The sequence below is a fragment of the Quercus robur genome, chromosome 10 (genome assembly GCF_932294415.1).
Source record: "Quercus robur chromosome 10, dhQueRobu3.1, whole genome shotgun sequence".
Taxonomy (NCBI): domain Eukaryota; kingdom Viridiplantae; phylum Streptophyta; class Magnoliopsida; order Fagales; family Fagaceae; genus Quercus; species Quercus robur.
This window is the reverse complement of record NC_065543.1, coordinates 2,191,563-2,263,651: the sequence shown is the minus strand read 5'-3', so window position 1 is coordinate 2,263,651 and position 72,089 is coordinate 2,191,563. Positions and strand designations below refer to the sequence as shown.

Here is a 72,089-nt window from a genome sequence, read left to right as displayed (position 1 = left end):
AACTACATAGATTACAAATACTCATGAGTCACAGTGCTCTAGGCATAGCTTCTAAAATAGACAAAACCTCAACCACAAAATCTGGGTTGGTCCCATCTTGTAGTTTCTAAATTGTTCAAAATGATCTTTCAAATATCTCATTCTATCACCAACAAAGCCCATCAACAGAATTCCTCTACCAACCCAATTAATTAAATAAAGCAGTACAAATTCTGTTTGCTTCAACGTTTTGGTCAAAATTAAATATTTTTTTAAAATGTAAAACTCATTGCTTGTCTTCAAAACTTAAATCTTTCAAAACTGATAAATCGCAGAGAGAAGTTTAAGGAAAAAAAAAAGGAACTGAAATTTCCCAAGAAAGACAGACTTACACAGAACATAACCCACATAGAAATCCAATCTACACAATCATATGTAGAAAAAACTCTCAAAAATAATCAGAAAATACCCAAAAAATCAAAGAAAAACTGACCTCCTTACATAGATAAGCAGAGTGTTTATGACATTGTAATTGGGTCATAGCAAAACAAATACTTGAGATTATATTATAATCTCACAGATTAGAGAGGCTTTTGACTAAATAGTTACAGTGTTGGAGAGGTTTGTAATCTTCAAGAATCATAAGAAATATAAGGAACAGAGGGGTTGTAAATTTAGGAATAGAAGGGAGAAAGGGTCTGATGTGGTGGTCGTGAAACCAAGAGATGAAGGTTTAATGTAAAAGAAGAGTCTGACGAAAGGGTAGCACATTTAGGAAAGGAAAACAATTTGGCTATTTGACCTTCGCAGTTGTTGTGGACTTTTCCTGTCATAATAAGTGGAGATTACTTGCCTCCTGAGTAATTAGGTATGAGACATCCAAATGCAATCTCCTCAAGTTTCTTGGGCATCACCAAATTGACAAAGTGAATCAAATTACAATATGAACAATTCAATGTTACAGGGAAATAAACTTTACTTTGAACTTTAAAACTGAATCCACTTTTTTCTCCTTAATTAAACAAATATTGTATGACAATAAGATCCAAATCCAAATGTCTTTTGTGGTGACAAAATTCTGCAATTCACGTTTCCAATGCTTCTTCAACAAAAAAAAAAAAAAAAAACCATTCATGGACAATTAAAAACAGTGTGAGTTCCTGCATACAAATTCAGGCATAACTTCAATGTTATTTTTTGCTAATAAGTAATAACCCACAACCTCCTATTCTTCTTTTCTCTCTCTCTCTAGTTTAAGGTTTATGTGGTTTTGGCTCCAGGAAAAAAGCTGAGAGCAGTCCGGCTTGTTTCATTAGCTTTCTCATTAGGTTTTAAAAAAAATGTAAAATTGTGAACTAAAACTCAAAATTCCTTGGTTTGATATATATATATATATATATATATACATACAGTTGATGAATAGGAAAGCAAAATAAAAAGGGAAAGAAAACAGAAAGCATTTTTAATATTTATTTTAAAATACCTAGAAAGCCAAAGTTTTGCAACTTGATTGACACTTCTTAAAGTTTCCTAAAACTACCCTAAAAGCTGTGGAAACTCATTTTCCACAAACCACCATATAAAGGAATCTCAAAGCACTATCCCAAAAAAACCAATCCAATGCAAGCCTAGCAAATAAAAAAATTTGGAAATCCTAGAGCACATCTGTCTATAATCTGATTTTTATCTTGTCTTCAAAACTTATCTGTCAATCTTGACTAATTTTGTAACTTCAAGTTCAAACCTCAAATATGCAATTCAATCTGATTTCCAAGTGAAGATCCTCATGGGGAAAATCTAATGGTTCTAAATCAAAGCTTACCATTCTAAAAAGTATAAGGCCAATTGCACAAAAAAGCTTTGCATAAAGGAGTAATAGATTACTTTTGATTTGTCAAGAATAATGCTATAAGAAATTGTAAATGCATCCATATATCAATAATCCACTTTCTCATATGATTTGACACCAAATGGTCTTATTTAACTTAATTTCACATCACTAACCCAATGCAAGTTCACCAAAGGCCACAAAATATGTATATGAAAATCAATAGTTTTAATACTTTTTTGTCAATAAAACTTGAGCAAAATTTTAAAAACCTACTAATATGAACTCACGCACAATAAACATAAATATTGTGGTAAACTTATATAATCTCTCAAATTAAACCCTCCAATATATAATTAAACCGCAGTTCAAATAACTATCAAACACCAACCATTAAATTTAGTCCTGCAACTTAAAGATCTGATTCCAGCTACTCTTTGCCCTCAAGATCCAATCTTTCAAAACCCAAATCACTTTTTAGAAAAGTTCATACAATCACTTGAATCTTCATTACTTATAACCACTAAAACCCTGTCAGAGTTCTTTTCTTCTAATGTGAGCTAAAAAAACCACATGAGAAAGATTTTAGAGAAGGGGAAATTTCAAACAATAAAAAGTAGTCCCTTTCTCATAGTAATAATAATAATAATAATAATAATAATAATAATAATAATACACTATCAATACTTACTTTAGACTGATCAAGCTTGCGGATTGGGTAGAGACTTTCTTTAGTAGTCCACTTCTTTACCAAGTTACCATCATCTATCAAATATAGACAGGTCAAGAAAAAGTTAGCTGACTAACACCAGGGAATGTTGAACCACTAAGCTGTCCTTAGCAATGGAATTGAACGTGTGGTGACCCACTACGCTTTAACGGATAATCAAAGCCATTCATCAACCAAAAAAAAAAAAAAAAATTTAAATTTGGAATTTTTTTAATTAATGTTTCACTTTTTAATTGTGAACATGACATTTTTAGATCGGTGTTTTTTCCTATGTGTCACGACATCATTAATTGTAGGAAAGCGAAAAAAGAATTTCTATGTTTTTTCCTATGAATTCAAAATTCAGGGGAAAGCAAAAAAAGAAATACAAATCTAACAAAAAAAATGCCAAATAAAAATCAAATGTAACCTAAATACAAAAATCAATAAAACATAAATCAATTCAAATTTCAGGGGCAAACAAAAAAGTACAAATCTAACAAAAAACTTCCAAACAAAAACAAAATCTAACCAATACAATAGTTGACAAAACATAACTCAAGAATTTGAAAAAAAAAAAGGGGAAATTAGGGTAATAGGTGGCCAAACCTTAAACCTTGATTGAGTAATTCTTTTTGCAGAAGACCCAACGGTTTTATCTGGCACAAAAAAAATAGTATTCTGCTATTGGAGAAAAAGATGGAAGAGAAACGAAAATTTTAATTGGGAAGATGGAATATAATTATATCAAAACACTAACACGTTTAGAATTTATTTAAAAAAAAAAAAAAAAAAGCACTCCCACACTGCCACAATTCTACACTCCCACCCAAAAAATAGACTCCAATTCCCACGTTTAGACCTAAGAAAAGGAAAAGAGGAAAAAATAAAAATAAAAACCCAATCCCTAATTTAACTCCAATACCCCAAACTAAAGCATTCTTACCCAGATACCTTAATCAAAATCAAATTTAATCCAAACACCTAAATCGATATCAATCCGACCAAAATAATCAAATCTAAATAATAATTAATCCATAAATTTTAACAATGAAAAAAAAAAAAAATTTACCTGTGGAGTTACAGGAGTCTGATGGTGGTGGAAGATCGGACTTTTGCGGGCATACGGCTTAGTGAACTCCCTCTCTCTATCCCAGTCTTTTTTCTTTTGATTTGTACCGAAACGATTATCCCTCTTACGAACTCTATCTCACGATTTGGGTTTGCGTATTAGAGAGTGGCAGCGAGAAGAAAAACGGATGATGGTGGCAGATTTACTCTCTCCCCAGTCCCCACTCCGTGCCTTTTACCGTTCTGCCAAGGCTTTTGATTTCATCGCCTCTCTCTTTCTTTGCTTCTGTCTCCGTGTACTCATCGCCTCTCTCTGTCTCTATCGTGGTGTACATTTAAGTTTAACCGGTTAATTTTTATTTTTTACTTATAATGTGAGGCTTTTAAACGGTGTTGTAGTGTTACCCAACAATATAATGTATCGCTTTTTTAAGTCATACATGTCAGGGTTTTAGATAGCCATTTTTCCTAACGTGGCAGCACGTGGTTAAAGGCTTCTGCTATTATATATAGTATTAGATTAGATACACACAAACCTTCCTTGATTGGATAAAATGCATGGCGTGGTTAACCTATTAGAATTATTTGAACTATTTGCTTGACAAAAAGGATAAACTAGCGTAGGGGTATAATGACTCCATCCACAAGTGTCAAGTTTGTTGGTTTTTCGAAAAATCATGTTATCAATTATTACAGCCTAACAAAAAGTTGTATAAATAGCCTTCCCTATGTAAATGTACCAAGTGAGAGGTAGCTCTGTATCTGTATCAGACACATTGGTTGACTGTTTTGTATTGGTTATAAAATAAAAGACTCTTGTTGACAACAACCATACAATTTGTCCACCAACAGAACAATAGTTCAACCGATAGTCTAGTGGTAGCAGTATCTTTTGTGGTGCCTTATTTGACTAGAATAATTGAGATGGATAAGCACGGATAATTTTTCTTTTGAATGGACAATACATTCACATAAACATTGAACTTTATGTTTTAGTCATTGGGAAAATGAGGGAAAAAAAGTGAATAACAAACAGATAATAGCAAGCGAACATAACCAAAAAGCAAATTTGTCTACATATATTTCTCAGGAGAAAAGATACAACTTTGTATGTCATGCATCAATTGGACAACCTAATTTCTACCTAAACAATTTCATTTGAAGTACTTGCTGTTGCAATTTCCGATTGCCTCAAGATCTCAGAATCATTTGTAAGACTGCACCTCTCCCCAAGAGTACTTATTGTATTGTACAATTCAAACATTGTTGGCCTTTTACTTGGAAAAGGGTTAAGACAGGTACATGCAATTCTATGGAATTCAAAGATTTCACTATCAAATCCTCTATCAATCAGAGATTTATCAATGACATTGTAGAGATCAGACGAAGAAGTGAAAAGATGAGTAATCCAATCAACTAAACTCCCATTTGAATTGTTCAAATAATTGTTGATTTGAATGTGTTCCTTTCCTATAATTAGCTCCAAAAGCAGAATTCCAAAGTCATACACATCCTTTTTAACAAAACCCAAATCCCAAACCCCAAAGTCTACAAAAGAGCTATTACTTGAGTGAGTGTCATTTGAATCAATAAACATTATTCCTTCAGAACTTGATATTTTTGCCCCTCCAAAATTTGATATCTTAGGCACAAAATTATTATCAAGTAAAATAGAGTCTGAACTCAAGTTAAGATGTACTACTTTCAAATCCCACTTGTGGTGAAGCCATGCCAAGCCTCTTGCTACCCCAATTGCAATTTGAATCCTCAAAGACCATTCCAAGATCCTATTGTTGCCTTCCTTTGCATATAGCCAATCATAAAGATTGCCATTCGATATATATTGGTACACTAGGAGCTTTTCTTTCCTCTCTTTGCAGAATCCCAAGAGGGGAACTATGTTATTGTGCCTCCATTTGCCCAGAGCCAATAACTCACACATGAATTGTTTGTCAAATGATTGACAACCATGTAACCTCTTAACTGCAAGGGGTGAACCATTTGGAAGGATTGCCTTGTACATCACCCCGATCTTTCCCAGTCCAATCACATTGTCTGTGCAGAAATTGTTAGTTGCCTCTCTGAGTTCTGTAAAGTTCATTCTAATAACCATTCCCTCCAGCTGAGAATTCTGTGGATCAAATAATTTGCCACTTTGAAATAGTACTAATTTGAAATTACAACCAAATTTATCACATCGATGTTTCTTTTTAAGGGGCTATATGATTGCATTATTTTGATCATTATTTCACCTACCATTTTGTGTAACGTGCTATACATTCGTGAAAACAAACACTAAGTTCCGCATATGATCACAACTTTCCATATTATTTTCTTATAAAACAGTACAAAATGAGGTGTTAGACTCAAAACTTATAGACAATAGCGGTTCTAGGAAATTTTTTTTTTACAAGGTGGCTATTAAAAAATTTATATTATGCAAAATCTAATAAAAAGAAAACTTCATATATTGACACACACACACACACATGTAAAGTCCTACAATTTTCTTATTTTGAAATCATTGAATGATATTCTCATCATTGATGCTATAAGCTATATCTCTTTCAAAATTTTAGTTCAACAAAAATTTTCCTAGACATTTTCATTTTGTTTGTAAGGGCTTAATATTCTATTAAGAGGACCAAAATTTAAGGACAAAGTTTAGTTACAAACGTAATTGTAGCCTAAGATTGCAACTCTCACTAAACAAATTAACATAACTACATATTTTAAAAATCTAACTGTTGAATTGCATGTTCTTTATGTTTTTAAAATACATGTCAAATTTCATGTCAATCAGATGTAATTTATAATTCGATCCATAAACTTATTATTTATGTATAATTTTAGACTACAAAAATTCAAAATTTAAACAGTTGATTAGTGACATAACTATTAATTTTTTATATTCTTGAAATTTTGCGAGTATGAAAAATATAAGAAGAAAATATAATTTAATGATGAATTTGTCAGAATTTACATCCAATAAAAAAATAAAAAATTCAGTGGAGTTATATCCTTAGGCCCTTAAAGATTTGTGGTCAGCTTAAAATTTTTTTAGGGTGGTCACAAATTTTTTATAGGGTAAAAAATCATAGAAGGGATTAAGTGATGCACCTTCCTATGTTTTAAGGAGAAACCACCTATATTTTTCCGAAAAAGATTTAAAATCAAAGAATTGAAAGAAGTTAATTTATTAATTTTCTTTGTGGCTAGAGAGTACCTTTTTGCTCCCTTCTAGCAGGAGCCCTTTAGTTGGCAGCTGGTTAACTTGATCAGCTTCTTCATTCTTGTTCTTACTACTTTGCTTGTCGTTCATGCAAGCCACATAATGGGACCGGAACATAAAAATAGTTATTACTGAAACTGCAGAAACCGCGTAACCAACTTGAAACCCACCTTTGAATGAAAAATCGAACTTCCTTCTTTGCTTTGGAGTTGAACAGGGTTCCAAATAAGGCGCTCCACAAAGTTTCGAGTTGTTAACAAAGCTATCGGCTGTAATAGAGGTATTGGGACCAAAGTAAGGGACAACCCCTGACAACATATTGTTAGAAACATTGAATTGTTTCAAACGAATGAGGTGGCCTAATTCCGGAGGGATTTCACCAGTTAGATGATTGTGGTCAAGTATAAGGACATTTAGATAAGTGCAATTGGATAAGCTCATTGGAATTTCGCCAGAAAATTTGTTGCTGGAGAGGTTGAGAGTCGTGACACAGGGGACTAACTCTGCTATGTCAAATGGGAGGGGTCCAGAAAGCTCATTATTGGAAAGGTCTAACCCTGTTAGACTTGTGCAGTTTTTAATGCCCCGAGGGAACCGGCCCATGAGCCCCATGTCGCTTAGTCTGAGATTTAAGACCTTATTCTCATCGGGGTGCCAGCAATCGACCCCAGTAAATTTGCAGATGAAACCTTCGGTATTGTTATTGAAGTTCCATGAAGTATTAAGGTAGCCGTATGGGTCTTCAAGCGAATGTTTAATTGACTTCAAGCAGTCGATATCACTCTGTACGCCATTGCTTATTTCAAGAATATCTAGAAATAAGCAAGTAAATATGTGAAAAAGAGCTGCGAATACTCTGGCATTAAGAGTCATTTGCTTTGTGAGTGCTTAGCAAGAAAAGAGAGAACTAGAAAGCCATATATGTAACTAATTAGAAATAGAAAGATAGAAACAAAATCTAGAGTTACAACACATTTCATTAGTTCTTGAATCTTCAAATAACATATTAACTGTTTTGGAAGACTTGGCTGTGTATCACAATAAGTTAAGAGTTGCAACATATTAGTATATTACACACGAAATTTCACAACCAATAAATAGGGTAAAAAGAATGGCCCTATTGTAAAGCAACCTGTAATTTTCCAAGTCATGTGGCCATACCCCGTGAAGAGCGCTAGTATAAAATTTAAAGCTTGCAAAGCGAAGTCATTGAGTTTAAGCCAAGACAGAAAAAAGGACGGTTGGTTCCTTGTAATTTCTGCGAACGATACATGTCAGGCAACCCCTTTTTTTTATATATATTTATTTTTAAATTTGGATGGTTGTGCTTTTGGCCCTAAAAGTATTAAATTTTAGATTTTAGTTCATAACGTACGTTTTCAAGAATTTTTAATATAGGGAGTGATTCTCTCACAACTTATTTCACATATTCTCTCACAACTTATTTCACATGAACTTTAAATATGTATACCACATTCTTGTGTTTTTAAAATTTGTATATCACCGCATGCAATTGTGGATATTGTGTACAAGTGTGTGAAAAATGGAGTATGGGATAATATTTATCATTTAAATATGATTATTTCATTAACATCCATAAATAGAGTGGTTGTTAAATGTCACATAAGCTCAAAACAACATAATTTTTCAATTAAAAAATACAAATCGTTTTGCAAGGTTTGTTGTGTTATTGGGCCTGTTGTGTTATTGCACTTGCCCTGCACTTACACCGCTTGTACTCTTGTACCATGCAATACACACATATAATGTGCCTATACAAAGGCATTTCCTAGTAGTGTTTTACATGTGGTAATTTAGTATGTCATTCAGTCTTCAATACTCGCAAATGGGAATTATATATGTTCAACTCAATTTGTAATTTATAATGTTGAACAATGTTATTTAGATCCATAAGTGCTCTAAATGCCTTAAAACTGGTTGAAAAATTCTATTTTGATCCCAAATAATAATATAGCAGTTTGGTGAGGGTGATTTTTCCAGTTTAGGTGCAGTTTGAATAGTTTGATGAACACCTCTACGTATTAGAAATGCAATAACTAATCTTAAGCATCATCAAGTATAATTTGCAGTATCTTAATAACTAAACAACCAAATGAGCTAAAAATTATTTAGAACCTATTTGCGTGAGCTTATTTTACAAATAGCTTTTGAAAACATCACATTTTTAAGGAATAAATTTACCTTTACACAATAGATAAAATAAATTGATAAAAATAAGTTCATCTAAATACACTATAAATAAGTAATGAAATGAACATAAGCCCTAAGCATTCTCAAAAAAAAAAAAAAAAACATAAGCCCTAAGCAATTTTCTATTATAAATTATTAGAATATGAAGTTTCCATGAATCATGAGTCTTATAAAGCCAATGCAAGTTCCCATTTGAACAATAAACCATATATACTTTTTCAAAAGCACAAAGAAAAAAGGGGGAAGCTAGTCTAACTTTGTTGTTCAGATGGACCGCGTTGAAAGTTGAGAGACTTTGGTTGGCTTCGTGGGAATTGGGAGATTGTTGGAGTATTGGTCATTGAAGAAACTACGAAATCATATGCAAATGCAAAGACTATTACAACTAGAAACTTCATAGTAAGATCATGTTCCGATACTTATCCGAACCGTTTGTGAAATTCAAATCTTTTGGGCTTTGTTTTTTATTGGGCCTAAATAATGAATGAGTAGGCTGAATTATGAAGGATTAATTCAAGGCTTTTGACCCAGAAAAGCAGTCCATCAGATATCTTTGGCATAGAAAATAATAGTAATCATAATAAAAAGAGTGTGTGGTCTAGAAATGGATTATTGGACCCATCAAAATATTAAGGAAAAACCTTTTTTTTTTAGAAACAAAATATTAAGGAAGAATAATCAGTCTAAAATGACCCTATAATTTAGTTAATGATATTTTATTTTTTGTTATAAGGCAAAAATAAAGTGAGAAGTCTTATAATTTAGTGGCATGATTTGATCTCATTTATAAGGAGAATTCAAGTTAAATCCTCCACCTCTCTTATTGTAAAAAAAAAAAAAAAAAAAAAAAAAAAAAAATTAAAAGAGTAATTTAATGTTTTCCAAGAATAAGTGAAATACTTGCATTATCGAAATACACATTTCTCAATTTGAGAATTTAATATTAAAACACTCAAAAGCAGAATGCATTATAAGATGTCAGAAATACAAAATAATTGTATTGTATTTCATTGAGTAATAGAATATACATAAGTGCCTTTATATAGGAGGTAGAGTGTGCAGTACAAGTAAGTGTGCTATACAAGTAAACAAGGTGGGCCTAAAGCCCACATACCCTAATACACGTTAACAGCCCCCCTCAAACTCAAGGTGGATGTGAGACCAACTTGAGGTTGTCAACCAAAGTGCGAAGACGTCCCTTAGGATGTGACTTGGTGAAGATATCTGCAAGTTGATCTTTAGAAGAAACTGAGATCAGCTTGAGAGCACCATGGACAAGATGATAACGGATAAAATGACAATCGATCTTGATGTGTTTAGTCCGTTCATGGAAAACATCATTGTGAGCAATATGAATGGCACTCTGGTTGTCACAATAAAGAGGAGTAGCGGAGGATGTGGATACACCTAAGTCTTTGAGACCAACTTGGATACACGTTAACAACCCCCCTCAAACTCAAGGTGGATGTGAGACCAACTTGAGGTTGTCAACCAAAGTGCGAAGACGTCCCTTAGGATGTGACTTGGTGAAGATATCTGCAAGTTGATCTTTAGAAGAAACTGAGATCAGCTTGAGAGCACCATGGACAAGATGATAACGGATAAAATGACAATCGATCTCGATGTGTTTAGTCCGTTCATGGAAAACATCATTGTGAGCAATATGAATGGCACTCTGGTTGTCACAATAAAGAGGAGTAGCGGAGGATGTGGATATACCTAAGTCTTTGAGAAGCCACCGTAGTCAAAGGAGCTCAGATGTGGTATCAGCAAGGGCACAATATTCTGCTTCAGTACTAGAGCGGGCCACACGAGTTTGTTTTTTGCTTCGCCAAGAAATCAGAGAAGAACCAAGAAGAAAGCAATAACCAGTGGTGGACCTGCGATCAGTGGGATCTCCTGCCCAATCAACATCAGAAAATGCACGGAGAACAAGAGGAGACTGAGCAGAGTAGAAAAGACCATGGAAGAGAGTGCCCTTTAGGTATCGAAGAATACGCAAAACAGCAGCATAGTGAGTCGATCGTGGAGCAGATAGATACTGACTCACCTGATGAACAGCATAGGAAATGTCTGGATGAGTGACAGTGAGATAAACTAGGCTGCCAACCAAGCGTCTGTAAAGAGAGGGATTAGACAACGGTTTCCCCCCTGACAGAGTCAGATGCGCATTAAGCTCAACTGGAGTGTCAACAGTCTTGCTATCAGTGAGTCCAGCTCGAGACAAGAGTTCAGAGGCATACTTGGCTTGAATAACATAAAGTCCATCTGTAAAATGAGTGATTTCAAAACCCAAGAAGTAGCTGAGATGGCCAAGATCTTTCATCTCAAACTGCTGACTGAGAAAATCCTTGAGTTCTTGAATGCCACTGAGGTCATCACCAGTTATGATCATATCATCCACATACAGGAGAAGTAAAATAGTGCCTTTGTCAGTGCGACGAAGAAATAAGGCAAAATCATAATGATTGGCCATGTAACCTAAGCGAGAGATGGTAGAGCTGAATTTGGCAAACCAAGCTCGTGGAGCTTGTTTAAGGCCATAAAGAGCACGCCGAAGGTAACAAACCTTATTTGATTCAACAGAAAGACCAGGAGGAGGTTGCATATAAACTTCTTCACTTAAATCCCCATTAAGGAATACATTTTTGACATCTATCTGAAAAAGGTCCCATTTTCTAGCAGCAGCAACGGCTAAGAGAGCTCGAACAGATGAGATACGAGCAACTGGAGTAAAGGTCTCTTCATAATCAATCTCATACTCCTGTGTAAAACCTTTTGCAACAAGACGAGCTTTGTAGCGCTCAATGGACCCATCAGAGCGAGTCTTAATCTTGTAGATCCACTTACAACCAACCACAGATTTCCCGGGGGGAGATTCACCAAATCCCAAGTATGGCTTTTAGATAATGCATCACACCCTCTTAATATTAAGAGGGTGTGGTGCAGGTTTAAGTTCAGAATATTAAGAGGGTCTTAATCTTGTAGATCCACTTACAACCAACCACTGATTTCCCAAGGGGAGATTCACCAAATCCCAAGTATGCTGTGGAACAATTTGCTGTCCTTATTTCTCATTAAGAAGCAAAATATGCAAAAATGGAGTGCAAAAATGAAATCTACGCGAAAAACTAGGTAAGGAGGACCCGGACTGCAAAAAGTCAACTCTAGTCAAAAGTCAACGGTCAACCTGGTCAAAGTCAACGGATGACGTCAGCAGGCTGACAGGTGAATACGTCAGCAGATGATGTGGCGCTGACGTAAGCAGGTGACATCAGCTAGGGCTAACGTAAGCAGGCAGGATGATGACGTCACCGAACAAGTCCGGCGTGTGGTAGCGCGTGGAGACGCGTGGGAGCGCGTGGCGGCGCGTGACTGATATAGGAGGTGCGTGGCGGCACGTGACGCGTTTTGGCGGCCCGTGGCGGCGCGTGCAAGTGACGCCGAGAATTCTGGTGGCGCGTGGAGGCGCGTGGAAGGTCCGATGAAGACGAAATTTCACAGAAAGGCAGATCGGAGAGACTACTTTCAAATTATGCTATCTATGGTCTGATCGGAGAAGCGGAAGCGGTGGTGGCGGCAGGGCAGTGGTCTTTGATGTACTAGAGTTGCAGTGAAGGCAGCAGTGCTGCTCACAAAAACGGCTGCAGAGGACACCCAAGAAGACAAGACTGCTTAAGAGCGGCACACCAAAGGATTAGAGCAGTGGCTCTGATACCATGTCAGAAATACAGAATAATTGTATTGTATTTCATTGAGTAATAGAATATACATAAGTGCCTTTATATAGGAGACATAGTGTGCAGTACAAGTAAGTGTGCTATACAAGTAAACAAGGTGGGCCTAAAGCCCACATGCCCTAATACACGTTAACATAAGAAAACAATAAATTAAAACTCAAAATATTTATAAAAAAAAAAAAAAAAAAAAAAAAAAAAAAAAAAAAAAACCACAAACCCGTGTCAGCCACACTTTGTATGTGAGTTATCATCATTTTTTTGAACCAAAAAAAAAAAAGAGAAAAACATTTCAAGTGAAAACAGAGGATTATAACACTGAATGTCTATTAAAAATATTTAAGAAGTATTACATCTTTAGGGACATCTTGTCCCATTAGACTACTCTATTCCGAAGTAGCTATGGATCATTATATATTCATTGAGTAAATCTAACGGCAATGACAATGTAATCTAGTAGGAGCAAAGGCAGTAATTTTTTTGTAGTGACTCGGGCTGCATAGACTAGCTATGGATTTTTTTATTTTTTTTCCTTATAATTCGATAGTTGAGGATGGAAGATTTGAACTCTGAACATCTACATTATCAACAAAAGAGAGAGAAAAAAAAAATATTTTGTTTGTTTGAAAGTTAAACTTCGAAAGGATGCAAATTGTTAGCACATGATGTGCTTTGTTGGGCTTTCGATTGTTATTGAAATGGGCCTAATTCCATTCCCAAACTCGGATATAATGTAGCTCGGCTCTGTCGGAGATGGACACGGACATAGGACTACGTAAAATGCTCCCCTCCCCCCTATTAGCTTCTTCTTTTTGTCTTTTTTTTTTTTTTTTTTTTTTTTTTTTTTTTTTTTTTTTTTTTTTTTTTTTTAAGAAAGGTGATCGGAAGCAATGAATTATACTATCAACAATCTTTTATAAGACTCAGATAAATTACAGAGGTTGGTGTTATGCCATTGGTATTATATATAGTAGCTTGTATCCGGAGTGATGTACAAGATTTTTATTTATAACTAATTTCATAGCATTATAAATTTTAATTTTTAGTGTCTTTTTTTTTTTTTCCTAGAAATAAATGAGTAAAGTAGTTGTTGTAAGAGAGCTTAAATAATTGTTTGTAGATAAAAAAAAAAAAAAAGTAAATAATAATGCATTAATTCTGTTCAAAGGGTTTTATGAATTAAAACATTCTAAAAAAATTAACACTTAATAAAATCACAAATTAATAATTTTCTGTAATGTCCAATTGTCCTTTCACTACAAGAAAAGAGTCTACTAGCGAGGCTCAAATACCCTCGCAAAAATTCAAATATCGTCGCAAAAAGTTATTAGCAAGGGCATATGGCCCTCGAAGGCCGTCGTATTTGCTCTTGTTTCTAAAAAAGATTTTGCGACCACACCTTCGTAAATAAATAATTTACGAGGGCAACCCACCGTCGGTACTGAACAAATTCGCCCTCACAAATATATTACCAAACGACGAGAAAAGTCGACGACTTATTTTTAGCGAGGGAAAATAGTCGTCATTAACAACTATTTGTGAGGACCTTTATACCCTTGCAATTAGTTATTTGCGAATTCCAAATTGACGACATACTTTTTAGCGACAAATAATGACATCGCTAAAATTTATTTGTGAGGGCTTTTAACCCCTCGCAACTTATTTTTAGCGAAGAAAAGCAGACGTCGATAATAACTATTTGTGAGGACCTTTATACCCTCGCAATTAGTTATTTGCAAATTTCAAATTAACGACGAGAAAAATAATGTCATCGCTAAAATTTATTTGTAAATGATTTTATCCCCTTGCAATTAGTTAGGAATAATAGTGACGACATTAAGCTATCACTTAAAACGTTTTTGCAAGGGGTTAAAGAGAGTCGCTATTCTATAAATTGCGAGAGACTTTGTTATCACTATAAAGTTATTTATGACCAAATTTTTATGTCATCAATGATAATATTTTATAGAATTTTTGAAATATTTTATTATTTATTTATTTATAATTTATTTTATATCATTTTTGTTTAACTATCATATTACAATAGTACAATAATTACTAAAAATTGATACAATAGTACAATAATTACTAAAAATTGATACAATAATACAATAATTACTAAAAATTGATCCATCAAAAGATAAAAATTCATATAATTTCAAACTTTAAAATATAGAATATACAAAGAAATCCTGAAATTAAACCTTGTTTTAAACTTAAACAACTAGAATTATGACAAAATCTATATTAATCTTCCTCTGAGTCACCCTCCAAGCTGTTTTCGACCTCCTTGTTATTGTTTGAGTTGTCCTCTTCATCTCTGCTAGTATCATCCTTAAAATAAAAAAATAAAAAAGCATTAAACATGAGTTAAAATGAAACAATTAAAGTGAATTTGTATTTGTATCAATGCTTCAAAAAATAAGTACACATATTACTATATCAAATCTAATCATATAATAATATATCATAAACAACAGTAATAACTTTTTTTTTTTTTAATTTAACCACAATAATAACTTAATTTGATTACTTAAACCACTATCAAAATTAAATATAAATTAAAATAATATAACAATTCCGGATTTATGTGCAATAGCCAACAAGGCCCTCTACACAATCCTAAGCTTGAAGTCAGGAAAAATATATCTTGGCCCTTGAAGTTAACAAAAATGAAACTTCAAGTCCAAACCTAGCCACTGGTTACAACAGGTTCACCCAATGCAAACCTTGGCCAATACTATTAATTATTGTCAGCAGTAATTTTGTCCTAAAACTAAAAGATAGGATAGGCCAAACCATCAAAAAAGGATGCTTCTATGATGGTCTTGCAAGAGAAAAAAAAAAAAAAACACCAAGGCACTTCATGAACATCAGGGAGAGACCCTTAACAGTGCATGAAGACAAGGGTTCAGAGCTGTGGTTTTACTAGTAGAAACAAAACAAGAAGCAATCAATATAAACATATATGGAAAAAATCACAAAGTTTTGTTTGGTTCTTATAAATGTTAACTGTTTTGTACCCAGAAAACAAAACTTTTTGGTAGGAAAATTGGTCAAGAATTTTTTTTTTTTTTTTTTTTTGGATAAGTAATAAAAGTTTTATTGAAGACGAAAAATTCTTTATGTTTGCGATGATGAACACAAAGTATCTTAAAAAAATTACAAGAAGGTCATACAGAAGATCTAAAAGCGTTTTGGAACCCAAAAATAGAGGTAAAATGTGTAAAACCCCATGCCCAAGAGCAAACAAACAAGGTACGAATCAACAGGGATTTCATCTGATTGAGAGACCCCCCAACATCCTTGAACATACAACTATTCTGTTACTTCCACACTATCCACATCAAGAATGTTGGCACCAGATTCCATGCTTCCATTGAAGAAATGGTAAACAAATTTGATTTGGCACAATTAATAAACCCACAAAAGCAAAAGTTGATGGCTGTCCTGTACGGGTTTCTTTATTTATTTTTATAGGTAAGTAAAGCCTAATAGAAATTCAAACAGGAAACTTAAGCAAAATCTTAAATGATTTATTTTGGTGAGAAAGTTAGAGCAATGAATCTCAAGAATTCTATTCTTGAAGTAAAGATTTAGTCCTCAAATCTTAGCCTATCCTAGCTTGGACATGATGATTCATTTTAGTTCTTAATAATTTTAAGTTTGTGCAAAAAAGGTCCTACAGTTAACTCTAACATAAAAATTTTCTTTTTTATCTCCAAATAATTGTGAAACATAGACTAAATGTGTAATGTCTCAAATAATTCTGAAAAACTCTAAGCAACCAAACACTAATAGATGTTAGAAAGAAAGAGAGAAAGAAGTACCTCGGGGCTAGACTGGGATTGCTTCTGGGACATATCAAGCTTGCCTTTCTCCAAGGTAACCGCACCAAACGCACAGTACTGCCCTTTCATAAACTCACGGAGGAGTCTCCTTCCACCACTGCCAACAACGAAGAAGAAGAAAAAGAATATTTAGTAATGCTCTAGTAGGAAGAACCTTCAAAGTTTAGTAACAAAATTACCAAAGTGCAAAATGCAGCATGAAAGAGTCCATTTTTAATATGGCCAACTAAATAATTCCAATCAAGAGTCTAACAATCAAATACACAGAATACAATTTCTGCTCCATAAATATAAAGAAACAACCAGAAAGACCTTAAAATATACAGACAAAATTATTTTGTTACAGTATTATCAGTTTTCAGTTTCAGCAAAAATAAGTTGTACCCAAACGGATCCATAAATTTTTGATGGATAAAATTTATTAGAAAATAAGGATAGACCTTTCATGTACAGGATGTATATAAAAGGCATTTTTTTTAGGCTGTAAACAAAAGGTTCATCTAAAGAATACAAAGTGCTATATGTTTATGTATTTCTTTTTATTTTTCTTTGAATTTTAGAATAACTAATAATTTCATGACTATTTGCAAAGGCCAATTGTGGCCCTCGCAAATAATTTAGTATTAGTGAGTGTATATTTTTAACTCACACAAAAAATAAACTTTTTGCAAGGAATTTTTATTGTCCCTCGGAAATAATTTGGTGGGAACATTTCCCTCCAAATTTTTTTACATTTTAATGATTATTTGTGAAGGTCAATCTTAGCCCTTGTAAATAATTTAGTATTAGTGACGGCATTTTTTTAATCGTCACAAATATACACTTTTTGCGAGATATTTTTAATTGTCTCTCGCAAATGATATGGAGGAAAAATTTCCCTCCAAAATATTAGTATTTGTGACAGCTATAACACATAATTGCGACAGCTTTTTTTGTTGGTCACAAATATTTCACATTTTACCAAGTATTTGCGAGGGTTTTATTTTGCCATCACAAATAAGATTTTTTGAGAGGGCTTTTTGGGTCCGTCAAAAATTCTTGGTCGCTAATAGGCAATTTTTTTGTAGTGTTTACTAGTTTACAACAAACCAACTTGATACATAAATCCGCTTCATATATTCAATCAAAAAAATAAAATAAAATAAATCCGCTTCATAGTTGTTTGGGGGTCTAGATCAGTTTTTTTTTTTTTTTTTTTTCATTTATGAACTAAAAGACTAGCTGACAGCAGCCATACAAGTTATCCACCAATCGAAAGTCAAGATGAATGTACTTTATTTCCACAAGAAATTAATATCAATATTTTTGGCGATTTGAACAAATTTGCTAAACACAGATATCCTCCTGAGTATAATTAATCGATGACAAAAAAAAAATGGAGGACAATTTTATTAGTGGACCGTGCATTCACAAAAGAATGAAATTTTGTGTTTTAGTCGTAATAAATAAATCTAATATAACATTCATTTATTTCTGTTTCTCAGGGGCAATGATGACAAAAAGACAAAAAGATTATAGCAAACAAACATAACCCAAAAGAAAATCTGTTTTCTGATTTTTCTCAACATAATTTTGCACTTTGTATGCAATGCTTCAATTGGTCTATGTAATTTCTACCTCAACAATTTCATTTGACGTACTTGCGGTAGCAATTTCAGGTTGACTCAAAATCTCAAAGTCATTTGTGATGCCATATCTCTCCCCCAAAAGATTTATTGTATTGTACAATTCAAGCATTGTTGGCCTTTGAGCAGGAAAGGGCTTAAGACAAGTACATGCAATTCTGAGAAACTGAAAGATTTCACCATCAAATCCTTGGCCAATCAAAGGTTTATCAATGACACTGTAGACATCGGAAGAACTTGTCAAAAGATGAGTAATCCAATCAACCAAACCCTCGCACAAACTGTTTAGATAATTATCGATTTGATTGAGCTCCTTCCCTGTAATTAACTCAAGAAGTAAAACTCCAAAGTCATAGACATCCTTTTTGACAAAACCCAACTCCCAAACCCCATTGTCTACAAAAGAGCTACTGCTTGAGTCAATCTCATTTGAATCCCTGAACATTGCTCCTTCAAAAGTTGATATTTTTGCCCCTCCAAAATTTGATATCTTGGGCTCAAATTTTTTATCAAGTAAGATACAATTTGAACTCAAGTTAAGATGGACTACTCTAAAATTGCCCTTATGGTGAAGCCATACTAAGCCTCTTGCTATCCCGATGGCAATTTTGATCCTCAAAGGCCATTCCAAGATCTTATCATTGCTGAAGATGATAAAATATTGGGTATGGTGGGCTTACCTTAATGGGCCTGACGGATTGGGTCCCTTGGGCCTGCGTAGGTATGGTCCCAGCTTCGGAGGCCCATCACTACTGACGCAGCAAGGGCCCATGATCCGGTAATGAGAATCCTTGCTCACCACGTTTGGAAGAATTGGGAATAGAGTCCCACATTGAAAAGATGTGAGAACCAAAAAGGGAAAGTCAACCCCTTATCACTATAAAAGGCGTAATACCCACAGAAATCGAGGTATGCTTTTATGAACCCTCTCTAACGCACTAAGTAAAACAGAGGAAGTCTAACTTGACCGTCGGAGAGTCTTTGGCCGGCACCACACCGGTGCTCTCTGAAGGATTCTTTAGTTTGTTTCGTCGTGCAGGTTCAATTCGAGTCGCGAGTACGGTGTGACCCATTGGTGACGGTAATCGACGTCATCAGTTGGCGCCGTCTGTGGGAACTCGACGACCGGGTACGGTAACATTTCCTAGATAAAGGAGTTACATGGTACTCACGCGCTCGATGGCAACCACAAATGACGTCCAAGAAGAAGCTCCTACGACTGCCCTTGAGAGACAGGTCAAGACGCTCGCCGCAGCTGTGGAGCGCCTCACCAAACAAAACCACGACCTGACGGAACAGCTGAATCAAAAGAGTGCAGCCGTGAATAGCCAGGAAGATCAAGAAGGGAACAGTGCGGAGAGGAGAAATAATGACGGACCGCAGGAGAGCAACGCACCGAGCAAACAAGTGCGACGGGACGCTAGCATCCCCTCAGTGACGGACACAGCTCCACAACCCATCATCGCAGAGATGCAGGCGATGAAGGAACAGATGGAAGTCCTGATGAACGCTCTCAAGGGGCGAGTGTCCAGCGATCTTGACGACCTTGTCAACCGGACTGACTCGCCATTTACGGCGTCCGTCAACTCCTTCCCCCTGCCGAGTAAGTTCCGCATGCCGAGCATGGACAGTTATGACGGAGTCAAGGACCCCCTCGATCACCTAGAGACCTTCAAGACCCTGATGCACCTCCAGGGAGTGGCGGACGCAATTATGTGTAGGGCATTCCCTACAACCCTGAAGGGCGCGGCAAGGATTTGGTTCAGCCGCCTGACACCAAACTCCATCGGCACCTTCAGAGAGCTGAGCGCTCAGTTCACTACACACTTCATTGGAGGACATCGGTACAAGAAATCCACGGCTTGTCTGATGAACATCAAGCAGAGAGAGGAGGAGACGTTACGGGCCTACATATCACGCTTCAATAAAGAAGCGCTCACGATCGACGAAGCCGACGACAAAATATTGGTGGCCGCGTTCACAAACGGGCTGAAGGGGGGTAAGTTTTTGTTCTCCCTATACAAAAACGACCCAAAGACAATGTCGGAGGTGCTTTACAGGGCCACCAAGTATATGAACGCTGAAGACGCTCTACTAGCAAGAGAAGACAGACCGAAGAAAAGAGACAGACAAGAGGATCCCCGACAGGACCAGGGGCGAAAAAAAGGACGGATGGGAGATCGAAGGGACGAGAGACGTCCAAAACCCATGGGTGGAAGGTTCACAAGTTTCACCCCGTTGACCGCTCCGATAGACCAAGTCCTAATGCAGATTAAGGACGAAGGATCCCTGACGTTTCCGGGAAAGCTGAAGAGTGATCCCAACAAAAGGTCAAGAGACAAATATTGCCGCTTCCACCATGACCATGGTCACGACACTGCCGATTGTTACAACTTGAAGCAACAAATCGAAAACCTTATCCGACAAGGAAAGCTGAAGAAGTTCGTCAGCAAGGAAAGAATGGATCAACCCCAACAAGAACAACACCCTCGTCGAGAAAACGAGCGGCCAAGGCCCCCAATAGGGGACATAAGGATGATAATTGGAGGAACAGCTGCGGCCGGATCGTCCAAAAAGGCTCGCAAAACGTACCTTCGGATGGTACAGAATGTCCAGCTGGCAGGCACGGTACCAAAGATGGCTAGAAGCGGAAGCCTTGGCCACCATTACAGAAAAGAACATTAGAAGTTTTGTCTGGCGGAACATAGTATGTAGGTTTGGTATTCCTAGAGTCCTTGTCTCAGATAACGGGAGGCAGTTCGATAACGGCCCCTTCCGTGATTTCTGCTCACAACTAGGAATAAAAAACCACTACTCATCCCCCGCCCATCCTCAGGCTAACGGTCAGGTTGAGGTCACAAACCGATCCTTGCTAAAGATTATCAAAACTCGGCTCGAGGGGGCAAAGGGCATATGGCCAGAAGAACTGCCAAGCATACTGTGGGCATATAGGACAACGGCGAGGACTCCGACAGGAGAGACACCGTTTCGACTGACCTACGGGAGCGAGGCAGTCATCCCAGCGGAAGTTGGGCTCACGAGCTACAGGGTTCACAACCACGACGAGGGAAGGAATGACGAATCCATGAGGCTACAGCTGGACCTTATAGACGAGGTCAGGTCGGAAGCAGAACAGAGGATCGCTAGATACCAGGATCGCATGTCCAAACATTTCAACTCCCGGGTCCGACAAAGAAGCTTCCAAGTTGGAGACCTCGTACTCAGGAGGGTCATGGGTACAACTAGAGACCCTACACAAGGAAAACTCGGCCCCAACTGGGAAGGACCCTACAGAGTTACGTCGTGGAAAAGGAAAGGGACATACCACCTGGAGACAATAGACGGAGAAAAGCTACCACATCCGTGGAATGCCGAGCACTTGAGGAAATACTACCAGTGATAGCGACACGACAACCAGTTTCTCTCTTAAGACTTTTTGGGAATTATTAACTTTTATTGGCACTGTTTAACTATTTTTGCTACAATATTGTCGTGCCTTTTTTAAGCCCAAGGGGGCAGGCACTTTTCCTTTACGCATTCTACAATCAGATGCAATTTTTGATCTTCTACTTGAATGTATGTCATTGCAATTGCCCACAAAAGTTAACGGAAACGATAGAAGTCCGCAAGATGGACGGATTATCCTACAGGGACGATCCCACTACGTCCACAAGGTGGACGGATCATCCTATATGGATGATAACCATAAGTCCACAAGATGGACGGATACAATATGAAGTCCACAAGATGGACGGATCGTCCTACAGGGACGATCACCCTGAGTCCACAAAGTGGACGGATCACTAAGGTGATGAAACAAAAGTCCACAAAGTGGACGGATCACTAAGGTGATGAAACAAAAGTCCACAAAGTGGACGGATCACTAAGGTGATGAAACAAAAGTCCACAAAGTGGACGGATCACTAAGGTGATGAAACAAAAGTCCACAAAGTGGACGGATCACTAAGGTGATGAAATATGAGTCCACAAAGTGGACGGATCACTAAGGTGATGAAATATGAGTCCACAAAGTGGACGGATCACTAAGGTGATGAAATATGAGTCCACAAAGTGGACGGATCACTAAGGTAGTGAAACATAAGTCCACAAAGTGGACAGATCGCTAAGGTGATGAAACAAAAGTCCACAAAGTGGACGGATCACTAAAGTGATGAAATATGAGTCCACAAAGTGGACGGATCACTAAGGTGATGAAATATGAGTCCACAAAGTGGACGGATCACTAAGGTGATGAAATATGAGTCCACAAAGTGGACGGATCACTAAGGTAGTGAAACATAAGTCCACAAAGTGGACAGATCGCTAAGGTGATGAAACAAAAGTCCACAAAGTGGACGGATCACTAAAGTGATGAAATATGAGTCCACAAAGTGGACGGATCACTAAGGTGATGAAACATAAGTCCACCAAGGTGGACGGACTACTTAGGTGATGTGACATAGGTCCACAAAGTGGACGGATCACAAAGGTGATGCAATTAGTCCACAAAGTGGACAGATCACTAAGATGTTGAAATACATGAAATAAAGTCCTTGAGATTGACGGACCGTCCTACATGAAATAAAGTCCCAAGGTGGACGGATACAATAGATGGACGTTTTCGCAAAGTGGACGTATACTGGCTACGTTAAAATTATCTACAAGTCCATTAAATACGCGATATATTTAAAAGTGATGAACAACGCCACAAAGTGGACGGTCCGCATAATAAACCCCTCAAAACAGACGGAGAAGGAAAATCCTCACCGATGTAAAAGCTCAATCAACACAAGATAACAAGTCTGCAATGTGGACGGATAATCACAGATTAACAAATATTCTCACAAAAATAATCCCTCAAGAAGGTAGACGGAGTTTTAAACAGAGCACCAAACAATTATAAAAAGCATGTGAACTTTTAAGCCAAAAGCCCCAAAGGCAAATGTTCAATACAAAAAAAAAGGGACGGTTTGTCTTAGAAAATGAATAAAAAAGAAAGACGGATTGTTCACAAAATAAAGTACATATGCATCAATCTTTCTTTTCTTCAGCATCTGGGACATCCTTCGACGGGGCGGACTCTCCGTCTCCCTGGGCAGCACCGTCTCCAAAAAGGTCCTCCGTATTTTCGGAGGCGACGGGGAGGGCAGAAGTCTGGGCTTGGTCCTCAAGTTTGACCATTGTCAAGTCCAGCTCTGGATAAGCCTTCTTGACTTGACGGAGGGAATCATCGAATCCTTGGAGGAAGGAGTCCGACAGCTCGCCCAAACAGGACTCCGAGCATCGGTACTCCTCGACGGCTGCCACTTTAGCCTGACGGATCTCTTCTTTGAGTTGTTTTATCTCAGCTTCTTTGTTCTCTATGACCGTCAGCGAAGTGGCCGTCTTCTCCTCAAGCTCCTTCCTCGCCTGCTCAGAAAGCTCCAGCTTCTTCACCATCTTAGACCTCCATCTCTGAAGTTGTCCGAGCTCTTCCTCCGTCTGCTGCGCCTTCGCGCGCACCCGGTCCAAGCTACTCTCACGGTTGAGACACCGGTCAAGTAGTCCCTTCATCATGACCAAGGACTGCAAGTAGAAAAGAGACCGTCACATAATGTAAGTAACAGGAAGAATGAAAAACAAAAACTTATTTGACAAACATAACCAACCTGAGCGACGGCGAAGAGGCCCGTCTCCCCCATGGCCTCCGTCGAATGGTTTCCCAGGTCTTCATAGTCTTCTGCCGTGATGATGGACGACAGTTTCTCCAATGCATACTTGGAGTCATCACGAAGAAGGGAAGGGGGTCTCTCTTGCTTACCGTCTGGGACCGCCATCAATCCTTTGCCCTTCCCCTGCATCGCTGGGGTGACGGCCTTGTTACCCTCAGCCATTAAGCCAACCACAGGTTCAAGAGAGACCTTTGGTTGCTTAAAGGGACGGTCGGATTTTGTCGTCAGTTTCCTTTTAGGGATTGAAGCTGATGCCTTAGGAACCTCCTCGCCGGATTCCCTCTTCTTGACGGCTTGGGACTTGATCAAAGCCCTCCTCTTTGCGTCATCCATCTCTGCAAATAATGACGGATGAAATTAAAACAAAATAAAGCAAAGTAAATGACAAAGTAAAGTTGACGGGCTTACGTTTGTGAACTCGCTCGTCGTATCTTATCGCTTCTTGGGTGGGCTCAGGACCGTCGCAGTACCAATGTATGGTCCTCGGGTTCACCAACTTCGCCCAAGTCCTTTCCTCCGGCGTAGTCTTCTTGCAAACCTTTTCAAGGAAGCTAAACTCCTCGAGGCTGACTTGTGGGCGCCGTCTACCTGCAAAGAAAGATGATCAAGATATACACATATAACTGGACGGATATGAAAAGCAACACAAAATTTAGACGGATGCATACGTGTCTGATTTATAACTGCCCAAGTTGTGTCGACGGGCATGAACTCCGTCTCCCCTGGATGGTTCATCCATCTATCACCCTCCAGGAAGAAGTACCGACTCTTCCAGTCTCTATTTGAGTCTGGGGTCTCAAAGATCACCTTCAACAAGGGGCTCCGACTGGCAAAACTGTACATCCCCCTCGATCCAGAAATCTCGTCTGGACGGTAACAGTGAAGAAATTCACGGACCGTCAATTTCCTTTCCCCGTTTGACATTGCACCGTAGAGAATCTCCATGGCTATGAAGACCCTCCAGGCGTTAGGGGATATCTGGGTGACGGACAACCCCAGATACTGCAAGAGTTCCCTATGAAGGGTAGAAAGCGGGAATCGAAGTCCAGCCTTCAATGCCTGTTCGTACACTCCTACACCGTCTACCCCTTCGTAATAACACTTCTCCGACACATATGGTAGACGGATGGAGACATAGTCTGGGATTTGGAAGTTGGTCCTGAAGGTGCTGAAATGTCTCTCCCTGATGACGGATGTAAACCTATGAACAGTCCACTCTGGCAACATGATGAACTGCCTTAGTCCATCAGCGCCTACAACGGACTCCAGTTGTTGATCCCCGTCATCATCGGAACCCTCTACTTCGACTATCTCCACATCCTCATTTGTTGAGGATGAAGAGGAGGCAGACGGACTCCTACTTTCGCCGGGGCTCTCTTGGTCTTTATGACCGGACGGGTATACATCCTCGTATTCCGTCCCATCACGAACCACCGACTGGTTACTTGACGCACTAGACATTTCCTACAATTGACAATAAAACCTAAGACCGACGGGTTTGAAAGTGTTGACGGGTATGGAAAGCCTAACAACAATGCATGGAAGAGAATGTAACTTGACTATAGTAAATTAGAAGCACTTACCAAACTTAGCAGAGGACAGGTGACGGTTGGTGTAATCAGCGAGTATTCGTCCTCGACGGATTGCACAGATAAGGTTGACGGCTTTGCTCTGACAGGGTTGACGGCTTCGCTCTGACAAGTGTTTTCTGAGTGAAAATTGAAAAATGAAAGAGTGAGGCGCCTTATATATATAGGAAGTGCACGGAAGACGAAGCGACGCTTCGATCCTATACAACGACCATTCAGAGAGTGACACGTGGCATGCTTAATAAATGCTGACAACCTGTCAGTACGTACCAACAGATTTGTACCTGCCATGTATCCGTCAACTGGATGATTCTTCCTTTGACGGGATGATCCAGCTAGGACCGTCGTTCTACTTTGCATGAATCCGTCATATCCATATGTAAGGACCGTCACCCCACTGATCCTTTGACCTTAAAGGTGACGGATCATCGGGGTGAAGGGGGCAACTGAAGATGATAAAATATTGGGTATGGTGGGCTTACCTTAATGGGCCTGACGGATTGGGTCCCTTGGGCCTGCGTAGGTATGGTCCCAGCTTCGGAGGCCCATCACTACTGACGCAGCAAGGGCCCATGATCCGGTAATGAGAATCCTTGCTCACCACGTTTGGAAGAATTGGGAATAGAGTCCCACATTGAAAAGATGTGAGAACCAAAAAGGGAAAGTCAACCCCTTATCACTATAAAAGGCGTAATACCCACAGAAATCGAGGTATGCTTTTATGAACCCTCTCTAACGCACTAAGTAAAACAGAGGAAGTCTAACTTGACCGTCGGAGAGTCTTTGGCCGGCACCACACCGGTGCTCTCTGAAGGATTCTTTAGTTTGTTTCGTCGTGCAGGTTCAATTCGAGTCGCGAGTACGGTGTGACCCATTGGTGACGGTAATCGACGTCATCAATTGCCTTCCCTTGCTTGTAGCCAATCATAAAGATTGCCATTCGATATATATTGGTACACTAGAAGCTTTTCCTTCCTCTCTCTGCAGAATCCCAAGAGAGGAACTATGTTATTGTGTCTCAATCTACCTAGAGCTAGGAGCTCACTTATGAATTGTTTCTCAAATGATTGACAATCATGTAACCTCTTGACCGCAAGAAGTGAACCATTTGGAAGCATTGCTTTGTACATCACCCCGATCTTTCCCAACCCAATGGCATTATCTGGGCTGAAATTGTTAGATGCTTCACTGAGTTCTATAAAGTTCACTCTAGTAACTTTTCCTTCCAATTGAGAATTCTGTGGATCAAACAATTTGCCACTTTGGATTAGTACTAAATTGAAATTCCAACCAAATTTATTACATGGATGTTTCTTTTTTAGGGGCTGTAAGATTGCATTATTTTGATCATTGTTTCACTTACCATTTTGTGTAACGTGCTACACATTCGTGAAAACAAACACTAAGTTATGCATATGATCACAACTTTGCGTATTATTTTCATATAAAACAGTACAAAATGAGGTGTTAGACTCAAAACTGTAGACAAGGGTGGTTTTAGGAATTTTTTTTCTATGGTGGCCATTAAAAAACTTAAATTATACAAAATCTAATAAAAAGAGAAGTTTATATATTGAAAAAAAAAAAAAACCACGCGCACATGTAAAGTCCTACAATTTTCTTATTTTGAAATCGTTGTATGATATTCTCATTATCAATGTTATAAGCTATATCTCTTTCAAAATTCTTAGTTCAATAAAATTTTCCTAGAATTTTTTTTTTTTTGGTGGTAAGGGCTTAATGTATTAAGAGGACTGAAATTTAAGGATAAAGTTTAGTTACAAACATAGTTGTAATCTAAAACTACACCTCTCACTAAACAAATTAACATGACTACATATTATGAAAATCTAACCGTTAAATTGGATGTTCTTTATGTTCTTAAAACACGTATCAAATTTCATGTCAATCAGATGTAATTTAAAATTAGATCCATAAAATTATTCTTTATGTATAATTTTAAACTACAAAAACTCAAAATTTAAACAGTTGATTAATGACATAACTATTTACTATTAATTTTTTATCTTCTTGAAATTTTGCGAGTATGAAAAATATAAGAAAAAAAATATAATTCAATAATGAATTTGTCAAAATTTAAATCCAATAAAAAAAAAGTTCAATGGAATTGTAGCTTTAGGCCCTTAAAGAATATTTGTGGCCACGTCAAATTCTTTTAGGGTGGTTACAATTTTTTTTTTTTTAATGGTAAAAATATGATTATGTGCTCGTTTGAATAGCACTTATTAGTGCTGCGTCTGCGTTTCCTCAGTTTTTTTTTTTTTTTTTTTCTTTATAGCTGCAATGGTCTGACCCATTCTTCTGTGAATAATGCACTTGTGCACTGTTCACGGGTCCCATAAACTCTACTTTTATCAACTTTTTCATTAAAAATGGGTCCCACAGCATTATTGACATATTTAAAAATTATTTTGTTACAGTGTTTTCAATTTTCAGTTTTCAATTTCAGCAAAATAAGTTCTATCCAAACAGACCCTATGTATGACGCGTTCCTATGTTTTAAGGAAAACCCACCTATATTTTTCCGAAAAATATTTAAATCAAAGAATTGAAAGAAGTTTCTTAATTTTCGTAGTTTGAGAGTACCTTTTTGCTCCCTTCTAGCAGGAGCCCTTTAGTTGGCGGCTGGTTAACTTGATCAGCTTCTTCGTTCTTGTTCTTAGTACGTCGCTTGTCATTCATGCAAGCCACATAATGGGACCGGAACATAAAAATAGTTATTACTGAAACTGCAGAAACCGCGTAACCAACTAGAAACCCATCTTTGAATGAAAAATCGGACTTCCTTCTTTGCTTTGGAGTTGGACAGGGTTCCAAAGGCGCTCCACAAAGACCCGAGTTGTTAGCAAAGCTATCGGCTGTAATAGAGATAATGGGATCAAAGTAAGGGACAGGCCCTGACAACATATTGTTAGAAACACTAAATTGTTTCAAACGGGCGAGGAGGACAAATTCCGGAGGGATTTGACCAGTTAGACGGTTGTGGTCAAGTTTAAGGACATTTAGATAAGTGCAATTGCATAAGCTAACTGGAATTTTGGCAGAAAAGTTGTTGCTGGAAAGGTCGAGGATTGTGAGAAACCCAACTAAATGATCTATGTTAAATGGGAGGGGTCCTGAAAGTTCATTATTGGAGAGATCTAACCCGGTTAGACTTGTGCAGTTTTTAATGCCCTGAGGGAACCGGCCGCTGAGCCCCATGTCGCTTAGTCTGAGATTTAAGACCCTATTCTCATCAGGGTGCCAGCATTCGACCCCAGTAAATTTGCAGATGAAACCTTCAGTATTGTTATTGAAGTTCCATGAAGTATTAAGGTAGCCGTAAGGGTCTTCAAGCGAATGTTTAATTGACTTCAAGCAGGCGATATCACTCTGTACGCCATTGCTTATTTCAAGAATATCCAGAAATAAGCAAGCAAATATGTGAAAAAGAGCAGCAAATACTCTGGCATTAAGAGTCATTTGCTTGTGAGTGCTTAGCAAGAAAAGCTAGAACTAAAAAGCCATATATGTAACTACTGAGAAATAGAAAGATAGAATTATAGAAACAAAATCTAGAGTTGCAACATATTTTCACAAAAAATTTCAATAGTTTTTGAATCTTCAAATAACATATTAACTGTTTTTGGAAGACTTGGCTGTGTATCAAAATAAGTTAAGAGTTTCAACATATCTCACAACCACCAAATAGGGTAAAAAGAAGAGAATTAATGGCCCCATAGTAAAGTAGTGGGCTGTCTAATTTTCCAAGTCATGTAGTCATACCCCGTGAAGAACGCTAGTAGAAAATTTAAAGCCTGCAAAGCAAAGTCAAATGGGTTTAAGCCAAGAAAGAGAAAGGACTGTTGACTGTTGATTCCTAATAATTTCAGCGAAAGATCCGGCAACCCCTTTTTTCTTTTTATATTTATTTTTAAATTTTGATAGTTGTGATTTTGGCCCTTCAAATATTAAATCTATGATTTTTTCACAAAGTTTTCAAGAATTATATATATAATCAACAGTAATTCTCTCACACAACTTATTTCACTTCTTTCATACCTATGAACTTTCTATGCTTTAAATGTTTACATCACCTTCTCGCGTTTTAAAATATGTATATCACCACAATTGTAGATATTGTATACAAACGTGAGAGAATATTTATCATTTAAATATCGATTTTTTCTATTAACATTCATTAATAACGCGGTTGTTAATATAAATCGTTTTGCAAGGTTTGTTGTCTTATGCCCTGTATCATACGTCAAGAAAAGAGTATTGGGCCTGTTCTGTTATTGTACTTGCCCTACACTCACATTGCTTGTACTATATAATACACACATAATGTGCCTATATAAAGCATTTCCTAGTACTAGTAGAGTTTTATATACAGTAATACACTTAAGACATACAGAATTCAGTCTTCAACACTCGCAAATGGGCATTATGTTCAACTCATTTTATAATTTATAATGGGTAAAACGAATGATCCTACAGTAAAATAGTTGGCTGTCTAAGTTTTCGAAAACACATCATGTTTTCGTAACAATATGCAAATGCAACACTATTACAGCTGGAAACTTCATAGTAAGATCACGTTCCGATACTTATCCGAACCGTTTGTGAAATTCAAAACTTCTGGGCTTTGTTTTTGCGTCGGGCTAAATGAAGAAAGAGTGGGCTGAATTCAGAAAGATTAATTCGAGGCTTTCGACCCAGAAAAAAGGCCATTAGATATCTTTGGCATAAAAATAATAGCAATAAAATATATATTTTTTATAAGCATAGATTTTTTTTTTTTTTTACCTTCATTTATTTATTTTTTATATAAAAAAAAAAAGGCTATTGTTACTGTGTTCATCCTTACAAGAATTTATTCACAGATTAAATTTTCATTATTTTTGACAATTTTTCTTTGATTCCTTTATAATTTCTATACTGTGTTGGTTTAAATGAATTTTTTCTCAAGCTTTCAGAGGATGGACTAGAGAAAAGATGTTCAACTTTAATACGCCAAGCATTGACTGTAAGTCTTGTACATGGAATAAATCGAGATAAAAAATTAAGAATATGGTCCATTTTAGTTGGGCTTAGCTTGATTTGTCTAGAGATCAATTTTCTCTCCTGCCAAAAGTCTAACTTATTTTAGGCGGAAATTTCATTGATTAATACTTGTATACAAAATTCAAGGACCATTAAATTGGAATAGGCCTCTTAGTACTGACCTAACCAATTGGAATAGGATGAAATATCTTCCCATCCACACTAAACGTTGTGTACACTCCAAATTTTATTTGTATCTCATAATGATACGTTGTGGAAAGGTGTCATCCAAGTCCAACATGATTGAGTGTTGTAGTTGAGACCATGGCCCAGAAGCTTAACTATTCAATACTTTGCGAGAAAAATTAAACACTTATTTGATGTAACAAAAGACTATGGAATTTGACACTGTATACACTGGACTTTGTTCTTGATGTTGTGAAATTGTTGTAGGTACTAGAAACTATAGTTTGATTAGTTGGCAAGTCATGTTCTTTAAGCGTGAAAAGTCTACAATGGAAAACTTTTAAGTTCCTACCATAAATGTTTTGGAGAGAAAATTGTTAGCCTCCTAATCCCATTGGGACCCTCCTATTTATACAAAAGAAAAAGGGTCTAATATTCCTGAGTGTGACTTAGTTACATGGAATTTTTGTGCAATTGTGCCTAGATTTCTTTTAAAATTTTAATTATAATTTTAAACTCTAATTTGGCAATTTTTATATGATTTTTGTGGTTTGATTTTGATTTAGTAAAGACATATTAGCCAAAAGAAACGAAGGTAGAGTTATTAAAGAAATATGTACATTCAAATTAGAAATTACAGATGGGCAATGTTGCATTGTCAATTGTGGTTGTGGTATGAATAAGCGGTATGTTGTTTGGGCGACTGATTGTGGCAAAGAAATTAACCATATTCAAAGGGTTTAGCAACTTTTTCTTTCTTTACCATTTGTGGTATGTATATGCCTTTTTCACATATACTCAAGTGAAGTACCCATTAGGATTTTCCTTAATTATGATAAAAATATATATATTTTTTTAAAAAAAGGAAGTTCTATATTTATTAAATGAGATGTATAGATATATGTATGTCAAGGGCCATGTAGTTGAATTGCACCTCCCATTGCAAAAAGTGCCTTGAGTTTAAGGGAAAAAATGTTCAAGTTGCGAGGGTCAAGGAGAAAATGTTCAAGTTGTGGGGGTTTAAGGGAGAAAAGAATTAGATTTGAGAGAGAGAGAAAGAGAGTCTGGTAGTGGCTGGGGTTTGAAAAAATTTCAAGGTTTGATTTTGGGAATAAATTTGAAAGAGGAAGAAGGAAGGTAGGAGTGAGAGTAATAAGTGGCAGGCTTCGAAAACATTTCGAGGGCAAGACTGTTTTTTCTTTGTGTTAGTAGAGTAAACTAAGGGTCCGTTTGGATTGAACTTATTGTTGCTGAAACTAAAAACTGAAAACTGACAACTGAAAACACTGTAGCAAAATAATTTTTAAATGTGTGAAAAGTACCGTGGGACCCATTTTTAATATTTTTAAATGCGTGAACAGTGCTGCTACAGTACATGAACAGTACTGCTAAACAGTGAATTTTGTTTCTGAATAGTAAATTCACTGTTCATGCACTGCAAAAAAACAAAAAAAACAAAAAACAAAAAAAGGAAGGAAACATGAAATGAAAACGTAAACGCAAGTTTCAGTCATATCCAAACACATACTAAGGTGGATTTTTTGAATAGGTATCAATCATTTATCGATGAAGAAACACCAAACTAGATACTGACTTGGTATTACTTATAAACCCAAGGCAAGTCCCCATATGAGCAGTAAACCTGCACTTTTTTCTGATGGCTGCGTTTAAAGTTGAAACACTTTGGTTGATTTTGTTAGGACATATGTGGTTCACATGTTAAGAACATATGTCATGATTATATATAATTAGCTAATCTTTTGACAAAACGCACTTTACTTGTAATTAGATAGTTTTAGAATGTGTTCAAATACTTCAAGAAACAAGGTTTCAAAATCAAGTGTTGAAGTCATCAAGTCTGTCCAAGAAACAAGCTAAGAAGTGCAAATTCATTAAGTCTCGACAGTTGGCTCAACAGCTGCATCTATCGAGGCTTAAGGAAGCTGTTTAGCCCGTGGCTCGACAGCTGCTTGACAGCTTATCTGTCAAGATTTAAGAAATTCAGAATTCTGATATGATTTCTTGGAATCCATGATTATGTGTTTAGGTCTTCTTTTCTCCTAACCCTAAACATATAAAATGATTATTTTAAGGGCCGTCAAGTAGTTCATAAGTTGCACAAGCATTGAGCAAACTCTGTTCAAGCAAATTGTGACCGGAGACGAAGTTCTTGCCCTTAGTTCATCTCTTTCTCTTGAAGAAGTTGCTGTGTATGTGCACCGTAGGGTTTTGTAACCAAGCATCTTCTTGATCTTCATCGTGTAAATGAACTGAAGAACTTTGCAGCCAACAACCTTCTTAGTTGGTGATTGAAGTCGCGTATTGGGTTCGTATAATTGGTTAGTCACGTACTTGAGAGCTGTGCATCAAAAAGGGGAAATTGTCACTACAGAACAAGTCCAATTAGGTATTGGGGTAAGGGTTCAACTGTAGGTTGGTAAGGTATTTGGGATTCATTTACTTGTAATCGTTTGTTGTGATAATAGTGGAGTTTCAGGAGTGGTGACCTGAAAATCACTTGGTGGGGTTTTTGCGGTTAGGTTTTCTCCATTCTTAAACAAATCACTGTGTCATTTATTTTCCGCTGCATAATTAGTTTATTGGTGATTTGTTTGTGCTACCACGTATTTGTATGTTAATTTGATTAATTAATAAACTTGGCTAATTAATCAACTAATTCATCACAAGGTGTCAATTCGTTTTTGGCCTATCAAGTGGTATCAGAGCAGGCACACTCTGATTAGGGTTTAATCTTTGCTGTGTTGATCCATTAACCCCTGTTTGTCATGGATAGAGGACAGTCATTAATCATACCTCCTTTATTTGATGGCACTAACTATGCATACTGGAAAGTACGCATGAGAGCTTTCTTGCAATCATTAAATGAGAAAGTGTGGCAAGCTGTGAAGATAGGCTGGACAAAGCCTATAGAAGCGCCGGCCGACTGGGATGATGCCAAGATCAAGGTGGCAAACTTCAACAGCAAAGCATTGAATGCGTTGTTCAGTGCAGTCACCAAAGAGGAGTTCAAGAAGATATCCTCAACTGAAACTGCCAAGGAGGCTTGGACCATCCTCCAGACATCCTATGAGGGAACTAAAGCTGTCAAAGACTCAAAGTTTCAGAGGCTCACTACAAGCTTTGAATAGATTAAGATAGAGGAGGATGAGTCATTTGACAAGTTCTATGCCAAGCTTAAGGACATAGTGAACTATGCCTTCAATCTTGGGGAAACCATTCCTGAACCCAAGATTGTAAGGAATGTGCTCAGATCTCTACCTGAAAGATTCCATGCCAAGATCACGACGATAGAGGAATCAAAAGATATTGACAAGATTCCTTTGACTGAGCTGGTTGGAAACTTGCAGACCTATGAGTTAGGATTGACAAGGATTGCCAAGACGAGTAAAGGCAAGAGCATGGCACTGAAGACCAAGAGCAGTGAGACAGATGAGTCTTCAGATGATGAAGATTCCAAGATGAAGTCCTACATCACCAGGCAGTTCAAGAAGTTTATGAAGAACGCAAATGGAAAGGGCTTCGACAAGGACCGTAAGCAATCCAGTTCTTCTCAGTTTAAAGACAAAGGGAAGAAGGATGCTAAGGAAGGTGGTCAGTACACTGTTCCCGCAGGACCTAAGTGCTTTAGGTTTCAAGGCTTTGGTCACATGAAACATGAGTGTCCTACATACCTCAAGAGCATTGAGAAGAGCAAGGCACTTGTTGCTACCTTGAGCGACACCGAGCCTGAGAATGATTCCGACAATGAGGATGACGGAATCTTGAATGCCTTCACAGCCACTATTAATCCTACTGAAGGAATTGTTGAAGATATGGTTGAAGAAGAGGAATTGGTGGAATCCAAGTTTGAGAAGATGGATGATCAAGATGACATCCATACAACCTATGAGAAACTATACAAGCTTTCTGAGAAGCATGAGAAACTATATAGGCTAACCACCAAAAAGCTTAATGATGTGGAACTTGACCATGAGGCTAATCAGACTATTGGCGCATTGAGGTTCGAGAACACTTTCCTGGCTGAGAAGACCAAGAAGCTTGAAGCGGACCTATTTCAAGTCAAAGCTCAATTGGAGAGGACTTCAAGTGCAAAGCTTGATGAGATGCTCAGCCTTCAAAAATCTGCTTCTAACCGAACAGGTTTAGGGTATGGTCTCTCTTCCTCTAATATTGCTTCTTCTAGTACTACTATTTTTGTTCCTTCTGCTAATAATGTTAAAATTGAGAACAATGAGATTAAAACTGAATTAGCTAGTGAGAACATAGACAAAGGTAAATCTATCTTAGGAGCACCCCCTAAGCAAGATTAGAATGAAGCTAAGAACCCTAGGGTTAAAAAGGCTAACTCTCAAAAGCCTAGACAGAAGAAGCAGCATCTCTATCATCATTGTGGAGCTGTCGGTCATACTCGACCAAATTGCTATAAATGGCTACCCACTCAACGGAGCAATGGCATGATAGCATCTGAGAACCAGAATCAGTTTCAATCCTCTCTTGCTCTCCTTGGAGATCTTCTCAATGCCCTTATGTTCCTTTCGAACTTGAACGATTTTAATTCTTCCCCCTCACCACCAGTTCAAGGGTTTAATCAAAGGAAAGGTTCTTCCAGGGTGTGGAAGGAAAAAGGGCTCCAAGTGATTCTGTCACTTTTATCTCTCTTTTCTTGTTTTTGTGTGTGCATTACTTATGTGTTTTGTTTTCAAGTTTTGAGTCAATCTAGTTTTTATGCTTTGGTTGTTTAACATATTTTTTTTTGTTTGGTTATTTTTCAATTTTGCTTTGTTTGGTTTTTCAAATAAAAAAAAATGAAAAATCAGAAAAATACAAAAACAGTGTGTGTTTTGTGTACATTGGTACTTGTGTACCTTGGATGGCCATTAAAATAAAGTTTTCTAAACTTTGTATCTCTTGTAGCTTAGATGAGCATCTCTATGCACAACTAAGCAAGTGAGTTTTATGGCTCTTGTTTGTGATGAATAAGATTAAGTTATCTCTTGTACTTAACACTCATATCACTCTTTTTAACGGGAATGACTAGAAAATCCTAAAAGAAATGCATAAATAACCATCTCACCACTGTTGCCTGCCAATCATAATATGACACCTATATACTTCGACATAACAAAAGTGCAGTGTCAATGACATTTGTGTGATTAGGCATAGCAAAATTGGAATGTCAAATATCATTGGGTATTTCTTTTCTCTCTCTTGTATGCCCATGCATGATATGCTTAAAAGAAAAAAAATATATGCAAAGAAAAATCAAAAGCAAAAAGATAAAAAAAAAATGCTTTAAAAATTATTGCAAACATGTATTCTAGGAGATGTGGGAGTTATAGGATGTACCTCAAAGGTGATAGTCCCTCAAGTAGTTATGATTGTGTGTGAGTTAAAGTGATTTTCTCATATCTCAAATTATCATAACATGTATACACTTACGCAATCTTGCGATATTTTTCACACACAACACGCAATATTTTTTGCTACTCTTGATACATGTGCAGTTGTAATGTGATTTGGCCATCACAAGGTTTTACATGTGTTAATGTATGCTCACTAAACTGTTTTGACTTGTTTTTGGAATATAAAATTGGTTAGACTTGTTTAGTGTGTGTGTGTGTGTGTTTTTGAGATCCATGTGCTTACAAATCTTTGTTGAGAGATGTTTTTGAAAGCATAATATGCTGTTTGGATCATTGGTTGAGTTGCATGCTTGATTGCATTCATATCTATGTTTTTCTCTTCTCGAAAAACTGTTTTGAAAAACTGGCTCGACACCTCCTCGATAGCTAGCTATCTGTCGAGCTTCCTAAGCTTTTTCTTATCGCAATCTCGCCAGCACCTCGACACCTTGTGGATTGATCAAGAAAGTTTTTGTCCCCTCGATAGCTTCTCGACACCTGGTGGATCAATTGAGCTTCATCTTTTGCTTCTGGTGTTTCTTTTCCTCGACAACTTCTCAACACATGATCTGTCGATGTTGTTTTTCTCGACACCTACTTGACAGATTCCTCAACACCACCTCGACACCTCATTTATCGAGATTTACTGAAGGTTCTATTTAAGCTCCTCGTGTGATCCGCCTGTCATTTTCTCGATATCTCTCTAGATTGATCTTTGTTTTCTCTCCCAAACACTCTTCTTTCCCTCAAATTTGTTCTACAAGGTTTCTTCAAGATTTTCTTCACGTGGTAAGCTTCTATTCTCTTGCATTTCATGCATTCATGTTTTTGAAACCTAAGTTTTGGGATTTTTTTAAATTTGGGGTTTTTCAAAATTGATGAGATATTGTTGAAATTTTGGGTTAGTTTTTGAAGATTTGATCTTAAAAACTTCATGCATTGCATTACATTTACATTATAACAGTATTATCATGCATTTAGATGTGTGCAATCTCTTTGTGTGCTGATAGGATTGGATTGGGCTGAGCCCATGATGTATTTACTTTGCACGTCACATGTTCATACATTCTCCATGCATATGTACTTCTTTTCACATATTCTTCTTATTGTGAACTGTTTTGGAACTTTTCTAATTGTCTTTTCCTCTCTCTCCCTCTCATTTTGTTTACATTAGTCGTGTCTATGGCACCTAAGCGTAAATCTACTTTGGCTCGGAACCCTCTTCGTTCCGGTGCTTCTTCATCTTCTGATCATGCACCTCTCTCTCTCTTCGGTTCCATGATAATGCTCACAAGACATTTTTGGAGAACTTTTCCCGACGAGGCATTCATTCGGAGCATCGAGTCATTTTAGGTCATTTTGCTGACACTGACCTTCCCAGTGTCATTCACAGTCGGGAATGGGAGTCTCTTTGTGACGAGCCCGTCACTTGTCCTCTCGTGCTGATTCAAGAGTTCTACTCCAACATGCATGGGATTGACCGTTTCGTACCTCATTTCGTTACTCGTGTCAGAAGTGTTTCTATTCCTGTCACACCGCAGCTTGTTGCAGATGTGCTTAGGGTTCCTAGGATAGAGTTTCTCGACTATCCTTCATGTGAGCGTCTGAGGACTGTGTCCAAGGATGAACTCATGTCTGCTTTTTGTGAGCATCCTTCGGAGTGGGGTGAGCGCCAGTTCACTTACTGTTTGGCCTTTACGACAGCAGGATTTTGCACCTCCCTCCCGTTCAACTCCATCTCATTCTGCTCGAACCACATCTGTTCCCTCTTCTTCTTCGAGCGATGTGACTTTTGGAGACATCATGGCGCAGTTGCAGTGCATGGATGCTCACCTCAATACACTCTCTATGGAGTTGTATCAGGTGAATGTTTGTGTCGATCGTATAGCATGGCGGCAGGCAACCATAGGCGGTTTTGCTTTTGAGGCTTCTCCTCCACCACCTCCTCCTGTGGCTTCTAAGGATGAGGATGATGATGATGGTGATGACGATGGTGCTTCAGATGATGATGATGGAGATGCTAGCTCTACCGATAAGATGTCTACTTGACACTCTTACCCTTTGTCATTTGTGACAAAAAGGGGAAGTAGTTTTGGATATGAGAGTAGTCATTCTTAAGGGGAGAGTTAATATAGGTCTTTTGGTTAGGGGGAGTGTTGTTGAGTGTTGAGGGATGTAGTGAGGATATTATGTATCTTTTCCTTTTTTTCCTTTATGGATACATTGTTCTTGTTCATGAGGTCTTGTGACCATTTATAGACATACATTGTACTTATCTCTTTTTTTATGTTGATGTATGTTTTTGTTTCACCTACCCTTTCATGTGTTGTTTATTTTCTCCCTTTATACTCATGCTTCTTATTACTTGTATGCAATCTATTATTTCTGTTTCACACAAAGATGCCTTGATGAGTTTTGTTTAAAGTGTTTCAGAATTACAGGTTGTCAAAGTCTACTTGCCATAAACTCTCTTCTTCTCTCTTCTTGCAAAGTTTTTCAAGAGTTTGTGTTAGGATAGATTTTATTGTATTCAGCAAGTGAATATGAATTGAGTGATTTATGACTTTTCTCATATGTTCATTTGTTTGTTGTGGTTTTGTCACGGATTGCCAAAGGGGAAGATTGTTAGGATATATATGGTTCACATGTTAAGAACATATGTCACGATTTTATGTAATTGGCTAATCCTTTGACAAAACGCACTTTACTTGTAATTGGATAGTTCTAGGATTTCAAATACTTCAAGAAACAAGGTTTCAAGATCAAGTGTTGAAGTTATCAAGTCTATCCAAGAAACAAGCTAAGAAGTGCAAATTCATTAAGTCTTGAAAACTAGCTCAACAGTTGCATCTATTGAGGCTTAAGAAAGCTATTCAGCTCGTGGCTTGACACCTACTTGATAGCTTATCTATCGAGATTTAAGAAATTCAGAATTCTGATCTAATTTCTTGGAATCCATGATTATGTGTTTAGGTCTTCTTTTCTCCTAATCCTAAACATATAAAAGGATTATTTTAAGGGCCGTCAAGTAGTTCACAAGTTGCACAAGCATTGAGCAAACTCTGTTCAAGCAAATTGTGACCGGAGACGAAGTTCTTGCCCTTAGTTCATCTCTTTCTCTTGAAGAAGTTGCTGTGTATGTGCACCGTAGGGTTTTGTAACCAAACATCTTCTTGATCTTCATCGTGTAGATGAACTGAAGAACTTTGCAGCCAACAACCTTCTTAGTTGGTGATTAAAGTCGCATACTGGGATCCGCGCAATTGGTTAGTCATGTACTTAGGAGCCGTGCATCAAAAGGGGGAAACTGTCACTACAGAACAAGTCCAATTGGGTATTGGGGTAAGGGTTTAACTGTAGGTTGGTAAGGTACTTGGGATTCCTTTACTTGTAACTGTTTGTTGTGATAATAATAGAGTTTCGAGAGTGGTGACCTGAAAATCACCCGGTGGGGTTTTTGCCATTAGGTTTTCCCCATTCGTAAACAAATCACCACATCATTTATTTTCCACTGCATAATTAGTTTATTGGTGATTTGTTTGTGCTACCACGTATTTGCATGTTAATTTGATTAATTAATAAACTGGGCTAATTAATTAATTCATTCATCACAATGAGTCAATTCATTTTTGACCTATCAGATTTGATGGATAGTGGGAACAAACAAGGTATGAGATGATAATGTTCGGTGAAGTTGTTTTTGAAAATTGTGGAATGTGGATGATGGAGTACTGGTCACTGAAGGAATCTACGAAATCACATGCAATGCAACACAATTACACCCATCCAAACCGTTTGAAAAATTCAAAGCTCTTGGGCTTTGTTTTTGTGTCGGGCTAAATGAAGAAAGAGTGGGCTGAATTCAGAAAGAGTAATTCAAGGCTTTCGACTCACTAAAAAAGGCCTGGAACAAATATAATCCAGTAATGTACCTATGAAAAAAAAGTCAAGGAAGAATGATTTTTGTTATAATCCACTAGTTGAAACTCATAGTTAAAAATAATCTTAATCTCATATATAACTGGTCGTCCAATATATATATATATATATATATATAATTGAGATTGTCAACACAATTTATTCAATCATTTGAATTTAAAACTATCACAACTTTGCAAAAATAAATTCCACCTATCACACGACTTGTACCTAAGTAATGTATGAAATTGTGATTAGTGCATAATAAAAGAGTCATACTAAGAACACAACAAAAGTTCAATGGTGGACTCATATGAAAGTAAGGTTACTCTTCTTTATTAAAAAATAAATAAAAATTCTCCATCACTCATGTGAGGTCAATATGTATTAGAAGAAAAAAAAATTAAAGTAATTTACATATTGAAGATCATCTACACTTATGAAGCTCCAAAATTTGTTTTTGAAATAAATATTTCTTTGAAGACAAAGAGGAAGGAAAATTTGGCCTATTCTGAATAATAAATATGGATTGATTGAGTCTAGGATTCATTATCAACTCATTGGGTGTGATTAAATTTGAAAACACTAAATTCTTTTTGGGATTTGGATCTGGAGGTATTGCACGAGTGCAATTACCTCACTTCCACTCACATAAATTTTTACTATTCTTACTTTTTAACTTTTTTTTTACTCTTTTTCAACTTTTTTTTTGTGTTGAATGGTTGAGATTGAATTTTTTTTTTTTTTTTTTTTACTTTTACTTTGAATCTCAACTATCCATTGCTATTGCATTAGGTGAAATACCCCTGATCTCAATCCATTCTTTTTTTGTAATGTTTCATGTCAACATTGTGAAGACTGCAGAACGCACATGCCACATATATTTGACTAGAACAATGATTCTTTTGACGAAAGAAGATGTCAGACAAAGTCTTATATTATACTAGTAAACGAAATATTACCATAATCTGCATGCTAATAGAATACTAAGAGAAAATTACGTGCATGATAAAGAAGTCCGGCAAGACTTGCCTATCAAAGTTCTAATTGGCAATTGGTTCAAGTTCCCTAATTAGAGTTTAGCACCGGCCTTACAAACAATAATAACGATACTCTCAGAAACTCTAGCATATAAAAAAAGGGGAGGAAGAAATCAATTAATAAATAGGAGAAAACCTAGTCACTACCAATTATATCAAATAAATAAATAAATACAAATACATAAATTAGCAAGGGGAAAACCTAGTCACTACCTAGTTATAAAAAAACAAAACAAAAGAAATATTATGAGTTCACATGCATAGTACCATTTAAAGTGTATATGGTAGGCAAAATGATTGTACACTTTCTCCTAATGTGGCAAATATTAGCCACATTTTTGCCCAAAATATACAGTTTATGGCGTCCACTTTTGCTAATAACTATTTATCTTCCAACCAAGACACCAAATAGTTTTTTATGTAAGTGGGGATTGAAACCTATATCTCTTATTCAACCATCAGAGATTTTATTAGTTGAGCTTACTGGAACTCACTACATGGTATTATCCACGTAAACTAATTACTAGTTGCTTGTCTTGATGAGTTGTGAAGGATTATTAGTCGTTGGTTTGAATGGGTAGCGATGGACCATCGATTGATGTAATGATTGCTCTAGGATTTTTTTTTTTTTTTTTTGAGAGAGTTTCAACCTATGATGTTCGCTCTTGATGATTGTTCTTTATCATCAGCCCAAGACACTAATCGGTTTTTGGTGTAGGTAGAGATTGAACCCCAGATCTTTTATTCAGCTATCAAAGGTTTTACCAATTGAACTAACTGGAACCCACGAAATTTTTTTCAGGGTGATCATTATAAAACTTAAATTATACAAAATGTTATAAAAAGATAACTTCACCTATTGACAAAAAAAAAAAAAAAAAAAAAAAAAAAAAAAACACACACACACACGCACACACACATGCGCGCACAAATACGTAAAGTCTTAATATTTTCTTTTACAAGTTTTATTATTTTGAAATCATTGCATAATAATCTCATTATCCATGTTGCAAGCTATATCTCTTCCAAAATTTTAGTTCAATAAAATTTTTCTTGGATTTTCCTTTTTGTTTGGAAGAGCCTAATATATTTTTGAGGGTAGTAAAGTTTAAGGACAAAATTTGGTTACAAACTTAATAAACAAATTAACATAACTATATATTTTGAAAATTTAATAATTGCATTGCAAGTTCTTTATATTTTTAAGAAACATGTCAAATTTCATGTCAATCAGATGTTATTTAATACTTGATCCAAAAACTTATTTTGTATGCACATTTTAGACTACAAAAACTTAAATTTAAATATTTGATTGATGAAATAGCTATTGATTTTTGATCTTATTGAAAATTTGCAAAAATGGAGTATATAAGAAGAAAATGTAATCCAATGGTAGATTTGTCAAAATTTACATCCAATAAAAAAGAAAAATAAAAATTGGAGTTGTAGCCCAAGTTTGTTACCAAATTTTGTCCAGCGTTTAATAATATTAGGCCAAAAAATTTTAGAGTAGTCACAATATTTTTTTTTAATGATAAAAAAAAATTATATATAAAATAATTATTTTTCCAGGTCAAGGCTTCAATCTGGAGCCGCCTCTGGATCAATGATCTAGGCTAGTAGCAACGAAAGAGAGTGAGAACTAGAGCTTGGAAAAGAGAAGGTTTAGAGACGGACTGTGCTCAATAGATGGTGGAGATGTGTAGGTGGAAGGAGATCTATCTTGTTTGAGATTTATCTAAATACACGAGATGTCTCGGTGTGGTACTAGTGTTGGTCACTTGCCAAGGAAGGGTACTTGGCCAAAAACTCTGTATCCGTGCATCCTAGGTTTCAAGTTATACCTACTTTAATTATAACTTTAACTTTTATATTTAAAAAAAGAAAAAGAAAAAAAAGAAAAAGGAAACAATATTTCTATCCATGTCACTCTGCTTCATAATTTTTCTAGTAAATAAGTTTTTAAACCTTAATGGCATTAGGAACAGGGTTTTTTCGAAATCATCTAGTACTCAAAATGAGTATTGAGTTACGTATTAAAGAGTAAAGACCAATTTGTGCACAATAGAAGAGTGTGAGACGTTGGATTCACATTGCCACATTGATGATGGTTATACAGTTCATCCATAAAAAAAATCAATAGCAAAGAAGTCTGAGCATTTTGATCCTTGTTATGTTTCTAGAGCTTCCATTTCACTTATTTTGTTCTCTCTTTGTGTCCGCCTTTTATCAAAACGGCAAAAACTGACCATTTAGTCTTCGCAATGTCTTCAAAAATGTAAAAAATTTATATTAAAAAAAAAAAAAACTGAAATACAAAGAGATTGTGAAGAACTGCAAGAGTATATATATGATATTAGTATTTCATTTACAACATATTCATGATATACACATGATTCATGGTCAGTCTGTGTGAACCGTAACGATTACATCGTCTTCAATGATAGATGCAGCAATTTCAGGTTGCCTTACTAACTTAAAATCATCTTTAACAGTGAGGCAATTTCTCTCCCTGATAGCCCTCAATTTCTTGCACACTTCAAGCATTGTTGGCCTTTGATCGGTACAAGGCTGAACACAGCTACAAGCAATCCTAAGGAACTGAAATATTTCACCATCATATCCTTTCCCCAACAAAGATTTATCAATGACATCATACAGATCAAATTTTGATTCCTGAAAGTTAAGAAAATTAGTTATCTGACTTGGCTCCTTGCCTGTAATTAGCTCTAGAAGCACAATTCCCAAACTATATACATCCTTCTTAACAAGTTTGACCTCCCCAAATTCACTATTTATAGAGCAGCTCTTGTTCAAATCAATGTCATTTTGGTACATGAACATTGCCTCTTGTCCAAATGTCGATATCTTGGGCTCAAATTTTGATGAAGTAAGATACCTTTCGAGCTAATGTTGCCCCAAGAGAATGGAAACTGTTGGGTTCTAAGACTTTAGGTTTAAATGTATTAGAACTTCAATTTGTAATGTTGGCAAATCATGTTCAAAACGTTTAGTCTTGTTTTAGACTTGCTCAAAGTATGTTTATGTGTAAAGTTGGAATCCAGTGTACTGCAGGATTTACTGTGTAAATCTGTCTGGCTCGATCAATCGGGAATTAGACTTGATCAATTGAAGCTCGTACTGATTGTTTTTTGCAGAATTTTCCAACTCAACCCAAGCCCGTTTGACATGTAGAGTTTTATGTTTTGCCTTAAGTATAAAAGGAAAATCTCTAGCCATGTTTTGAGGTTGCTCTTTATGCTGTGTGTGTGAATCTCTTGTGAGATCTAGAGGTGTTTGCCTTCATACACACTTAGGGTTTCCAAACTCAAGATTGATGTCGAGAGCTTGGTGATCAATTCAGTTGCTGATTCAAGAGCTTAAAGATACACAAGCGGGAGTGCTTGTACTTGTGAATCCAAGAAAGAAATAGTCCGTGGACTCGGAGTTGTCACGTGGTCATGGTAGTAAGTTTCCTACTCGAGGTAGCAATAGGATGTTAGTGGTCTAAGTCGCTATAGTGTAAACTTCAATTTTTTCATAGTGGATTTGTTTTACCTTGAGGATAGCTAGATTAAATCCTTCCTAGTTTTTTACCAGTTTGGTTTTCCGGGGTTATTATATCGTTGTGTTCTTTATTTTTCGCACTTGTCAATGATATGATTTATATGTGTTAACCTAGATTTGCATAATTTACCTAAGTTAATCACTTGGCTAAATAATTAGGTTAATCTAGTTGTGTTTAAGGGGTCTAAAAACATACAGACACTTTAGATGCAAAATTAAGAAAATCAAAACTTCAGATACCAAAATTGAAAAATCCTAATATGGAGGGTGTAATTTATATTTGAGTAATATATAAAAAAAATTAAATAAAAAAAAAGTTTGGAGTTACATCTGATATTTTTGAATTGATAGCTGCTTTTAAGTTTAAACTTCAAAATATGGCTAGCAAACAGAGAGAGTACCTCTTTGCTTCGTTCATCTCGGGGTTCTACATTTGGAAATTGACTCACATGATCAGGTTCTATTCTTTTGATGATCTTCCCTCTCTCCATTAGCCCAACCCAAAGGTCAAAATAGTAAATAAAAAAAGCTGTATATAAAGTAGCAAACGCCACAAACCCAACTTCAAATCCACTTTTGAAAGAAATTTGAAACACCCATCTATGCTTTTTACAGTCTTCCTCCAATGGCCCTCCACAAAGTCCACTATTATTCACGTAGCTCCGAGCAAAAGTCTCACTAAATGTACCTAGCAATGACCAGACAATAAAGCAGAGCAAAACCAGAGCTCCCGCATTAAGAGCCATTTTTTTTTGCGTTCGTGATTTTAGTAGCATGAAGAATGAAAGTGTAAAATCTTTTGATTCTAGAAGCACCTAAGAGTCTAAAGAAAAACCACTGAGTTGGATAACAAGGATCAAAGTCAAGTCAATCTGCACTCAAAGGTATAGAAGAAGATAAAAAGCCACCACTCCACTTCTAAAACGAGAAGAAAAATGGTCTTTCACCCCGTTTTTTTAATAGTTTTAGATCTATTTTCTAAGTCATGCCCCCTACAGTACGCTAGTAGTAAGAAGTAAGAACTGGGTTAAGCTTGTCTACAATGCATTACTGTAATGCACGGGACACATACACAAGCCGTGTCCATAGAAATTCAATCGAGTTGTTAAAGGAGAACAACCTACGTCACGGGTGCTTTTATTACAATTCTAAGGTGATAGATTGTGAGTAGTTGTTTATATTTTCACATAAATTTATTACTTTTTCTCTATCATTCATAATCAACCATACCGTAATTATGCTCATTATAAAAAAAAAAAAAAACATACCGTAATTATGGAAATTAAACTTCTAGAAGCTTGTCTAATAATTGAAGATTGTAAACTACACAAACTAGTGCTTTTCTACTAGAGTTTCAAAAAGTCTTTACTAAGATGAATCCTAAACATTAATTGATAAAATTATTACGAGACTTGCCATTCTTTGTTAGTGAGAAATCTGATGTACATTTAGACTTGTATAATTCGAAGAGAGGTGAAAAGTTGGCTACTTATAATTAACTTTGTTGGAGAGAAAATTGCTTGGAGAGGCTCAAATTGAGTAAACAAAATATATAGAGACATCACTTGGCCCAAAAATTTAAGCATGTGAGTTTGAGATAAGTTATGTTATGCTAAGTGCTAACTACTCACTTTTGTCATAGTTATTTAATTTGAAAATAGGGAGTATAAATTACAATTTTTAAAGTTTATACATAACTCTGAACTTCGACTAGGAATGCTCTTCTCAAAAAAAGAAAAAGAAAAAGTCAAAAGTAACCTTAGAAATAAGTTTGGGGAAAAAAAAAAGGCAACGAAAAATCTAACTCATAAAAAACATAATTTTTTTTTTCTCTTACCTTTTGCTAAAAAAATTTTAAATTGTTTTAATAATTCAATAGTTACAATGAATAGGAGGGGATTTGAGTCTTCAATGTCTCTTATGAAAACCCCAGAAAATAACAATTTACAAAGGCCCTTAGCAAAAAATATAGTATAAATCCAAACAACAATATATAAAATATATTCATCCAAATTGACTCTCCATGTAGATTCCAAAAAAAAAAAAAAAAAAAAAAAAAAAAAAAAAAAAAAGAAAGAAAAAGAAACTCTCCGTTAATGCAATTGTCTAATGTACTCCACACTTAAATTAGGTTTGGTAAAATCATTTTATATGGTTACGATGCTCATACCAAATGGAATCTGAATTTAAGAAAATAGAAATAAAAATAAAGGGTCGGGTAGGGAGATTGAGCTCAAAGCAAGAGAATATTCTAAAAGATTAAAAAAAGAAAAGAAAAAAAGACTTAAGAGCATTTCTTTTTTTGTCTGCTACCGAAACATACAGCAACATAGATTAACAAAAGGAGCAGCAAAAGTTTTTTTTTTTTTCTTTTTTTTTTTTTTGAGATTGAAAGGAGAAGCAAAAGTAAGTAATCAAGAAGCTAAATCCTTCCTATTGGCCCAAAGCAAAATCTCACAATAAAGACCATAGCCAGACCAACTCATTCACACTACCTAAAGGCCCATTTTGACCCATTTGGCAATCAGGTGGGCAGTTTTATGACTTTCATTACTAGCTCTATGAACCCAATATAACTCACTTTAAAGGAATTAATAATTATAACAATACCAATTAAAACTACTACTTTAGTACCAATAACATCCATTGAAGGATTCTCCAAATACTTGCTAGCTTTAAATCACCTAAAATGAGAATTGTTATCTAAACATCCTTATGAGATTTTTTTAAACAAACACAACTTACAAATGGGGCTCATGTATTTGAGAATTTAAATCACACAAAACAATCTTCAAATTATGCTACCAAATGAGCCCTAAATCCTTCATTTAGGCCACAAAAATTTAATAGTAGAGAAAATAGCAGGATCAACTCATTCACACCCTATCCAAAGGCCCATTTAGCAATCAGGTGAGCAATTTCATAACTTTCATTACTAGCCCTAGGAACCCAAGATAATTCACTGTAACTCAATCAAAGGAGTTAATAGATTTTTCATATCCTCAACTATAGGAGCAACCTCCCAAAAAATTGGCTTCTCTACTTAATAGTTGCATCCAAAATTGACTTAGAGAATGCCTCTCCCCTATGGTTCAATACATCACTTCCTAGCTAACTCCACAGCTCTTTGCAAGACTCAAACATCCGTGCAAGGGCGGCGCTATACTTTGTTCAAGGGATTCAAATGAACCCCCTGACTTCAATTTTTTTATTTTTTTTATATATATAATATATTTTTTTTGTTAGTTTAATACTTAGATTTTTTCTTAAAAATATTATTTTTGCACACCCTGACTTAAATTTTATACACCCTTATTACAAATATTTCCAACTCTAAGAGTAAGAATAAGTGTTTGTAGATTGTAAGTGTCACTTTGTCATAAATTTATATTAGAGTAATGTTACAACCACAAACTATTTAACAATTTTTACAAAATATTGATGTGGCCAACTTCTTATTGGTTTTTATTTAGGCCTATCATTAATATCCACTTTTTCATTTACCAATAATCACTCATTACATCAGCAGTTTGTAAAAAATTTTGTAAAATAGTTTGTATCTTTAGCATTATTCTTTATATTATGTGTATGAGTGTATCTAATATTGATTGTGTACCTTATTTTTTATTATAGTGTTATTTGTGTAAATAATAATGTGTGTGGAAGTTTGTGTGTATAGTATAAATATAAAAGAAATGTTTTGTCACTACTTTCATGGAAAATGTAACAATTGCCCTAAGGGTATCGGTAACATGACCCTAAATATAATATAACTTTATATGATTTAGTAATTAGGAAATAGAGAAGGTTTGTTGCATGTGTGTGTATTGTTATCATGTTATAATAATTTTTTGTTATAAAGTCAGAAAAATTCAAGAAAAAAAATTGTAAAGTTAGTGATTGTTCAAGTATTTTATTGGTTAAGTAGACACGTAGTGTATTATTTATGTATGAATGAATGTGGTTGTGTGCGTCAATAATTAATACAAAACCAATGAGTTGAGTTTATCTATTTAGTTTAAAATATTTTTATAAAAACAAAGACAAATAAATAATAACAACTGCATAAAAATAAAAATGTTAGACAAACTTAACAAAATAAAATGGTCATAGCTACCCACAATGACAATTAATACTCATAATGAACTATCATATAACAATTCAAAGTTTGAAAACTTGTAGAAGGAAATTGTAAAATTTCTTTTCTTTTTTTTTGGGGGGTCAATAACTCGATATATTCAAGTTCTCTTTTTATTAATTTTTTTTTATATAAGTTTTTTAATGACCCCCCTAAACAAAATTCCTGGAGCCGCCATTGCATCTGTGACATCTACATATATAGCTACCACTAGGTTAAGCACCCAAGCTTTCACCAAATTGCCGTTATGGTTTCTTACTACTATCTAACACAAGCTTTCTCCTATTTTCAAGTTGCATCCCTCCTGAACAATACTTAGTTCCAGAACTTCAGTAAATCATCCATAGTTACCATGACATGTACTTAAAGCAATTCAGCTTGCTTAAGTTCAATCACCAGTTCATCATTAATTTGGCTTGAGAAGCAATTGTGTTAGGATATTTAGTGTTTATTTTGTCATATAGGGTCTCTTTTATAGTGTAGATAAATGGCACAAAACCTAGTCACTTGGGCAATAAGCTGGGCTATAAAATTTGCAAATTGATTTAATCTGCAATTGTTGATTGGTCAAATTTAAGTGCTTCATCAGTCAAAATTTTAATTTCGATCAATCCAACATGAATCAAAATTTCCAAATTTGTACTCTAAATTAGATAACTTTGTAGCAGTTTTGTCTCCAAAAATAAACTTTTAAAGATACTTACGACATATGTTTACTTCGTGAATTGTCAACATAAATAAAACCTAAAAATGCCCATAAACAAATAATGTAAGACTAAATTAATTTATTAATTAATTTGGTGGCCCGTATGATAAGGCACATGTGATAAGTTAGAGGTTTAATGGGATATAAAGACATTTCCATTAGGGTCTTATCTAGATCAATTAGAGAAATGGTTTCCTAATGTAACTCCAACTTTGATGGTGAAGTGGAAATTAAAGTAAACTAGGAAATTGGTCCTCTCTCTACCCATTAAGGTATTCAGTTTTTCCATCATAGACTAAATCTGAATGAACTAAGTGTATGAAGAGAGAGAAACCAATCCTATAGAGAATTATTATTATTCACTGGATCTCAAGAGAATTGCATCAATAGATCCAGTCAAGTCTCTTGACTACTTGTATTTTATATCAATGTGAAATTCATAATAGTTCTAGATCCAAAAGTTAAAGTAGTTATTGAATGCTTATGTTAGGATCTAAAGATTTAGATTAAATGTTTAGAATCATGATTGAATTGTGTTGGCAAATCGAGAGCAAAACATGTCTATTCTAAGTGTTTAGGCAATGCTTAAATAAATGTGTTTCAAGATTTGTAGTCTAGCTAATTGCAGAAAAGAGAAGTCAAGTTCTGTCTTTCTCGATCGATTGAGAATTAGACACGACCGATCGAAAATCGCAGACACCTAGTATTATAATGTACTAGTATTAAAAGAAAATTAAGTGCATGATAAAGAAGTCCAGCAAGACTTGCCTATCAAAGTTCTAATTGGTTCAAGTTCCCCAATTAGCGTTTAGCACTAGCCTCTCAAACAATAAGAGCATTCATAATGGGAATTGTAAATGCCATATGTTAGCAATATTTAGCATCAAGCCTTAAAAGTACTTAACAGCTGGCCTGCTAAACTTGTAAAATTGTAAATTTTTTGACATTGTGCTATAGTACCATCGTACATTTATGATGATACTATAGCACAATGCCAAAAGATTATATTAATATTTTATTCCTAAATATCAGGCTTTTCTCTCTCATTCACACGGCCTCTCATCTCTCTCTCTCCATCCTTGAAGCCTCACCAAGATTAAAAAATAATATTTTAATATAATGGTAAAAGAATAAAGTTTTGGGATGTTGGGTATATTGTAAAATGGTATGGTATAATTGATAAAGTAGTTTTTTGAGATCGTAAAATAGAATAGGATAGCATATCCCATTGTGAATGTTCTAATAATGATGCTCTTAGAAACTCTAGCATATTAAAAAAGGAGGGGGGGGGGGGGTGGGGAGGATCTCTTCAAAAATTTCTAGGACCATTTTATAGGATATCTACAAATTTGGGCCACTGATCATTTTAGTTAGGATCAACCAAAGAAGTGGTCACTGGTCAATCAAGAAAAGCACACATTCAGTGCTAGCCTGCTTCTTGATTAAATAAACACAAACCTTCCTTGACTAGATAGAATGCATAGCGTGATTAACCTATTAGAATTATTAGAACCATTTGCTTGACAAAAAGGAAACTAGTGTAGGGGTATAATGACTTCATCCACAAGTGTCAAGTTTGTTGGTTTTTTGAAAAATCATGTTATCAATTGTTACAGCCTAACAGAAAGCTGTATAAATAGCCATCCCTATGTAAATGTACCAAGTGAGAGGTAGCTCTGTATTAGACACATTGGTTGACTGTTCTATATTGGTTATAAAATAAAAGACTCTTGCCGACAGTAGCCATACAATTTGTCCACCAACAGAACATTAGGAGGTACGGGGTTCAAGAATTACTAATAGTCTAATGGCAGCGGTATCTTTTGTGGTGCCTTATATGACTAGAATAATTGAGATGGATAAGCATGGATAATGTTTCTTTTGAATGGACAGTGCATTCACATAAACATTGAACTATATGTTTTAGTCATTGGGAAAATGAAGAAAAAAAAGTGAATGACAAACAAATAATAGCAAGCAAACATAACCCAAAAGCAAATTTGTCTACATATATTTCTTAGGGAAAAAGATACAACTTTGTATGTCATGCATCAATTGGACTACCTAATTTCTACCCAAACAATTTCATTTGAGGTACTTGCTGTTGCTATTTCTGATTGCCTCAAGATCTCAGAGTCATTTGTGTCGCCGTATCTCTCCCCAAGAGTACTTATTGTATTGTACAATTCTAAGGAATTCAAAGATTTCACCATCAAATCCTCTACCAATCAGAGCTATATCAATGACATTGTAGAGATTAGATGAAGTAGTGAAAAGATGAGTAATCCAATCAACCAAATTCCCATTTGAATTGTTCCAATAATTGTTGATTTGAATGTGTTCCTTTCCTATAATTAGCTCCAGAAGTAGAATTCCAAAGTCATACACATCCTTTTTAACAAAACCCAAATCCCAAACCCCAAAGTCTACAAAAGAGCTATTAATTGAGTGAGTGTCATTTGAATCAATGAACATTATTCCTTCAGAACTTGATATTTTTGCCCCTCCAAAATTTGATATCTTAGGTACAAAATTATTATAAAATAAAATAGAGTTTGAACTCAAGTTAAGATGTACTACTTGAAAATCCCACTTGTGGTGAAGCCATGCCAGGCCTTTTGCTACCCCAATTGCAATTTGAATCCTCAAAGACCATTCCAAGATCCTATTGTTTCCTTCCCTTGCATACAACCATTCATAAAGATTGCCATTCGACATATATTGGTACACTAGGAGCTTTTCTTTCCTCTCTCTACAGAATCCCAAGAGGGGAACTATGTTATTGTGCCTCAATCTGCCCAGAGCCAATAACTCACATATGAATTGTTTGTCAAATGATTGACAATCATGTAACCTCTTAACTGCAAGGGGTGAAACCATTTGGAAGCACACACACACACACACATGTAAAGTCCTACAATTTTCTTATTTTGAAATTGTTGTATGATATTCTCATCATCGATGCTATAAGCTATATCTCTTTCAAAATTTTAGTTCTATAAAATTTTTCCTAGACGTTTTCATTTTGTTTGTAAGGGCTTAATATACTATTAAGATGACCAAAATTTAAGGAAAAAGTTTAGTTACAAATGTAATTGTAGCATAAGACTACAACTCTCACTAAACAAATTAACATGACTACATATTTAAAAAATCTAACTGTTAAATTGCATGTTCTTTATATTCTTAAAATACGTGTCAAATTTCATATCAATCGGATGTAATTTAAAATTAGATCTATAAAATTATTTTTTATTTATAATTTTAGACTACAAAAACTCAAAATTAAAACAGTTGATTAATGACATAACTATTAATTTTTTATCTTCTTGAAATTTTGCAAGTATGAAGAATATAAGAAGAAAATATAATTTATTGATGAATTTCTTTACTTGCATGTGATGTCAACTACTTCTCTACTACCATTACATCAACTCCCATTTATTTCCTCTTGGACATCCTTGGCCCATTTACTTTCCTTGGGCATCCTCGACCCTTTCTAATTCTGCGTTCTCATGGGCTTTTACTAACTCCTTTAGGCTTCCCTAGCCCAATTACTTTATCCTTCATCCTTGGGGCTCATGGACTTTCCATCAACTCCTTACTTTCTTTACTTGCATTACTTCAGGTCTGCTGTGGCCTATTCTCACTTTTCTACATCACATACAGCCCATGGGTTAACTACTTCTCTCTTTTTGGGATCCTTTAGACCCGTTTGCTTCCTTAAGGCTCATTTGTTTATTTTATGGCCTTATGATCCATTATTCCTACCGCTTGGACTTAATGGTTTTTCTATCCAATTACTAACTCCTTTTTGCCCATGTTGCTTCCTTTTACTGGGCTTCCCAAAATGAGCATCAACACCAAGATTAAGTGAAATACTTGCATTATTGAAATACACATTTCTCAATTTGAGAATTTAATATTAAAACACTCAAAAGCAGAATGCTTTATAATAAGACAATAATTTAAAATTCAAAATATTAAAAAAAAAATCCACTAACACATGTCAGCCACACTTTGTATGTGAGTTATCATCATTTTTTTAAACCAAAAAAAAAAAAAAAAAACATTTCAAGTGAAAACAGAGGATTCTAACACTGAATGTCTATTAAAAATATATAAGAAGTATTACATCGATGAAACCTTCTATGGTGTGGCTGAAGTTCCATGAATTTTTTAAGTGGTTGTAAGGGTCTTCTAGTGCAGGGACAGAACTATATATTGATTAGGGGGCCAATGGCCCCCCTAAATTTTTTTAAAATATTAATATATTAATAGGTATTAATTTTAGTAATTTTAGTAATTTTGTTTAATAAAATTACATTTTGCTCCCCTTAACAATGCCGTCAATTCTTTTAAGAGTGATGTTATAGTCACACAATTTTTTTTACAATATTTTTACAAATTATTGAGGTAGTAAATTTTTATTGGTTCGCACACTTATATCACTTTTTACTTATCAATAATCACTTACCATATTAGCAATTTGAAAAAATTTTGTAGACTTAGCATTTTCCACCTTTTAAAGCTCATAAAAATTAATAGATTAAATCTAAAACAAAACATACAAGTCCAAAAAAATTAGCACAACAAAAAAAAAATACCAATAATAAAGCTAAAAAAAATTTAGTCCAATCAATTTATTTTGCTCAAAACAAGTAACTTGACCATTTAAAAAGTTTTAAACAAAATCCCTCAGTGATAAATTAGTAAAGTTAAAAGCCAAAACTGCTACATACAGCAAACAACAAAGTCGCCCTCTAACTCCAACTCCAAGCTCTGTCCCTGTTTTAGTGACTCTTAAATGGGCCTCAAGCAGTATATACCATTCTCAATGCCATTGCTTATTTGAAGAAGGTCCAGAAACGACCAAGCAAATATGTGAAGAAGAGCTGTGAAGACTCTGATACTATGAGCCATTTGTTTGTGAGTGCTTATCAAGAAAACACAGAATTAGAAAGCTTTATATGTAATTAGTTAGAAAGCAAAAGATAAAAACAAAGCCTAATATTCAAAAAATCATTTTAAGAAAACTGGTTTGGAAGACGTAGTTGTCTAAGTATTACGAAGGGTAAAAAAAATGACCATCGGACCTAGTATCATTAGAGTAGTTGGGTCGGCTGAGTCAAACAGACATGCCGGTCAAGAACGTAAGCTAGTAATCTACTAATGGACCATCAGACCTAATTTTACATTTAAGGCTTTGGACCCAGAAAAGTAGCCCATTAGAAAACTTTGGCATAAAATTGAAAAAGAAAGAGCCTAGACTCTAAAGCAGTAGAGCATGTAATCTAGTAATGGACTATCGGACCCAAAAAAAATATGAAAACAAGAATAATTTCGTTTTTAAGAGAAACAAAAAGGAAGAATAATTTCAATAGTGAAGGATCTAAAATAACCCTCTAATTTAGTTAAAGATATTTTTTCTGAAAAGGTTAAAAAAAAAAAAGCAAAAAGTCTTGTAATTTATTGTAACAATTGATTTAATAAAAAAAATAAAAGAAATATAAAGATTGAAAGAGTAATTTGAATACTTGAATTATCCAAATACACATTTTCAATTTTAGAATTTAAAACACTCACAATCAAAGCCATATGTATTTCAAGATAAAAAAAAAGTAATTTAAAATTCAAAATATTAAAAATCCTGAAAGTTCAAATAGTGTAAAAACACCCTTGAACGTTTAGACCCCCAATTTACAAATTAACCAATTCAAGCTTTATGTCAAACAACTAGTGTGCGGAAAATGAACAAAAGCTATAAAACAGAATTGGAAAACAATCTAAGCCAATTTAAAATCACAACCCATAGCAGATAATAAAAGGCAAAGATAAAAGGGAAGGAAGATGCAAACACAAGGACAACATGCGATGTGTTATCAAAGAGGAAACCGAAGCCCTCGGCGTAAAACCTCTCCGCCGCCCTCCAAGCGGTAAGTAATCCACTAGAAAATGTAGTTGGGATACATGGACAGCAATAGACCCTCCAAACCTAATCTACCCAGTGCACCTAAGTCCTCCAAGCTTCTTGCTCCAACGAGGTTGCGCCGAACCTATTTCTTTTCTAACTTCCCGAATTCCGCTACTTGACCATAGCATCAACCAATGTAAATTGGTTCCTTCTTAACCGCTTCCCAGAACACCAAACAGCCCTCTCACAGTAATGGATATGGTGAGAAAAGGTGTTGGTAAAATGCCTCTTAAGGGTTTAACATTGGAGAGGAAGAGAGTTGAGGAATTTGAAGAGACTCTTATGTAAAGATTGTAGATGAATCAATCTTGTTTTACTTTAGGGTTTCTCTCTCAAAATTCTCTCTGGAAGCTCTCATTCTTTTGTGGGTATAAGGGGTATTTATACTGGGGTGAGAAAAGAATGTGAAACGTTAGGTTTTTCAAAATAGGGGTGGCTCGCGGCTTGGCCCCGCGGCTTGACTGAGTCGCGAGATCCAACCGTGCGATAACAGAATGGCCAGTTGTCCTATTTTGTCATGTAGTGCTCCAGCTAGCATGACGCTTCAACTTCTGGCATGCTTGGCACGTGCGCTGCTTCTGGCGGCTTGCAGCCGCAAGTCACCCGCGAGATCCAGCTGCGAGACTCTGTTTTCTTGCACATTCTTGAGCATTCAACACTCTATCTCACTCACTACCCTTACAACAAACCCACCTAAATACAGAGTTACTAATTGCTGAAATACATGCAAATTTAGCACGGAATAAAGCCAACAAGATGGTTGATTAAATTCAACCTTACAATCTCCCCCTTTGGCTATTCCGTGACAAAACCCTAAAACAGACTCTAGACTTAACATGTGAGTTGGGAACAGTTGAGCAAAACTTACTCACACCTAATTCTAGAAACTGTGAGGCACTTGAATCATATGAACATGAAACTCCTGAAACACAACAATACACCATGATCATTGTATGCAGAAAACATGAAATGCATATGAAACAGGCATAAGGTGATCAAGCAAGGATGAAGTTAAGAAACAAACCATGGCTTGATCAAACAAGTAATCACTACAAGGTAGTGATCACAATGCTCATTCACACTTGGAATGAACACTCGAAGACACAAGCTAACAAGAACAATGCAAGTTACTTGTATGCCCAACACTCAACCAATGCATAATACACTAAGTATATGCATCTAGGAACAATCCTACAAGGGCACAAGAGTGACAGTACTTAACCAGAAAATGCATGACATTTGGATAGAAGTACTGATTTAGCAAAAACATAGAGGCTGCATAAAGCATGGTACAAACCATAAAGCCTACAAGTAAAAATATAAACTCTAAAAGCTTACATAAGCAACATGGGTACAAATACAATATACTTCTGAAGAACATCAACAATATATATATTTATAAAGTAAACCAAGTTTATGAGTTATGAGTTAGAAACAAAAATACACCAAAACCACACTGTATCAAACCCATAGTAACAATAAATATCCAAAAACATAAACCTATAAATTTAAAGGATAAGTCTAAAACAAAAGTATGTGTGTACTTCCCCTATTACTATGCACACTTCCCTTTGAGCTTTCTCCCCCTTACTGAATGCTCTCCCCCTTTTTGGCACGAATAGCTAAAGGTTGTCATCTAACTTTTGTTGAATAGCTTCTAGCTGATTCTCCATGGACTCGAGTCGCATTTGAACACGGTTGTTGGTGGAGTAGAGAAGTGTCACCATTTCATCAATGCGTTTCTAAATATTTTCAAACAAACTACCCACTCTATCAGTTTGAGGATCAGACTATGCTTGCGGAATGCTAGTTTGTGGAACTTCAGGGATGACACGCGAAGTGGGTGTGGTATGTACAGGTGTCTCTGACTCAGGAGCAGATGGAGTAACCGGAGAGATGTGTGCACTCTTTGGTGTTTTAGAGGAATGACTTCTGCTGGCTTGTAGAGTGAACATGGAAATTGGACGCAGACGGGTCAACATTTTTCCATCTGAGGGAGAAACAATGCCTTCACGAAGAATGAACTTCATGATGAGACTGCAAAATGGAATACATCCTCGAGCTACAAATCGAGCCGCGGTCTTCCTCATGGTTTGAAAGATGTGGGCACAGATATCAATGGGGGCTCCTGTAATAAGATCACAAAGGAATTGAGCTCTTCCAAGATTTATGAAGGTAGTGTTAGACAGTGGGTAGAGATTAGAGAACATGATCAACTTTAGTGTAGTCAGCTCTGGTGCAAACTTTGCGGTGCTTATGGATGTGCCTGTACTGGATACTTCATGATAAGATCCTAGAACTTGTAGAATGTCTTGAGTCTCTGGAGTTCGATCATCGTACGGAGTTAGATCCACATTCTGAGGTCTAGTGATGTGGAGAATATCGGCTATGGAGTTCGGGGAGATGGCAAACTCCTTTCCTCTGACCCAGCAAATTAGTTCAACTCCAAGATCACTTGTATTAGAGTAGCATTCCTTAACCAGTTCATCCATTGGATCGACAAAATTCCCAAATAAGTTTGCCCAATCTCGTGGCTCAAAGATTCGAGGGATAAAAGTGGTCCCTAAGGTGTCAAACTTAACCACCCGTTCCACTATAGGAGATGCCTTGTCAAAAATGTTTGAGTAGATGTGTGAGGTAAGCGGGGTTCTGAACCTCTCCAAATTGGAGACCTAAGATGACTAAGATGAGAGTCGAGTCCTTTTAGCAACTGGGGTTGATGGATCATCAGTAACAATGTCTTTGCCCTTAGAGGATCGACGAGACATCTGCAAGAGAATAGGCACACAGCAAAGAACCAAAAACAGCACCACAAAGGACAGATATCAACTTGATTAGATTCAGAAATGAATGTAAGCCATAGAAATCACACACAATTTCAAACATAAGTCATGTCAATATAGAATGAGGCCGGTGCAACAAAATGGTGAAAGTGCAATAGAGCAGAGAGTAAGACAAACTTAAAGATAATTGTCAATAAGACAATCTATCATGAGTTTGAAATGCACAATGAAAACCACATACAACCAAAAAAATTGCAGTGGGACATATCAAACTGAAAATTGAATGTATTAAAGTAATACACTCAAGACAGAAGCACACACATGTTATGACAACATAAAAACACAGTGATACAAGATAGCTAATCCAAAACCATAGACACAAGTAAACTTTCATACACACAAACGGAGTAAAAACCAGAAAAACACCAAACCCATTTCCCAAAAGAGTATGAAAACCAACAAATGCCAAAGCACAGAACAGAGATGAGTACATTGTGACCAACAAAACGACACCAGATGAAATCAGCAACAAACACAATCCACCATACCCAGCACACAAAGAGTAAAACGTTTGAGCACAATATGACAAAAATAACAACCCAAAAAGCAAGAGAGTAACACACAAAACATAACATAAGAAGTGAGGAAGAGAAGACCCATACCTTTTCTTGATGATTTTGAGAAGAAATGAAGCAACGATGGAGTTCAAAATGGGTTACACGGAGTGTTTGGGAAGGAGACAGTTGAGAGAGAAGATGAATAGTCACAAAACGTTCGAGGGAAAACTGAAAAAGATTTTAAAAACTGCCCTCACTGTGCAAAACAAGTGTTTTTCGCGATTGGAAGTTTCACTCGCGAGTGAGTCGCAAGCTGAGCCGCGAAAATCTTTGTGTACTCCTCGCGACTGGACCTTCCACTCGCGAACAAGTCACCAAAATTGACCCGCGAGGTCGCGACTGTGGCATGCGACTTGACTTACCCGCGACTGAGTCGCCAAAACAGGGCAAAAAAGGTTTTTGAAATTTTCAGTTTTTGAAGAACAAAATACTTTCCAAAAACACCTAAAACACTCAAAAATCTTTTTGTGCTTGAATCAACAAAGATTGAGCATGTGAAAACACATTTTATCAAGTACAATCACACAAATGAATATGGCATTTATTGAACATAAACTTGTGTGTTATGTGTGGATATCAACAATGAGATAGTCCTTAGTCTAATGTGAAGCTTCAATTATTGATTCAACCAAGGCATACACAATTAGCACTAGATCATGTGACCCATCTCAATTATAGAAGTATGCATATATGACCTCCCACAAGACTTGATAACATAACTTGGAGCTTTACATTTGACTTCACTTTCAATCATAGGATTTGATCTTTTTGGTCCTTTTAAGACAATCACCTCTCATTGTGAGAGTGATATTTAATATTTCACCTTGATGAGATAGCCTTTGGCTTTTTGAATAAACATTCATATAAATTTTTTGTTCGCTTTCCCTTTTTCCTAGTTAAATACTAGTATGTGCGACAGGCTTTTGCAGCTCAATATCTCTTTTCATTTGGAGATTTACATTTGGTGAGCTCTTTTTTTAAAAAAAAAATAAAGAGTGGGAAGATATATAGGCACAAGTCTATGCAAGTCTCAAGATCAACATAACCATTCACTAATCATTTATGACAAGTTTGAAGATCTATTTACAACAGTCACATAGATTTCAAGATTTCTTCCACAGTGATAAGCGTGCAAAGAAACAAGTTACGCTCATAAATGCACAAAGCCATTAGCACAAAGGTACAAGGCAAAATAAGTTTTGAGACAAAACTTCAACAATGTCGATCAAACTTTTTGATTTTCTACTTTTTATGTGGTTTTTGGATTTTTGACACATAAGAAGGAAACGATTGATCAAAAACAACAAAAAAGAATAAACGATAGAATGCAAAAATAAATAAACACAATTCAACCCACACAATTAAAAAGCAAACAACCAAACTAAGTCACAAAGCATAGGAAGAATTGATGCATGGACATGTTGTAATGCTTATGCATGAGTACCCTTTTTCACCCACACGTCACTTGCATTTGGGGTGATTTCCTTAAAGGATTGGGCACGAGAGTTAGGGCTTTCAAACCTTCGTATGAAGCTCTCCAAGCAGTTGGTGAAAGCACCAATCATCTTCATCACGTCCATCATTCTGGTATCACCACTTTGATCTCTTGATGGTTCAACAGCCCAATTTCTTCTGTCATTTCTAGGTCCTCGTGACCTTGGAGCAGTTGTATTATTCAGTGCTCTCAACTTTTGACAATTTGGCCAAGTATGCCCTTGAAGTCCGCAATGATGACATACATAGTTCGATCTAAGGCCTCTTTGTGGTCGTGGTCGAGACTTGGCTCGGGATTCAGACCTGTCCACTGATTGATTACGTGGATTCAAGAATCGTTCGTTCCCCACATTCCTCTTCTCCTCTATCTTGGGCTTCTCAGCAGTAGGGCCAACATCAGCTGATTCTTTGGCCTTTATAAACTTCACTTCTTTAGTGATATTGCCAGATGAGCTACTTCCTCCGGTATATCCCAATCCGGATTTTTCTGAAAAGCTCTTTTGAGATGAAATAACATCATCTAGCTTTTTGGTGGTGACTCTCTCTATTTTAGCATTTGCTTGCACAACCTCTTGCTCAAGAAATCTCACTTTTGTGTAAGCTTCTGACAGCTTACCGTTCAGTGTTTCTATCTCACATTTGGCCTCCTTATATCGAATTAGGAGACTTTTATAGTCCTCCTCTGCCTTCTTCATTTTTCTTACTGCTGCCTTGGCCACCTTTATGTACTCACCCGACCTCTCCAGGAGTGAGTTATAATTGTCTTGAAAATTGGCTGTGTTTCCATCTTCTTCTGCATCTGATTCCTTAACAGCTCCAAATGATTCTTCATCACTATGTACTCCAAGCTCTTGTATAAGCAGATTCAACTCGTCTGAAGAATCAACATGAGCAATAGTCATAAAAGCAGAGTAATTCCCTTCTCCGTCATAGCTTTCCTTAGAATCAGAGTTGGATGAATCTGAGTCACTCAGTGTTGTGGCATACACCTTGCCTTTTGATTTCAAATAATTTGGACATTCTTTCTTAAAATGTCCATGCCCGTTGCATTCAAAACAAGTGACACCTTGTGTAGATTGGGATTCTTTTCCATCTTTCTTTTTGAATTCCCTTCCTGAACTTTGGAATTTTCCTTTATCACCAAATTTACCATTATTCTTGAATTTCAAGAATTTTCGGAAATTTTTTACAAGGTATGCAACATCTTTGTCAACCACATCTTCTTCCGATGAGTCATGGACTTCCACATTCTCATTAATGGTCTTAAGAGCAAGAGATTTGCTCTTCCGTTGATTGGGCAGCGACATTTCATAAGTCTGAAGAGAACCAATCAACTCTTGGACTTTGATGTCATCAAGGTCCTTACTCTCTTCAATCGCTGTCACTTTGGCACGAAAACTTTCCGGCAATGATCGAAGGATCTTCCTTACAATTTTAGAATCTTCCGTTTTCTCTCCCAGATTGAACTTGCTTACAATCACCTCATTCAGCTTGCTATAGAAAGAGTCAAAGGACTCATCCTCACTCATTTTTAGCTCCTCAAACCGAGTGGTTAGCATCTGCAGTTTGGTATCTTTTACTTTCTTCGTGCCTTCGTACGTGGTCTCCAATATCTCCCACGCTTCTTTGGCAACGGTAATGTGAGAGTTCCTGTGAAATTCATCTGGAGACACACCACAGAAAATAGCATTGAGTGCTTTACTGTTAGCATTAGATGCGGCGAGTGCTGCCTTATCCCATGTGGATTTGGCTGCCTCAGGTCTGGTCCAACCTATCTCAACAGCATCCCAAACAGATTCATCAATGGAACACAGAAATGCTCTCATGCGAACCTTCCAAAAAGCATAATTACTACCATCAAAATATGGAGTTGCATTTAGGGATTGAGACCGATCCATCTCAATAGGGAGTCAAGGATCACACTATGGTAATGAAACCACTAGAAGTGTACCCACAGCACGCAATGTGTTATCGAAGAGGAAACCGATAAAAGGGAAGGAAGATGCCACCAATTTAAAATCACAACCCACAGCAGATAATAAAAGGCAAAGATAAAAGGGAAGGAAGATGCAAACACAAGGACAACACGCGATGTGTTATCGAAGAGGAAACCGAAGCCCTCGGCGTAAAACCTCTCCGCCGCCCTCCAAGCGGTAAGTAATCCACTAGAAAATGTAGTTGGGATACATGGACAGCAATAGACCCTCCAAGCCTAATCTACCCAGTGCACCTAAGCCTTCCAAGCTTCTTGCTCCAACGAGGTTGCGCTGAACCTATTGCTTTTCTAGCTTCCCGGATTCCGCTACTTAACCATAGCATCAACCAATGTAAATTGGTTCCTTCCTAACTGCTTCCCAGAACACCAAACAGCCCTCTCACAGTAATGGATATGGTGAGAAAATGTTTTGGTAAAATGCCTCTCAAGAGTTTAACATTGGAGAGGAAGAGAGTTGAGAAATTTGAAGAGACTCTTATGTAAAGATTGTAGATGAATCAATCTTGTTCTACTCTAGGGTTTCTCTCTCAAAATTCTCTATGGAAGCTCTCATTCTTTTGTGGGTATAAGGGGTATTTATACTGGGGTGAGAAAAGAATGTGAAACGTCAGGTTTTTCAAAACAGGGGTGGATCGCGGCTTGGCCTCGCGGCTTGACTGAGTCGCGAGATCCAGCCGCGCGATAACAGAACGGTCAGTTATCCTATTTTGTCCTGTAGTGCTCCAGCTAGCATGACGCTTCAACTTCTGGCATGCTTGGCACGTGTGCTGCTTCTGGCGGCTTGCAGTCGCGAGTCACCCGCGAGATCCAGCCGCAAGACTCTGTTTTCTTGCACACTCTTAAGCATTCAACACTCTATCTCACTCACTACCCTTACAACAAACCCACCTAAATACAGGGTTACTAATTGCTGAAATACAAGCAAATTTGGCACGGAATAAAGCCAACAAGATGGTTGATTAAATTCAACCTTACAAATCCGCTAACACATCTCAATCACATTTTGTAGCTTGATATTCATTATTCATTTTATTTTTTAATCTCTAGGTAAAAGAGAAAGATTTGAACCCTAAATATTTTTATTAAAAGCACCAAGAAAAAGTATCATATTATTGAGGACATGAAAGTAGCTATAAACCATTATATATTCGTTGACTATATCTAATGGCAATGACAATGGAAACTAAGGGGAGGCAAGGGGCCACAGTTTTTTTGTAGTGAGTTGTGCTGCACGCTAGTATCACCAATATTACAATGGAGGGTATAGGAAAATGGGCACGAGATCGATTCCTCGTGTTCTTGGCTTCTTGCTCCTTCTATATGGTTTTATTTTCTGTTTTTTTATAAGAATAAGGAATAATATAAAGTACTTAAAATTCATATTTAATTGATTTTTTGAATGATTTATGGATCTATTTGACACTAATAATGCTATACATAGATATAATTTCGAATTTTCTTGATTGGTACAAGAAGAAAGCCGCTTCCACATTGCTTAGAAAAGCACATGAGAATACGCTTAAAAGGATAGACATCCCTTTAATGCTTAGAGACATTTTCTCCCAGTACTACTGTACTGTGTGCTTTGGAAGAGAACGAAATCGTGAGAAATATGAGCCTTAAAGTGGATAATATCTACATAATTGGAGCGTTTTCATTACAACAAATCTTGCCATAACAAATGTTGTCGTTATCAAAATAAGTAAAAAAAAAACTGTGACTTTGTTTCTTTGAAGTTTGAACATCCCTCGTGAGAAAATTGCTAGCACATGATTTGGTTTGTTGTGCTTTCGTTTGAAATTGAAGTAGGCCTATGAAGATCCCCAGTCTCTCAGATACAGGCCTATGTAATAGTGAAGCGATGTTGTCCCTTATACTTTACAAAAATGAGGTCTTGTCTGAGGGTGGTTAGGGGGTGCCACTATCAGTTTCTAACCAGTGTTTGGTTACCAAAAAAAGGGGGGAAATTCTTTTAGTGGAGAACATCAAATAAATTACAAAAGTTAGTATTTTGTCATTGATATGTATATGCTAGTATGTCACCGTGTGATGTGCAAGATTTTGATTTATAACAATTTCATAAATCTATAAATTTAATTTTAAGTTTTTATTTGTTTCTAGAAATAAATGAATAATGTAGTTGTTGTAAGTAAACAATAACTAAACAATATTTTTCAGGTTATATTAACACTTAATACAAATTAAATAGGTATTATAAAGCTATTATAATAAAATTAGTTGCATACCCACAAGATGCGGGGAAGTAAATAATTATTTTGTAATTGTAATATAATGTATAATTTTCTCTAAAATTGTGGAAAATAATTTTTTCTTCCTAAAAATTAAACAATATCCATTTGGTCCTATTAGGTCTACTTTGATTTTATTCGGTTCTATTTGGTACACTTGGTCCACTCAGTCAATTTCAGTCCCCTTTGGTCCATTTTGGACTAATTGGGCCTTTAATTGATTCCTTTTGTAGGTTGACTTTTCAAGCTTAGCTCAAAAATTCATTTTTTATATTAATTTTTGGGTTAAAAAGCATGAATTTTTTTGTTAAATATTTGGGATAAAATCATTTGTTCTGAGTTAAAACATACAAAAAAAGAAGAAAAAGAAGGTACATTAGAAATTAGAAATATGAGTCCTAAAAATGATAAATATTCAAAAATACTATTTGGTTCACTTTGGTCTTGTTCGGTCCACTTTGGTCCTATTCACCCTACAATGGTCCTAATGTATTTATTTCAGTCATATTCAGTCCACTTTGGTCCTATTCAATCCACTTTGGTTCTATTCGTTCCATTTTGGTCCTATTCGGTCTATACTGGTCCTCACGTATTCACTTCAGTCCTATTCGGTCCATATTGGTCCTCTTCAGTCCAAACTGTCTACTTTGGTCCACTTCAGTCCTATTAGAGCTATTCAATCCACTTCAGTCTTATTCGGTCCATTCTGTCCACTTTTTGGTTCTATTTTGTCTACATTGGTCTTATTTGGTCCATTCTGTCTACTTTGGTCCTATTCAATTGACACTGGTCCTATTCGGTCTACTTTGTCCTATTCGGTCCAATTCTGTCCACCTTGCATTCAATGACTTCAAAAAAAGTGCAAACCAAAAGGAATTCAAGAAGACAATTACAAATAGAGGAATTTACATGTACATATTGAGGATCGTCTACCCTTTTGAAGCTCCAACAAACCTTTTGAAATTACTGACTTTTTAAAGACAAAGTAGGTAGGAAAACCTGGCAATAAAGATGGATTGACCAAGTCCAGGATTCAGTGTCAGCTCTTTGGCATATAGTAACTAAATTCGAAAGTGCTAATGAATTTTAATTGGGTATCAAGAGAAAATTAATGGCCTGTTTGGAAGTTAAAAAATGGAGGGGAAGTAGAGTAAAGGGAGGGGGAGTAGTTCAATTACCTTGTTTGGAAGTTTTTTTAAGGAAAAAGGGGGAGGGGTTTGGAGGGGTTTCAATTACCTCTAATCCCTCATTTTTTAATTCCCCCAAATTAGAGAGATTTGGAGGGAGAGTAGAGTAGATAAATTATTGACCAAATGAATTTCCTAATTTCCCCTTTCTTAATTAACAAAATTACAAACATATAATCTTTGTTTGTTTCATGAGAAAATAAATAATTTAATGTTAAAATTTTAGAAATTCAGAACCGGAAAAGCCACCAAAAACAAACACTTTTCTGTTTCAAAAAGTGTAACTATATGAGTTTTATTTTCTAACAAACAAAATACACAATACTCAAATTTCAATTCCTTTCCCTTTTCCTCCATTTTTAGAGCACCCAAATAGAAATTAAAGCCACAAAATTTTTCTCAGAATCTCACAACTGTAACTTGAAAAAAGCACAACAAATTAGACACCGCTGAGTTGTGTGTCGTCGCCGACGACGTCCAAAGGTCCACGTCGCTCACGGCGATCGGGATTGAGCTCAGCCACTTGCGGCGATGGGTTTGGAATTGGAGGTGAAGGAAGGGAGAGAGGAGAGGCGGTGTTTTGATGGGGTTGAAGATGAAGATGAAGATGATGGAGTGAATGGGTAGACAGGGTAGAGTCTTGAAGTGGTGGGTGTGTTGGGATTGGCGGCGGTGGCGGTGGTGGTGGTGGTGTGTTGGGGGAGGGAGATGCGGTTAGGACGGTGGTGGTGATTTTGGATGAGATGGTATTGGTGATCGGCCATGGTACTGGAGCTTGGAGTTGCATTGTGTTGTGTTGTGTTTTGCTTTGGGTCTATGAAGTTTGGGTCATTGGGTGTTAAGACTCAAGAGAGAGATCTGAATTAAGGTGCTGAGCTAAAAAATATGCGTACATTTTTTGTTTTTATTTTGGTCATGTTTGAAAATCTTTTTTTTTTTTTTTTTTTTTAATCTCATTCTGTTTTTCATACCGTTAGGCGTTAGCACTTTTATATTTTAGCAATTAAGGCACATGAGAAAATGAAGAATTTTTGTCTATTTGTTAGAAAGTAATTTTAGAAATTTTTTTTATAGAAAAGGAAAAAATAACTAATTTTTTTTAAATTTATATTTTTTTAATTTTATTTATTCTTCTAAAAAAAAAAAAAATCACTAACATATTCTAAGATTTGGACAAATGATAATCAAGTTCAAAACTTTACAAAACTAATAAATTAATCATAGACCAATGTTGCAAGTCCATTTTCAAATAGGGGTAAATTTGTCTATTTTAATCATTTCCTCTTCTCTCCATCCTAATTTTTTAAACATCCAAACAAGGGGAAGGACTAATTACTCCCTTCCCCCTTACTAATTTTAAAAACATCCAAACAAGGTGGAGGGGAATCATTCCCCTCTACTCTCCTCCCCACTACTCTCCTCTCCTCTACTCCCCTCTACTCTCCTTCCTCTCTAAACTTCCAAACAGGCCATAAATGCATGATGATGAAGTCTGGACAAGACTTGCCTATCAAAGTTTTGATGTCTGCTATCAAAGGCCTTATAAATAATCCAAATGAACACTTTGGATTATTTGCCCCAAATGAACACGGGTTAATTTAGTTAAGATCAACCAGAGAACTGGTCACTGGTCAATTAAGAAAAGTACAAATTAACTATTACAATGCTTCATGATTGAATAAATACACAAACCTTCCTTCACTGGATAGAATGCATGGGATACTTAATTATTAGAACTAGTCGTGGCCCCGCACGTGATAATCCTTTTAGGGTGGTCTCATTAAGGTTTTTTATTTTTTATTTTTAAATTGGATTAATTTAATTAAGAATAACGTATTTTATAATCATATTTTCATTTGATATAGGAAAAATCACAAATGTAATATATAATTTTTGTTGTATCAAAATGAAAACAATACAATTTTTCCCAGAAATTCAAAAGATAAGTGAGCGAAAATATTCATTTTTTTTTATAAAACTTATTTATAACATTTTTTATATCATTAAAAAGTATATAAAATTTATAAATTATTCTTTTAGGTTTAAAAAGAAAATTCTCAAACCTAATTTCTTCTACCCTACACACCAAAAACAGCAAAAAATATATCTAAAAAATTAATAAAACTCAACAAAACTACAATTTCAAATTAAAGATAAAGGGAAAAATAAAACTCACATCATAATCAAACTCCTTTCCAATATGTAAAACATATCAAATGTGATGTAATCAAGCCAAATATCAAATGCACAATCAAATTTAAAATTTTTAATAAGGTTTTTAAGTTACACAATAGAAATAGGTGGTTGAATCTAAGAAAAAGTGCTGGTTGTAGCTTTATATGTAATGATTTTAAAATTTCTTTTGTTAATAGTATTAAATTAAATAAATAAAAATGTAAAAATAAATCAATAAACCAAGACTACAATTCCAACGGAGGAAAAAGTAGAGAAAAAAATTTGACAAAAAGAAGAAGTGTTGTGTAAATATTGTCATAGTCTAATCCAATATGTGAATAATAAATAGATAAACAAATAATTTTAAATACAAAATTGAATTTTTTTTTTCTTAAAAATCTTTAAAAATACACCAATGAGATAAGGAAGATAAAGTGTAATATTAGATGTGGGTACTTAACCTCTGGTTCGACCTCAAGTTCGACCCATTTGTGGGAAGCCTTTGGTTTTGTATCCCACATCGAAAGAATCTAATAACTGATGGTACACTACTCCTTCGCTTCACAGCTTATAAGGCAGAAAGTGGGGGAAAATTCTTTTGATGTGGGATGCAAAACCAAAGGCTTCCCACAAATGGGTCGAACCTGAGGTTGAACTAGAGGTTAAGTACCCACATTAGATATTCGTAAATGCTTAAAATAATTACTCTAGTATCTAGGAAAGAAGATACTGTAAAGAAAGAAGGAAGACAATTGAGTTTTACTTTGTTTTATTATTTGGACATATCACAGAAAAGAGTGCCCTAAAATATGAAAAAACATATGCCAAAAAATAAATTTTTTGTTTCTTATATTTCTAATTTCTTATTGTACTACCAAAAAAAAAACCTATTCAACTTTTGGTAACAAATAAAATACAAAAAAAAAAAAAGGAAAAGAAAAAGACATAAATTACTGCTAATGTCAAACATGGTCCCAATTTGATTACTACCAACAAAATATAATAGATGTATTATACAAATTAGAGATTTTACTCTCGTTTTTTGGAAACCATTGCCAGTGGGAATGAAGAACCTACTCAGTGTATAGCTCTCATCAAGCTTGAAATCTACGTAAAGAAAGAATATGTTAATATAAAAAGAAATCTCATCACCCTTGACGTCGGCATCCTACCTATGGCAAGGCTCTCTTCAACACTTGGGGCATCCTTCTCCAAGTTGTTATTGTCACCTTTGAAGCCACCAAACATTGTTGCTTTCTCGCACTTGAAGGCATCATTTTCAATGGCACCACACCAGATTGGTGTTGTTTGTTTACATATAGCAAAGAAAACATTTTGGTATAATATTAAATTACTAAGGAAATGATTGAAGAAGAAGAAATGATCACACGTTTATAAAAGCTGAAAGTTGATTGTCAAAGTGTAAACTATGTAAATGGCTTAGAGATCGAAAAATCCGTATCTCATCCCATTACTTACACCAGTTATATAAAAAGTTCACGGACAACCTTTTCATTTGATACCTGATATAAAATAAATTTTAGAACTTAATTACATGAGCTGTAAAAAGATAAGATCCACGTATTAAAACGTTAGACCAAAGGACAGAAATGTATGGCCATAAAGTTATAAACCGCCTGAGCATTTTATGCTCATTGAATTGAGTAGTAATGGGCCACAAAAGAGAAAATCTGTCAAAAGAGGGAAATTATTGTATACTCCCGGAATACTATAAACTAGTCGCGGACCCGCGCGTTGCACGTGGTTATTTTTTTAATGATCGTGTTATATATGTATAAACAATATACTGTAGGATTCATGATAGAAGGTATTGTCTTGGAATTAGATGTGGAAAGGATAGAACTATAGTTGGCCTTGTAGTCAATCAAGAGTTGATCATCCGTCTTCCCAAGTTAGGAAATTTTAATTAACTTAAAATTAGATAGGAAGAATTTTATAAATTCAAAGTTAGCGTCATGGTAGGTGAAAACTTTAGAGGACTGTAATTAAGTTGTTTCAAGTGTTTTTAATTAAATTTTAATAATAAAAAAAGATCTATTCCTTTGAAGATAGAGATTAGTATTATAAATAGGATGAGGAAATTTTATTGTATTATGGTTTTTGGAAACATAATTTCTACCAAACTCGGTTGGCTAATTTGTACATTTCCAAGTCAATTGAGCACATTTTGCATGTTACATCTAATTCTTCATTTCCATATGGGTAAGGGCATTCACGATCCCAATGACCCACTCCATTTTTCTTGCATGCTTGGTTTTTTGGGATGCGAAATGATTTTGTTCCAAAAACTGTATGTCGAAGGATTTGTCGATAGTTTTGTAGCAATTGTTTTCCATCTGGTTGGTTTAGGATTGATAATAGTAATTGTATTCCTTCATCATTTGATTCGCATAACAACGCAATTGCCAATCCATACTTTGCATTTTTGTCTCCTTCTATGTTTGCTTGAAGAAGGATTTGTTTTCCCACTTTAGTTTGATCTTGTACAAAATATTTGTGAGCTCCGACCCAAAATAGTGCTTGTTTGTTTCCAGCCCTAAAGCATTGATGAATGAGTTTTTCTTCATCGTTTCGAAGGAATAATGGATTTTGGAGTAGTCCAGTTAGATTGATGTGGTGAAGAACTTTTTTCCTTTTGGTTAGGCGATTGAATCGCTTGCAGCTGTTTTAAAAAAAAATGAAAAGACATATTAAGAAACTAATGCGCTAGAAAAAATGAATTGGTGACAAAACATGACAATAATCATATATTAAGAATTATACTTGAACATTATTATTATCACAATTGCAATATTTTATTGAAGTTAAAAATATTTTTTCTTTTAGAAATAGAACAATGTTTATAGAATTGCGCAGTACTTCAAAGTAAAAAGTTAATGAAAAGAGGAAATTTGAAGTTGTGATATACGGACCAACATTGTTATGAGAAAGAAAATGTATGTATATATATATATATATAGATATATACATTGTAATGAGGAAGAAAATATATCTATATATATATATATATAACATCATTCATGTCATGATTTTGGGGTGCATTCATTTTGCTGTCATCTATTTATAGTGTGTTCCTGGTTGGTAAGTAAGTCCATACATGTAACATGAAGGGCATTTTTGTAAGACTATTTGGATATTCCATCCTTTATGCAATTGCATTCAAAATGTAAATATAAATAAAATATTTAGCAATGTGTCTGCAAAATATAAATAAAAATTATGAGATATTTTTGCACCAGTCATGTTTTTCGATAGAAAATATCTAATCTCTGAACATATTACAATCTCATCTGATGGTTATCTCAAAATCCAAACATCATGTAGTTCTAAAAAATTAGGAATTTTTACTGAACTATTTTACAATCTTATCTGACAGTTATCTCAAAATTTGAATATCACGTAGTTCTACAGTATTTGGAACATATTTTATTTATAAAATTTCCCCATTTTCCCAACTTGTCTAGGTTTTATATTCTTTTGTATCGTGGGAATGTAATTAAGTAAAATTTCATATTGAAAGATAGACACCATAGCTGCTGACGTGACTCCATAATACCTACCAACCATCATTTACTAACCGTCATTATTGTAAAAGATCATTTGAAATAACTGGTGGATAACATGAACACCCTACCAATAATATGAGGACTATTTTAGCTACGAATTTCATTTTAGAGAGACCTGAAGAAATATTCCAGCTTGTGTGAACTTGTAATTTAATAGGTATTCCATTATGATTTGGTAGAAACCAAAAGATAATATAAAAATTATTTTAGCACACGAAAAGATAATATAATCTCAATTTTATAATAGCCTTTTCATTAATTGAGAGTTGGACATACTTTACGAAACAATCTAGCTGTTGAACTTGCGATTTAATAGATAATCCGTAATCAACTGGTACAAAATATGAACCACCTACACAATTGAAAAATAAAAATAAAAAATATTTTAGCATAGCCTTTTCAATCTATAGCTATTCAACTTACAAATTAATAGAAATTTCGTAATCAATTGCTAGGAAAA

The 72,089-nt window shown here is 35.7% G+C and overlaps 5 protein-coding genes and 1 long non-coding RNA gene across 7 annotated transcripts in view; all 6 read right to left on the bottom strand.

Annotated features, from left to right (window-relative positions):
- Nucleotides 1-3,993, bottom strand: part of LOC126701888 (uncharacterized) — a 5,096-nt gene extending 1,103 nt beyond the window's left edge. Inside the window, exons 1-2 of the long non-coding RNA XR_007647550.1 lie at nucleotides 3,589-3,993; nucleotides 2,499-2,572 (exon numbers count right to left, since the gene is read on the bottom strand). This is a non-coding gene — a long non-coding RNA (uncharacterized LOC126701888). The remainder of the gene's footprint in view (nucleotides 1-2,498; nucleotides 2,573-3,588) is intronic.
- Nucleotides 3,994-4,731: 738 nt separating this feature from the next.
- Nucleotides 4,732-7,816, bottom strand: LOC126702869 (probably inactive leucine-rich repeat receptor-like protein kinase At5g48380). Its single transcript, XM_050401735.1, has 2 exons — nucleotides 6,814-7,816; nucleotides 4,732-5,718 (listed from the first exon to the last, which is right to left on the bottom strand). Exons 1-2 carry the CDS (start codon nucleotides 7,690-7,692, stop codon nucleotides 4,732-4,734), a joined length of 1,866 nt encoding a protein of 621 aa, XP_050257692.1. The 5' UTR covers nucleotides 7,693-7,816.
- Nucleotides 7,817-18,103: 10,287 nt separating this feature from the next.
- On the bottom strand, nucleotides 18,104-29,201 carry LOC126702867 (probably inactive leucine-rich repeat receptor-like protein kinase At5g48380). The gene is made up of 5 exons (XM_050401731.1): nucleotides 28,151-29,201; nucleotides 26,443-26,781; nucleotides 25,538-25,648; nucleotides 24,493-24,542; nucleotides 18,104-18,887 (listed from the first exon to the last, which is right to left on the bottom strand). The coding sequence occupies exons 1-5, from the start codon at nucleotides 29,024-29,026 to the stop codon at nucleotides 18,221-18,223; spliced, it is 2,043 nt and encodes a 680-aa protein (XP_050257688.1). The 5' UTR covers nucleotides 29,027-29,201; the 3' UTR covers nucleotides 18,104-18,220.
- LOC126701887 (uncharacterized) lies at nucleotides 23,141-24,075 on the bottom strand. The gene is made up of 2 exons (XM_050400314.1): nucleotides 23,892-24,075; nucleotides 23,141-23,808 (listed from the first exon to the last, which is right to left on the bottom strand). Exons 1-2 carry the CDS (start codon nucleotides 24,057-24,059, stop codon nucleotides 23,275-23,277), a joined length of 702 nt encoding a protein of 233 aa, XP_050256271.1. The 5' UTR covers nucleotides 24,060-24,075; the 3' UTR covers nucleotides 23,141-23,274.
- LOC126701886 (uncharacterized) lies at nucleotides 24,094-26,006 on the bottom strand. 2 transcript variants are annotated; one of them, XR_007647549.1, is made up of 3 exons: nucleotides 25,538-25,983; nucleotides 24,363-24,542; nucleotides 24,094-24,289 (listed from the first exon to the last, which is right to left on the bottom strand). XR_007647549.1 is itself a non-coding variant. In XM_050400312.1 (2 exons), the coding sequence occupies exon 1, from the start codon at nucleotides 25,413-25,415 to the stop codon at nucleotides 24,444-24,446; it is 972 nt and encodes a 323-aa protein (XP_050256269.1). In that variant the 5' UTR covers nucleotides 25,416-26,006; the 3' UTR covers nucleotides 24,094-24,289; nucleotides 24,363-24,443. The 2 variants fall into 2 exon arrangements, 1 of the variants encoding a protein (XP_050256269.1); XM_050400312.1 differs by having other exon boundaries at nucleotides 24,363-26,006.
- A 14,358-nt stretch (nucleotides 29,202-43,559) lies between the features above and the next one.
- Nucleotides 43,560-44,000, bottom strand: LOC126702866 (probably inactive leucine-rich repeat receptor-like protein kinase At5g48380). Its single transcript, XM_050401730.1, has one exon. The coding sequence runs from the start codon at nucleotides 43,998-44,000 to the stop codon at nucleotides 43,560-43,562; it is 441 nt and encodes a 146-aa protein (XP_050257687.1).
- Between the last annotated feature and the right edge of the window lie 28,089 nt (nucleotides 44,001-72,089).

Excerpts from the sequence above, each read along its gene's own strand:
- LOC126701887 (XM_050400314.1), bottom strand. The coding sequence starts at position 24,059 with ATGGCGGTCCCAGACGGTAAGCAAGAGAGACCCCCTTCCCTTCTTCGT. Across the intron at positions 23,809-23,891 it reads GCCTCTTCGCCGTCGCTCAG|TCCTTGGTCATGATGAAGGG; the intron begins GTTGGTTATGTT and ends TTCTACTTGCAG.
- LOC126702866 (XM_050401730.1), bottom strand. The coding sequence starts at position 44,000 with ATGTTCATGTACCAAAATGACATTGATTTGAACAAGAGCTGCTCTATA.
- LOC126702869 (XM_050401735.1), bottom strand. The coding sequence starts at position 7,692 with ATGACTCTTAATGCCAGAGTATTCGCAGCTCTTTTTCACATATTTACT. Across the intron at positions 5,719-6,813 it reads TGCTAGAAGGGAGCAAAAAG|AATTCTCAGCTGGAGGGAAT; the intron begins GTACTCTCTAGC and ends TTTGATCCACAG.
- LOC126701886 (XM_050400312.1), bottom strand. The coding sequence starts at position 25,415 with ATGTCTAGTGCGTCAAGTAACCAGTCGGTGGTTCGTGATGGGACGGAA.
- LOC126702867 (XM_050401731.1), bottom strand. The coding sequence starts at position 29,026 with ATGACTCTTAATGCCAGAGTATTTGCTGCTCTTTTTCACATATTTGCT. Across the intron at positions 25,649-26,442 it reads TACAAGCAAGGGAAGGCAAT|AGCGAAGCCGTCAACCCTGT; the intron begins TGATGACGTCGA and ends AACACTTGTCAG. Across the intron at positions 24,543-25,537 it reads CCTGTCCTCTGCTAAGTTTG|GTAGACGGCGCCCACAAGTC; the intron begins GTAAGTGCTTCT and ends CTTTCTTTGCAG.